Below are 72,089 nucleotides of genomic sequence, written 5' to 3'. Positions count from 1 at the left end.
TATTCTCAATAGTTCAATTTGTAAGCAGTTGTGATTATTCCTGCACACAGAGTCCTCTCGATATATTATATATATCTCTGGTGGAATTGTTTAAATCCACCAGAAAGTTTTTAAAGACTCTTGTTTTTAATTACTTATGTTTTGATTCTATTAAGTTTCTATTCCGCATTGTGTTAATCAAAACATTATATCTATATTCGAGTTGAACATTTTTATTTCGAGAAAAAGTTTCAAGAATTCCATTCAACCCCCCTTCTGTAATTCTTGCTATATTGTTAAGGAACTAACAATTGGTATCAGAGCAAGCTCTTAATCTACAAAGAGTTTAAAGATCAAAACAATTCAGCAAGATGAACAAGAAAGATGTTGGAGTCAAGATTCATTTTCTTGATAAAGATAATTGCCATCATTGGAAGGTAAAGATGCATCTTCATATGCTTTCTCAAGATGAGGCCTATGTGGACTGCATAGAAAGAGGCCCTCATGTTCCGATGAGAGCTGCAACAGGAAATGAGCCATCTGTTCCAAAGCCAAGGCATGAATGGTCTGATCCTGACATTGAACAAGTCAAGAAAGATAAAAAGGCCATGAACATTATGTTCAATGGTGTTGATGCAGACATGTTTGGTAACATCATCAACTGCAAAACTGCCAAGGAAGTTTGGGACACAATACAGATAATTTGTGATGGCACTGAGCAAGTTAGAGAAAATAAAATACAGCTCCTGATTCAGCAATATGAGCATTTTCATAATGAAGAAAGTGAGTCACTCACTGACATTTTTAGTAGATTCCAAAAACTACTAAATGCTCTTAAGTTGCATGAAAGAGTCTATCAGACTAAAGACTTCAATCTGAAATTTCTCAGATCTCTTCTAAAGGAATGGAAACCAATGACAGTCTCATTGAGAAACTCACAAGATTATAAGGAGTTTACTTTGGAGAGACTGTATGGCATTCTGAAGACCTATGAGCTTGAGATAGAGCATGATGAAAGAATGGAGAGAGGAAAGAAGAAAGGAGGATCCATTGCACTAGTTACTGATCTGGAAAAGGAGAAGGAAGTGAAGATGGAAGCTGTAGAATCAACTTCAAAGGTCTGTGAGAATAAGGGTAAGAGGTTAGCTGCAGAAAGTGAAGAATCATTGAGCCAAGATGACATGGAAGACATTGATGAGCACCTAGCATTTCTTTCAAGGAGATTTTCCAAGCTCAAGTTCAAAAAGAACTTTGGAGCAGCCAAGCCAAATAGAAACATGGTGGATAAGTCAAAATTCAAATGTTTCAAATGTGGCTTGGCAGGGCATTCTGCAAATGAGTGTAGAAAGTCAGATTCCAGTAAGAAAAGGTTTGAGTCTGTGGATTATAAGCAAAAATACTTTGATCTACTCAAACAAAAGGAAAGGGCTTTTATTACACAAGAGAATGACTGGGCAGCAGATGGTTTGGATGAAGATGAAGATGTCAGCTATGTCAATCTAGCCCTAATGGCCAAGTCTGATGAAACAGACACAAGTTCCTCAAGAAATCAGGTAATCACTACAAACCTTGCACATTTATCTAAAGTCGAGTGTAATGATTCCATAAATGACATGTCTACAGAATTGTATCATTTGTGTGTTACACTTAAGTCTCTCACTAAAGAAAATGCTAAAATCAAAGAAAACAACTTGTTATTAAATGAGAGGAATAATGTGCTTGAGTCTCAGTTTGTTGAGTTTGAGAAACTAAAAATTGAGTGTAAGATTGCCAAGGAGGAATTAACTGAGTCCTTGAAAAAGGAAGAAATTTTGAAGAAGCAGCTCGAGCGTGAACAAGAGGTGATTAAAGCATGGAAAACATCCAGGGATGTTCATGCTCAAATCACCAAAGTTCAAGGAATTGAGTCTTTTTGTGATGAAGCCTGGAAGAAGAATAAAGAGAAACTAGAACCTATTTTGGTAGATGGGTTGTTGACAGATGTAGACTCGACGGATGATGAGGACTATTCGTCGGATAACAAAAAGTGTTATCCGTCGAATGATGAAAATCCTCATCCGTCGGCTGTAAGCAAACCCATTAGCAAAGCCAAATTAATCAAGCTAAATGAAAAGTATGGGTCTGTTTCCAAGAACTTTGTTTCAGGAGAGTCAAGTCAAGCTAAGAAAGGGAAAAAGGCTAATGTTGGTCACATGATTGTCAAACAGTTAAATGACAGACTTGAGAAAATAGAGGTAAAAACAGAGACTAAAAAGAAAAACAATAGGAATGGTAAAGTAGGGATTAACAAACACAATAACTACACACCTGATAAATATGCTCCTAGAAAAATCTGTGTCAAGTGTGGTAGTGTAAATCATTTGTCTGTTAATTGCAAATTTGTCATGCCTACTCCCATGTCTGCTCAGCCTCAATTTCCTAACATGAATGCCATGCCTCACATGCCTGTTAATGCTATGCCTACACAGAATAGGAATGCACAGTTTGCTAATATGCCATTTGCACCTAATCCATATTATGTTGCATACAGTATGCCTCAAATGTCATTTAGCATGCCTTACTGGAATAACATGTTTACACCAAGCATGCCATTTCCTATTAGCCATAACATGCATGATAAATCTGTTGCATTTAGTGGTTTCAAAGGTACAACCCAATTGACTAAGGAAGAATCTGAAATTCCTAAGTTAAATGAGATAAAACCTAAGAAACAGAAGAAGAAAGCTAACAAGGCAGGACCCAAGGAAACTTGGGTACCAAAATCAACTTGATTTGATTTTGATGTGTACAGGGAAACAGAAAGAATCTTTGATACTTGGATAGTGGTTGTTCAAGACACATGACTGGTGATTCTACCCTGCTCACAGAGTTTAAGGAGAGAGATGGCCCAAGTATTACTTTTGGAGATGACAGCAAGGGTTATAATGTGGGATATGGCTTGATTTCAAAAGATAATGTCATCATTGAAGAGGTTGCCTTAGTGGATGGTCTGAAACACAATCTGTTGAGTATCAGCCAGCTTTGTGATAAAGGCAACTCAGTAACCTTCAATAAAGAAGCCTGTGTTGTGACTAATAATCAAAACAACAAAGTGGTTCTCACTGGTGTGAGAAGAGGAAATGTGTACCTAGCTAACTTCAACTCAACTAAAGCAGAATCTGTAACTTGTCTTCTCAGTAAAGCAAGTCAAGATGAAAGTTGGCTATGGCACAAGAAGCTATCCCATTTAAACTTCAAGACCATGAATGAGCTGGTAAAGAAAGAACTAGTAAGAGGTATTCCTCTAGTGGAGTTTACAAAGGATGGACTGTATGATGCCTGCCAAAAAGGGAAGCAGATCAAAGCATCATTCAAGAAGAAACTTGATTCAGCAATTGAAGAGCCTCTGCAACTGCTTCATATGGATCCGTTTGGACCAGTCAATGTATTGTCAATTTCAAAGAAAAGATTTTGCCTAGTAATTGTAGATGATTTTTCAAAGTTCTCTTGGACATATTTCCTAAAGTCTAAAGATGAGGCTAGTGAAATCATCATCAATCACATAAGGCAAGTTAACAATCATCCTGATTTCAAAGTTAGAAGAATCAGGAGTGACAATGGAACTGAGTTCAAGAACTATGTCATGAGAGCATTTTGTGAGGAAAATGGAATCTTACATGAGTTTTCAGCAGCAAGGACTCCACAACAGAATGGAGTAGTGGAAAGGAAGAACAGATCACTAATTGAAGCTGCAAGGATAATGCTTGAAGAATCAAAATTACCAACATATTTATGGGCTGAAGCTGTAAACACTGCATGCTACACTCAGAACATCTCTCTGATTAATCAAGCAAGATGCATGACTCCTTATCAATTGTTCAAGAACAAGAAGCCAACTTTAAACTTTCTTCATGTCTTTGGCTGTAAATGCTATATTCTGAGAAATCAAACAGATCAAAATGGGAAGTTTGATGCTAAAGCAGATGAAGAAATTTTTGTTGGATATGCTGTTGGTAAAGCATATAGAGTCTATAATCTAAGAACCAACATTGTTGTAGAATCTATACATGTTGTGTTTGATGATAAAAAGATTGAAAGACTGAAAGATGGAGATTACCATGAGAGCCTCAAATTCGACAATGTTGAGATGGTCAGTGATGAAAGTGATGATGAGAGTGATCAAGAAACAGTGTCTAAGGATAATGCAGACAAATCTACCACCAATGAAGCACAAAACTCAATATCCGTCGAGATGCATAATGCTTCATCCGTCAGAAGGCAATCTATATTATCCGTCGGAAGACAACATGCCTCATCCGTCGGTACTCAAAATTCACCATCCGTCGGGTTATCTAAAGGAGCAGAAAGTCAAGGTAGATCACCCATAGAAAGTACCCCTTTCTCAAATCAAAGATCCTCAAACTCAGGGGGAGTTTCTAGCAATCATAACTCAATCACACATCAAGACAACATTGAGGTCTCTTCATCTAGAGCTAATCTACCTCAACCAAGGAAATGGACAAAAGATCACCCCTTTGAACTGATTATTGGTGATGTTTCTTCTAGAGTTCAAACCAGGAGAGCAACTCAAGAAGAATGTCTATACAGCAGCTTTCTGTCAAAGGAAGAACCAAAGAAGGTAGAAGAAGCCTTGTTAGATCCTGATTGGATTTTAGCTATGCAAGAGGAGCTAAACCAATTTGAAAGGAATAAAGTATGGAAGCTGGTACCCAAGCCTAAAGGAAAGAATCCAATAGACACCAAATGGGTATTCAGAAACAAGATGGATGAAAATGGCATAGTAGTAAGGAACAAAGCCAGATTGGTTGCTAAAGGCTATTGCCAGCAAGAAGGAATAGATTTTGATGAAACATTTGCTCCTGTTGCAAGACTTGAAGCCATCAGAATCTTTTTAGCCTATGCAGCCCATGCCACTTTCAAGGTCTATCAAATGGATGTCAAAAGTGCCTTTCTGAATGGAGATTTGGAGGAAGAAGTGTATGTTAGTCAACCTCCTGGCTTTAAAGATCTAAATTTTCCAGAGTATGTCTATTATCTACTGAAAGCACTTTATGGACTGAAGCAAGCACCTAGAGCCTGGTATGACACTTTGTCAAAGTTCCTTTTCGAAAATCACTTCACAAGAGATACTGTAGATAAAACTTTATTTTTCAGAAATGTCAATGGCTCTAGCATACTTGTTCAGATTTATGTAGATGATATTATTTTTGGCTCTACAGATGAGAAACTTTGCAAAAAGTTTGCCAAACTGATGCAAAGTAAGTATGAAATGAGTATGATGGGAGAACTAACTTACTTTCCTGGTTTACAAGTTAAGCAAGTTAGTGATGGAATATTCATTAGTGAAACTAAATATATTTTTGATCTTTTAAAGAAGTTTGATCTAATGGATTGCACATCTGTAAAAACTCTCATGGCCACTGCAACTAAGCTTGAATTAAACACTACTGAAAAGTCTGTGGATATTTTAAGCTATAGAGGCATGGTTGGCTCACTTCTGTACTTAACAGCTAGTAGTCCGGATATAATGTTTGCTACATGTTTATGTGCTAGATTTTAGGCTGATCCTAGAGAATCTCACTTGATAGCTATTAAGAGAATTTTCAGATATCTTAAGGGAACACCAAAACATGGCATTTGGTATCCTAGAGATTCTGGTTTTAATCTAAGTGGTTATTCAGATGCAGACTATGCAGGTTGCAGAATTGACAGAAAGAGCACAACAAGAACTTGTCAATTTCTAGAAAACAAGCTTGTGTCCTGGTTCAGTAAAAAGCAAAATTCAGTTTCTACTTCTATAGCTGAAGCTGAATATATTGCTGCTGGCAGTTGCTGTGCACAGATTTTATGGATGAAAAATCAATTGCTAGACTATGGTTTGCAAGTTGAGAGGATTCCTATTTTCTGTGATAACACAAGTGCAATTGCCATCACTGAAAATCCAGTGCAACATTCAAGGACAAAGCACATAGACATCAAGTACCATTTCATAAGGGAACATGTAATGAATGGTACTGTAGAGTTACATTTTGTTCCAAGTGAGAAGCAACTTGCAGATATCTTTACCAAGCCACTGGATGAATCCACCTTTTCAAGGTTGGTAAGTGAGTTAGGTATGCTTAATTACTCTTGAATTTATCTGAGTTATTTTGCAAGTTGAAATGTAGCCAGAAATTTAGCTGATTTTTAGTCATGGATGAAATTTTGGCTAAGTCAAAATTTGCATCTCGATGGATGACCATTATCCATCGAGTTGAGTCATCCGTCGATATATTATTTGCAAATAAAAATCAATTAATTTTCTGGAATCTTTTAAAACTCAACGGATAACAGTTTATCCTCATCCGTCGAATTGTCTAAATCTTAACCGTTAATTCCCTGAACATTATCCATCGAGTATACTTACAGTTTGTAAGCATTACACGACGGATAATGGGTGGAATTTTTACAGTTTATTTTTAAAATGACTATTTTAGGAAATTTCTATTGGGTAATTTACTTTTCTTTATTATTTTCATCCGTTGTTTTTGAGATAGTATAAAAGCTTATTTCATTCTAATTATTTTCTTTTATCATTCTCAAATTCAACTGCTTTTATTTATTTCTCTCTCAAGCAAATATTTTCCTTCTCTTCAAGCTTTCATTCTCTAACAATGGCACCTGTAGTAAAGATTATGTCTCAGACTGGGTTCATTTATGAGAAGAACAACTTCACTGCTTTGGTCAATTAGGGTATTCAGCAATCAGAAGACTATCACAAGATGATGGACTTCGTGAAGAACTGCAAGTTAAGTTATGTCATGCTTGAATCACCTACAATTTTTTGTGAAGTTGTTGAAGAGATGTGGACCACTGCAATCTACAACTCTACTGACAAAACCATCACTCTAACTATCAAAGGTAATGAGTTATGTATGAATAGTGATGTGATAAAAGCATGTTTCAAAATTCCTGATGATAATGTAACTTCACCACACAATGACACTGATATTATCAATATGCTTAATTCCATGCATTATGCACTTCCTACTACTAAACTAAGTGATATTAGAAGATTAGGTCTTAGGAAGGAATGTAGTTTCATGTGTGATGTTGTGACTAAAGTTTTCTCTGGAAAAATCAGTAATTTTGATTCTGTGAACGTTTCCATGCTTAACATGCTATACATGCTCGTTACAGATAAATTTTACAATTTCAGTGACCTTGTCTTGTATGAGTTAGGTTTTAAACTAGGTGAGTTAGCCAAAAGGGGAAAGAATGTATATTATGCTAGATTTTTATGATATTGGCTAACCATCTTTGTCAAGAGATTTTACTTGAGAACCCAAACAACAAATTAGCTTGTTGGGTTCAAGAGAGAAGAATCATTGCAAATTTGAACAGAGCCAACCATCATAGGGATGTGCCAATGTTCTACTTTCCTGTAATGCAGACACCTCAGGTAAGTGAGGTAAGTTCATCCATACCCTCAACTATTCTAATCTCCTCAACTTCTTTGAGTTCAGGAGTAGCTATGACAACTGTGATAATGACCAAACAGTTGCCTACCAAAGCTGCCAAAACAACTGTAATTTCTAAATCCAAGTCAAAGAAAACCCCCTCTGGTATCTCTCAAAAGGTACTAGTTGAAAAATCCACCAAAGCCAAAGAGGGGAGTGTGAAGGAGGGTCAGTTAGGTGAGGGAAGGGGTGAACATCAAAGAAACCCCAAGGATAAGGTTGGAGAGTTGAGTGAATCCCAGCCTAGCCACACTGCAGTTTCCCAACAAACTGCAGTGTTTAAAAAGGACAAAAGCTCACTTCTAGCTACATCCTCCCAAAAGGATGTGGCTATTGAACAAAGCTCTCAGCCAAGAGCACAAGCCAAAAGGGTTAGGGACACAAGCTCACCCCAAACTTAAGAAAGAAGAAATCCAAAACCACTGGGGATGCACAGGGCACACACACAGTGCAAACTGGTGCTAAAGACACAGTCCCTGTACTTTCTCAAATTCAGTTTGATGTGGCTCCAATAAATGTGGAGTCACAGCCAAAATCTCTTATAATAGAAGCCTCTGAAACACCATACTCACCAACAAACTCTCTGGAAGTGGATATGATAAACACTTCAATTCCTGATTCCCCTTCTTTAACTCTGTTGGGGAATCCAAAATCTAGTGCAAGTGAGCATCATCTTTTAGATGACTTGTTGGCTCACTTGCCAATTCTTTCAGATACTATTGTGACATCTGTGCCTCAAATAACTTCAATCAACACAGAGTCAACAATAGTTTCTCTTCCCACCTCATTAATTTCTACTCTCTCTATGGATATTACTCATCCGTCGAGTAGTGATTGTATCCCGACGGATAACCTTAACAGCAGTTATCCGTCGGATAGCTTTACCACTCACCCGATGGATATCACTTATCCGTCGAGTGTCTCCGCACAACTTCAAACTTCAATTATTTCTAGTGCAGAAGATTTAGTGGTAATACAGTCACTCTTAGGACTGAGAGAGGAGAGTGCATTGAGTGAGAGGCTGGGTTGCTCCCAGGCAAAAGGAGAGGAAAAGAGTGAATCTCAGCAATCCATTTATTCAGGATTGGCAAAAGTGAGTGAGAGGAGTCCCACCTTAGTAGGTGAAGGTGAGGGTGTGAGGGTGGGGAGCCAGGGTGAGACCCTGATGCAACAAAAGAGAGATTATGAGAGAAAGGAAGGTACAGGAGAAATAAGGGTGGATCCAGCCATTGCTAGTGAGTCAATGATTGTGGATGATGCTGAAAAGGAAAGACAATTTCAGCAACATTACAAAGCTGAAATTGATAACATTTCCTTGGATGCTGACACTTTTACTCATCCTGTGTCAGCCTATCAATTGTTGGATGCTCAGGACAATGTGGAGGCAGAACAGACTTTGAATTTCGTACACACCTTAAAATCTCTTCAAAGAGATAAAGCTGCTGTCAATAGGATGCCTTCTCAAGCTGGTGAGCCATCTAAAGAATTTGGAGTAAATTCTAATGATGTTGACTCTGATTCTTTGGATGGAAGCATGAACTTAGGGGGAGATGAAGGCCGAAGTTCTGTTTCAAATTTACCTGGATGGGAATGGATAAAGGAATCTACACCAGGACAATTTGGTGTATCTTTTGTCAAGCAAGTGATGGCTATTCAAAAGGCCCTTCAGGAAACTTCAGATGCTAGTACCAAGGCCATTCTTCAAGCTCACCTAGACTCTCTACATCTCATGAAGATCCAGCACTTAAGACAGAATCTGAGTGTGGATGAACTGAAAATAGATATAGTTGACTTAAAAACTTATAATTCTGAGAAGCTGGATTCAATAATGCCTTATGGTACCATGCAAGATCTATTACTGAGACTGAGGAAAGAATCAGATTCTGAAAAGAAGCTAGCCAAGCTGGAAGATAGAGTTCAAGTTATTGAGAATTCAGTGGCTATCCTTCTTCAAAATCAACAGACTCAGACAAATCTTCTCATGCAACTGGCTAAAGAACAAGGCCTAACTCCTCAACTTGATGATAACAAAAAGGGGGAGAGAGAATCAAGAAAGGGGGAGAAAGGACCAACTGAGGGGGAGAAACTTCAAGTACAAATCAGCAAAGTAATTGTACCTTCAATTACTGTCTCCAAGCCAACAGTTGCAGATGGTATAGATCTAATTAAAGCAGCAACAACAAATTTGAAAGTTGCTGAAAAAGGAAAGTTGAGTTTGATCAACTGGAATAAGATTGATGAGGAGATACAGAAAAAGTTTAAACTGGTTAAGGAGCCAGTTAAGTCAGCCATCCATCACTCTCATGTCAAACCAATCAGTGTGAATGAGATGAGCATGAACTATCTGTAAAAAGGACAATCTTCCTGCATCAAGTCTACAAAGGCTGAAAAATTCTTAAACCAAGGGCAAATTATCCAAAATCATCTTGGAAGAACCCCATGGACACTGTGTATGAGACACCCAAGCCTGATGAAAAGAAGCTTCTGTCAAGATCTATTGTCTCTATAAAGATCCAGCTGATTCAGCTTCAAAAAGGAGAATTGCTAAGATATTCAGAAATGGAAAGGAAATTTGTGTGGTAGCTGGACATCCACAATTTGCTCAAGCAAAGAAAGAAGAAAAAGCCAGATTAAAGCAGGAAAAGAGGCAAGTTGCTCTAGATGCAAAGAAGTCTAAACAAAAGAAAGAACAGATTGCTATCTTGGCCAAGCTACAGGCTGTAAATTCTTCGCAACAAATTCCCTCTCAACCATCTGAAGCTGCTGAATCAAAGAAGAAATTTGAAGAACAGAAGAACAGAAGAAATCCCCAAGGAAGAAAGAATTGGCTAGAAGAACAAAAAGGAAACTGGATGTTGTTGACAAGGAATTGGAAGATCAATTTCCTAAGGAATCCACACCAGCTACAACTCAAGCATCAAAGCCCTCTTTGGTATTTGAAGACCTAAGGGTGGCGGATCCCTACATGAACATACATGGTGAACCTATTGTACCAAAGGATGAGCCAATAGAGTGGGATAACATACCAATTCCTGACTTCAGCTTACCAATCCTTAGCAAGCCAAAAAGGACAAAGTCAAGGGCAGTCAAGAAAGTGAAGCTGTCACCTCTCAAATCCAAGTCAGTAGTTAAAGCTCAACCCAAGGTCAACAGGGGAGACTACTTGTACTTGTGTGACATCAAAGAATTTTCAGATCTAAATCTTTATCTGGATGAACTGGATGAAGTAAGGGCAATTGATGCATACAGAAACCTACCTGAAAGGTTGGTGTTCAAGTACAAAGGAGGAAGGGAGATTCAGTGGCCACTTCACAGGATTCTTCAAGAAAGCCAAGCTATGCTGATTAAAGTCTATTCATCCTTCAAGAAAAACTTTGGGTTCAATGTAACTGTAAGAAGACTAGTATTAAAAAAGATTGAAGAGCTGAGGAGTGTTAGAGCTAAAGATGCACTCCCAAAGATACTAATCATCCCATATACAGGGAGAAGAGTGCATCTAAGGCCCTACTGGCTGATGGAATTCATGGATGACAAGGGTGTGAAAAGATTCTTCAAATTAGAAGACCAACTGAGTATCTCTAGCAATGAGACTCTCTTGGAAATGCAAGAAAAGCTAGATCTCTCAGAATCTGATGAACTGGAATTCCATAGGCAGCTCCAGAATCAAATTGAGGAAAATAACAGAAAGCTTGGAAGAAGATCCAGACCTTCAAGGAACTAGAAAAATCTGCTCAGGCTAGAGGAGCATCTTGAATTGACTGTGAGCCAAACCTTGTACATTTTGTTTAATTGAAGCACTTTCAGTTTATCTACTTATCTTTAAAGATGTATGTTCAGGATGTTTTGTTATCATCAAGTATCTCTTAATTTATGGCTACAATTCCAGTAGACATAAATTGGGGGAGATTGTTGTGCATATGTTGTGTACTTGATGATTTCATAAACAAAACATCTAAGTAGATTTTACTTAGTGAAATTATGTAGCACTCGACGGATAAGAATTATATAGAATCTGTAGTAGCATATAAGTCATGTTGACTTTAACTAGATATGCAGAATAGGTTGATTAATTATACATAAATGATGTCTTGTAATTCTGCATAAGTGAAATAGAGTCAAGTGCCAAAATAGCTACTGACGGATGATTAACAAAGCCATCGACGGATGATCAAATGACTATCAACGGATGTTTAATATAGCAGTCGACGGATGATCTATTAAACCATCAACGGATGTTCTGAAAGTCGACGGATGATCATATGAAGAATTCAAACAACAGTTGAACAGTAAAAGCTGACACACAGTCGTCGAGATGTATATAAACACACTGTGGAAGCCCATTAACTGGGTAATAGAGGACGAAAAGCAGCAAAGCTTAAGACTGATAGTTTTTATATTTGTTCAGTCTTTTTGACTTTGTAATCTTGGTATTATATAAACCAAGAGAGTAGCAAATAGAAAAATAACTGAGATAGCTGAGAAACACAAAAACAGAGAAATCTTTGTAAGCAGAATCATTAGCATTTCCTGTATTCTCAGTAGTTCAATTTGTAAGCAGCTATGAGCATTCCTGCACACAGAGTCCTCTCGATATATTATATATATCTCTGGTGTAATTGTTTAAATCCACCAGAAAGTTTTTAAAGACTCTTGTTTTTAATTACTTATGTTTTGATTCTATTAAGTTTCTATTCCGCATTGTGCTAATCAAAATATTATATCTATATTCGAGTTGAACATTTTTATTTCGAGAAAAAGGTTCAAGAATTCCATTCAACCCCCCTTCTGTAATTCTTGCTATATTGTTAAGGGACTAACAGCTTGCTTTACAGAAAATGCAACATTGATCAACATGCATGGAAAAACACCATTTGAGATGGTGAAGGGAAAGAAGCCAAATTTGAAGTACTTTCACATTTTTGGTTGCAAATGTTTTGTTCTCAAAACTCGTCCGGAGCAGCTTACCAAGTTTGATCTAAAAGCTGATGAAGGCATTTTTATGGGATATTCTTTGTCTACAAGAGCCTTCATAGTCTACAACCTGAGAACAAAGAGAGTCATGAAATCTATACATATATCTTTTGATGAAAAGAAGATTACATGTCTAGAAGAAGCAGATGACCATGAAAAGTTGAGATTTGAAAATGAAGTACCATATGCTGAACTCTTAAATCCTGATCCTGATACAGCAAATCCTGATATCACTCAAAGCTCTAATGATTCACATGACAGTGAAAATTCTTCAAACACTGAAGCATATATTTAGGGGGAGCAATGTGATTCAAATTATGATAGTTCTACAAGTGATTCAACTGAAGTAACATCAGTAGATAAGTCATCAGACTCTCATTCCTCAATTTCTGCTGATTCAACTAGTGATAACAATGGGAACACTGATTCAGGGGGAGCATTGGGACATGATAATGGAACTAGTGAAAGAAATAACAGAGAGTTCATGGATCAAGGGAAAGGTTCTTCTTCAAGGAGTCAACTTATATCTGCAAGAAAATAGTCTAAGTCACACACTTGACTTAATCATTGGAAACCCTGATAGTGGTGTAAGAACCAGAAAAGCCACTTAAAATGAATGTCTCTACCATTCTTTTCTATCTCAAACTGAACCCAAGAAGGTGGAAGAAGCTCTTCAAGATGCTGGCTGGGTTAAAGCAATACAAGAGTAGCTTAATGAATTTAAAAGGAACAAAGTTTGGACTCTTATGTCAAGACCAAAAAATAGATCAATTGTTGGTACAAAGTGGGTGTTCAGAAACAAAACTGATAGTGAGGGCATTATTACAAGGAACAAAGTAAGAATGGTTGCAAAGGGCTATTCACAGTAGAAAGGCATTGATTTTGATATGACTTTTGCTCCAGTTACAAGGCTTGAGGCAATAAGAATTTTTCTATCCTATGTTGCTCACAAGAAGTTTAAAGTGTTCCAAATAGATATAAATAGTGCATTTCTAAATGAAGAACTTGAAGAGGAAGTTTATGTTGAATAACCTCCAGGGTTCTTTGATCCAAAGTATCCAGATCATGTCTACTTACTGGATAAAACACTTTATGGACTAAAAAAAGCTCCAAGGGCCTGGTATGAAACACTTGCTCTATTTCTGTTAGAAAGTGGTTTCACAAGAGGTACAATTGATAAAACTCCATTTTATAAATACCATGGTAATGACTTGTTGTTAGTACATATTTATGTTGCTGATATCATTTTTGGATCTACTAATGATAAACTTTGTGAAAGATTTGCAAAGCTTATGTTGTCTAGATAGCAAATGAGTATGATGGGAGAATTAAGTTATTTTCTGGGGTTACAAGTTAAAAAGACTAATGAAGGGATCTTCATAACTCAATCTAAATACACCAGGAATTTGCTCAAAAATTTGGAATGCAAGACAGCTCCGCTGCATCAACTCTCATGGCCACTACAACCAAGTTAGATTTAAATACCGGTTCTTCATTAGACATAACTAACTACAGAGGTATGTTTGGCTCCGTCCTATATTTGAGTGCTAGTAGACCTGATATCATGTATGCTACCTATCTTTGTGCGAGGTTCCAAGCTGATCCAAGGGAACCTCATCTATTAGCCGTGAAAAGAATTTTTAAATATTTCAAAGGCACCATGAATCTTGAATTATGGTATCCGAGAGATTCAAATTTTAAGCTAACTGGATATTCACATGCTGATTTTGAAGGATGCAAGATAGATAGGAAATGCACTTCTGGAAGCCGCGAATTTCTTAGGGGCAAATTGGTTTCTCGGTATAACAAGAAATAAAAGTCAATTTCCACGTCAACTGCAGAAGCTGAATATATTGCTGCAGGAAGCTGTTGTGCTCAGATTCTATGGATGAAGAATCAGTTACTGGATTTTGGGTTCGACTATTATTCTATTCCTATATATAGTGATAATCAAAGTGCTATTGCAATGACAGGAAATCCAGTACAACATTCAATGACTAAACACATCAGCATTAGGTACCATTTTATAAGGAAACATGTGGAAAAAGGTACAGTGGAATTGGTGTTTGTTCAAACAAATCTGCAATCAGCAGATATATTCACCAAGCCTCTCTATGAAGCTACTTTCACAATATTGGTGAATGAATTGGGAATCATATCAGGACATTTCTCAAACTATGATAATTAAGAAATAACTACTGATAGTTAGAGTCTGGTATCTTATCATTATGTGTCAATACTTGCTAGTTATTGATAATTATGTTTAAATTCTGATGCCATACAAACATGCAATTAATTTCATTCAGTATCTGTATGTTAAACTCTGATTATATGTATAAGCTCTGATATTGGTTAATGTTGATGAGACTGCGTACATGTATGAACAGTTACGTGATAACTCAACACGATAACAACAGTAGAACATGACAGGTTAATAATACTACATCTACACAAGAAATCAGGAAGAATGAAGACAAGAAAAATACAAAGAATCAAAAGATGAGAAGAAGGCCTGAAGTCTGTCTACATGTCACTGAAAGAAGTTCATTAATATGATCATGCCTCAGTAAAGAACAAAGGTTAAAGACTTTCAGGGTTTCAGAAATTTTGAAGATTCAGTATACAAGTGCTACCGGAAGATTTCAGTGTATTGGCATTGATTGAAGATAGACAATATTCGAAGCATAGAAATCTGAAGAATTGAAGACAGGGTATAGACAGAGGTTAATGAAGACATTGTCTAAAGTATCAAAAAGGATTGCAGTGAAAGTACAGTTGTTTATTGACACTCACTGTCTGAAGCGATAAAGTTGAGGCAAGCTTAACAATGTAATCAAGTCTATAATACGAATACCTGAATCGGGGTTAGTCGTCTGTGAACCAGACCAGTTGCACTAGGCGTCAACATCTCGTGAAAGGAATCTGGGTATTATTTTTAGAAGAATTGTTAAGTTGAGGAACGTACTTGGATTGAATATTTAGCTATTAAAGTACGAGAAGAGGTGCGCAGGGTATATAGCTAAACAGCTAAGGGGACTGGCGAAGCTCAAAGTTTAATTGTTAAATTAAATAAATTTATTTAATGGACTTTAATATAATTTATTTAATAAACTTAAAATGATTTATTTTATAAACTTTAAATAAGTTTATATTATAAATCTAAATTAGTGTATTTATATAAGTTATATTTAAGTTAATTTTATAAACTAGTTTAATTACAATTTAAACTTAAAAAGAAAAGAAACAAAAAAAGGAGAAAAGGAAAATAAAAAGAAAAGGAAAAAAAAGGAAAAGGAAAAGGAAAAAAAAAAAGAAAACAAAAAAAAGAGAAAAAGAAAACAAAAAGAAAAAGAAAGAAAAAGAAAATAAAAGTAGTGAAATAAAGAAACAAGCACATTTGTTTAAGTTGTGGTTTATAAAAGTTAAGTACATACATGTACTTGTTACAGCAAATAAAGCAATCGCCACAGAGAGTCTATCCCCCCTGGTCGCCACAGAAATTGTAAGTACAAATATGTACTAGTTAATAGCCGGTCGCCACAGAACAATATAACTGATCGTCATAGAGTTCACTTCTATCCTCATCCACACATTATTGGATATTAAGTCTACACTTTGCAGCGGAAGATAAGCAGCCATTCATTTGGATTAATTTCTGTTCATCTTCTCTCCCAAAAGAGAAGTGAAAATGGCATCATTGATTTACAGAGAAGCTCAAGTTTCTTGAATATCCGTTTAACTTCTCACCGGAGTAACGTTATAATACTCGATTTAAATCTTGTATATTCTTAGGGGCATTATAATCGTTACCCGATAATTAAATCCTTAGACAAACAAAAACTAGATTATTGTATAGGATTTAATTTGTAAATCTTTGTAGTAGCAAGAAACTTTATTGTTCTTAGATTGTAACCGGTTAATTTATTTACCGGAGTGTAGCAACACCCCTCGAGGATTTATATATGAATATATATTTCCCCGAATATCTTGTGTTCCTCGTTTTATTGTTCCAAACACTATTCCTCTCAAGAACACGGAACCACTAACCGAGCACTAAATCTATATCCGCTAAAGATTCGAAAGAATTTTTAATTTAGTGATTATCGTATTCAACCCCCTTTTACGATAATTCGGGACCTAACAATTGGTATCAGAGCTGACTGATTGATATACAAATCAGGATCTTAAAAAATAATTTATTTTATTAATTTTTCATTTAAATAAATTTATTTGGTAAATTTGATTTAGAAAATTTATTTTATAAATTTAATTTAAATAAGTTTATTATGAACTTAATTTAAATAAATTTGTTTTATAAATTTAACTAAATTAATTTACTATTTAAATTTTAGTAAATAAAAGTTTTTAATTTAAACTTATTTTTATTTCTTTCGGGTGTATTCTTTTTTCAGTTTTCAGAATTATTTTAGCTGCCAGAATCCAGGAATTAGTTTGATTACCCTGCCAGTTTTTGTATCTCAGTTTATTTACATAAAGGTAAGCAAAATGGCTACCATTTTATTTGGCACCATTGGCGAACATGTTTGCCTAACAGGTGGGCCACGCGCGGGTGACAAAAGGAAAGAAAGTCTGCTTCCTGTTTAGCGCACGCGCGGCAAGATATCTGGGCAGCAAACAATCAAGAGACGCGCAGGCTTCCTGTTTATTTACTAGTCGCCACAGCCGATCTGTACTCTATGTCGCCGTAGGGAGGTCGCCATAGAAAAAAAACGGCGCACACTTCTTGATCGCCATAGTGTTAAAAGAAAAAACGGCGCACAAGAACAGGAGGTCGCCACACATAATACCTGTTATGCACTTAACAATTTTTTGTTACCTAAAATTAATTATTTTTGATTTATTTATTTTTTCGTAAAATTTAAAATTCTTTAATTTAATTTTTTCTTAAATAATAATTTACGTTTTATTTAATTTTTAAGAAAATTCGAAATTCTTGAAAATTAGCTTTTATATAAATATCTATTTTTGATTAATTTATTTTCTAAGAAAATTAAAAATATTGGAAATTTAAATTTCTCTTAAATATTAAATTAAGGGTACTCAAGAATTGGTAGACTCGAGATTCCTCGGGGCTTTTAAAGTGGATTTTAATCTTTTAAAGAAAACAAAGACCATGTACTATTCAAACGGAAAATTCCCGAACACGGAAGTTATAGATAATGGTTTTTCTTACTCCAATGGAACTGATTTCAGAACCTACAAAGAGAATTTGTGGATCTTCCTCAAATTGATTTAGCTCTTTTTGCATGGCACATATCCAGTCTGGACCAAGTAGAGCTTCCTCAGTTTTTTAGGCTCAATTTGTGAAAGAAAACATGCATGTAGACATTCATTTGCAGTTGCACTTCTAGTCTTCACTGCAACATTTGGATAAACAATAATTGCATCTCTTGTATGACTAATATCCCATTTCCTGGTGTGATTTTGTTGACTTGAATTTTCTGCATTTTCTTCACCATTGGTATGACTTGCAGAACATTCTCCTCTTTCTCCTACTGAGTTTGTGCCATCAAATTCAGGTGTATGAGATGAATTTTCATCCCTATGCTTCATTTGCTCAGTTGACTCTTCATTTATTCTGTTGTTTGTGTTGATCTCAGCTTTATCTTCAGAATCACTATCAATATTTCGATTTTTAAACTTAAGGGCTTCAACTTCATTCTCATCAAGGCATTCCAAGCCTGGACACTTGTCATTATCAAAGGTCACATCTGTACTTTCCATTATTTTCTTTTGCTCAAGCACATAAACTCTGTAGGTAGTCCTTTCCAATGAATAACCCATAAAAATTGTTTCAAAAACTTTAAAGTCAAATTTTCCAACATATTCAGAGTTGTCTTTGAGCACAAAACAGTTGCTTCTAAACACATGTACATACTTGATAAAATTGAGTAAGGTGACTTGCCAAGATTTTTGTTGATGAGATATTTGTTTTGAGTGTAGCATGCGGTGTTGACAGCTTCTTCCCAAAAATTTGTTGGCAATTGGCATCTTACAGTATTGTTCTAGCAGCCTCAACTAGAGTTTTATTCTTCCTTTCAACTAACCATTTTGCTTAGATGTCCTTGCAGCTAAGAACTCTTGAACAATACCCTTGTCTTTGGAGAATTCATTTAACATTACATTCCTGAATTCTGTGCCATTGTCACTCCTCAATATTTTCACATAATTTTGATCATCAGCCTGCTTCTCAATCTGCTTGATGTTTTCAATGATAATGTGTGGAGTTTCATCCATTGAGTACATAAATTCCACTCAAGTGTATCTTGAGTAGTCATCCACCACTACACTACGCCATAGATGACCTATTTGCACGCTTTTTCCTGGTGTTTTCTTAGAAAATGTTGCAATAGGTATGAAATTATGGCCCTATCACAACACCCAGATTTTAGTGTTGCAATAGGGATAATAACATGTTGCAATAGCTCAATAAATCTTTGGTGTTGATATAAATGTCTTCTCTATTGCAACACATAGACCGTATTGCAATAAGTAGTTGAATATTTTTTTAAAAAAAATTGAATTGAATTTTAAATTTATCTTTAAAAGTAGTACATTTGAATAAAATAGTTTGTAGAATTTTTTGGAAAGTGAAAGCCCAAAATATAAACAAATTATTCTTATATTCATGGAAATTGAAATATTTTATTATAATTTAAAATTAAATGAATACATTTTTATAATTATTTTAATAAAATAAAAAAATTACTTGATATCACTAAAATATTTTATAAAAAATGACATCCTGAAGTACTATTACTTTTTCATAAATGAATTAATTTAATAAATTAATGCTAATATTCATAATATATATGATTTAAACAACATTATAAAATTAATAAAATTAAAAAATGAATTGATATGGGCTGGGCTACTGACAAATTGGATTGGGCGGCTAAACAGATAGATAGAGGTGGGACAAAAGGAAGGGCAAAATAATTTTAGGGATTCATTTTCGTTTCATTTGAAAAAACTCGCCTCTCTCCTTCTTCTCTCCTCCTTCATTCACCGGCTCTCGTCGTCTCTCTCTCTCTCTCTCTCTCTATGTAAATTAGGCTTCGAGGTGATGTTGAATTTAATTCAAGGATATGCTAGACTAATTTGGTTGTCGATTTTGGTTGGTTAGGTTTAATGATGATTTGGTTGTCGATTTTGTGTTTTTTTGAATTGATGTGAATATAATTGTGGGTTTTGAGCTGTGGGAAGCGAAGATTTTGTACAAATGTTATCACTATTCTTTGTCCTTTCTTTTTATATCAATAACTTTTTTTTTTGTTTCTAATAGTCATCTACAATATGTTTTATCATACGGGGTCTAATTTCATTCTTCATGTTGAATTAGGATATGGGCAAACATGTAGTCCGCCGCCAGATCTAAAGAGATGAAAATGAGCTTGAGAGGAAAGTACAGGATATGCAAATAGAGGCAACAACTATGGCTGCTCAATTGACCCTGTTGTAGGTAATTCCTGATTTCTTGCTCAATTAAATAATTTGATAAAGAAAATTATATCATTTGATCTATACATGTGAGGCTTATTTTTGCATGACATAAGTCTCCTAGATATGTTTATGGTATTTGGATGAAGACATGCTCATAACTGACCTTTTTTGCCTTTAATGTTGTGGCCCAGAGAGATACAAATGGCTTGACAGCTGAAAACAGTGAACTGAAACTGAAGTTGCAGACAACAGAACAACAAGTTCACTTGCAAGATGGTAAGAAGATGGTCTCTGGTGTTACTAGTTTATAAAATATGAGATTGCCAAAAAAATAGCTTTTTATTGTTATTTCAGAAAGATGGGTAGAAACTTTCTACTAGAAGTCTAGAAATAATCAAAGAAAACATGACAAATGGGGGAAATTTGGGCAATAATTCAATGATTCTCGCAGTTCTTTATATCACTTTACAGATTTATGCAAATGAGTTGTTGTTTATTGGAATATTGAGCAATAAGGCTGAAGAAAATCATGGTTTGTATCAACAAGACTACTAACTGGAATTAGGACAAACTACATTTTAGTAATATACAATTTTTGGCAGTAAAATATCTTCTGGATGTTTTTTATGTTGCAGATTTTTATAACTGGAATATAGTCAAGCTTCTTTATTATGATGTTGCATCTTTTACGGGGAACAGTGAGAATAAGGTTGGTGATCACCTGTTTACGCTACTCTTATGAAGGACATTGATCCCCTGCTTCAGATATTTCATAATTTTCTCAATAATCATGATGCACTAGAATGTGATTAAAGTGAACGGACATTGCTTTAAAATTAGATATTTTCCATAGACGTTAGGCTCACTTATCATTTCAGTAGATTTGATGCAAACCTTATTGCCCCTATGAGCTATACCTATGTGTGTATGTACTAGGATCATAGAAGTCAGCGATGACATTCTTTTCTTGTAACTTTTAACATAAATTTCACTCAACAAGAGGCACAACTTTTTTTCGAGGACTACAAATTTGGTTGGCTGCGATGGAGGAATTAATGTCACTGGGAATGAATTAAGCTAAGCAGGTTTTCCGGAAAAATTAATTAATTTGAGGAGGTTATTCATTATCAAGGTTCTACTGTATATTGATTATTTTTGTTTGTGTTTACTTTATTTATTTCAGTTGTAGCAATGACGGCTCGACTTCAATAATATTTTGGATGTGAATTAAGATAATGTTCAAATCCAAAATCAAATGGGCTAGACTTGCAGTATTGGCTTTATCTTTTTTTCTCTTTACTTGTGCATGCTTGTATATTTAAACAATTATTTAATGGCTTCTTTAGTAGTGCCTTGGCAAGTTTTAATGAGGATTTAAATATCGGTGTTGGGGACAGAAAGGTAGTGCTTCTTGTATTTCCAAATGTCTTCGCTTAAACTATGCATGCTTTCATATTTAAACAATTATTTAATGGTTTCTTTCTTCTCTTAGTTGGTGCAGCCTGCTATATCTAGAAGGTTGTAGAGAAATGTGATGTCCTTAGAGTCTTTGTAGCCTTATGCAAAATGTAGAAGTAGATATACGGGTAAGTTCTGTTTCTGGAACATTTTTATGTTTATGAGAGTGTCATAAGGAACTGACATGGATAAGGACATAAGGTAAATCTTACATAAGATTTATGGTTTTGAATAATTAACTTAAAATGGGTATAAGAATGAAATAGTTGTAATAGTGAAGGAAGTCCAACTTACTTTTGATATTTATTAAATAAATTATTTGATCTGTTTTTTCCTTGAGAAATACATTATCACATATTGTCCATGCTAACTGTTTAGTATTCAGATTTTAATGTATACTTGTATAAGCCTTTATTGTATTTTGACTTGCAGTTCCATCTAAGCGGAATAATGGCTTTATATATGCCAAAATCTTCGGTGGATTTGAAAAAATAAGAAATTCTATATGTTCATATTTCCTTGTTGAAAACATTTGTTTGTCTGTATACAAGTATTATAAATGAAGTTTCTAATACAAGTGTTTGTCAATTTGCTAGATCTGTGATCTTGGTACCATATCCAGGCTTTTAAATGCTACCCTTATTCCACTTGCAGTTGTTTTCAGTTGGCATGACAAAGCAACGCAATTTGAATCATTTGATCACCACAATAGAGTCGATGCCAACAGTGAAGGACATGGCCAAGTACCTTCTCGGATTTTTAGATTTATTTTAACATGTACTTTTATAGAACTTGTTATAGTTCTTATGATAGTAGAATGTAATTTTTATAGAATTTGGTTCTACTCTTTGTAATGATTTATGAGTTTTATATTTATTAATTGAATTTGAGTTTTATATTTTGGATAGAAATATTTGTCTAATTAATATTATATTTATACAAAATTGAAGAAAAAAAAAACTATTAAATATGAATATTTTAAAACTACTGATGTGGGCCCCAGTTGGGCCCCCAGGTGGGGCTCACATGTGGGGCCCATTTTTTGTCAGATAGTATACCTGTTGTGCAAGACATGCCTGTATCATAACAAGACTAAGTCATACTGACAACCCTAAGATTAGTTATATTATAACCTTAATCTGTAATTCATACTTGTAACACTTAATGTCTGTAAAATGTAAATAGAGCAGACTAGAGCATTTTTCTCTAAACAGTGTCAAGCCTAAGAATTCTATCTGGAAGAAGATCAAGAAGATCATGCCTCAGAAGAATTATGAAGAAGCTTGGAGTTGAATAAATCTGTTTTGTGTAAAACATTCTAAGTCAAGATCTCTACAAGTCACATAATTAGTGTTATAGAGAAATCATTCGAGAACTCCAGAATGACTTATCGAGAAGTCATTTAAACTCCAGAGAGTACCGACGGATGAGCAATATCTACTCGACGGATAAGGAATGTCTACTCGACGGATAAACCATCACTACTCGACGGATAAACAACATCCACCGAGTATAGAGAACTCAGGAATTGTCTGTCGAGAACTCAGAGATATCGACAAGTATACATTCATTAGAGAACTCTGAGTTATCGATAAGCCAAAGTCCATTAGAGAACTCTGAGTTATCGATAAACCAAAATTCACTAGAGAAATCAGAGTTGTCGATAAGTCTAGGCAACAATGAAGTTTTAGAGATATCGACAAGCCAACATGCCTATCGAGATTTCGAGTTCTCTACGACTTAATGGGAGATCTTGAAGTGAAGAAATTTCTCTAAGTACAGAATTGCAGAACAGTTCAATATCCAAGGTTGCAAATCAACAAACAATTCACACAGCTGGATTGACAAGTCTACAAAAAGTAGCTTGAGAGATGTGCAAGATCAACGACAAAGATTAACTGACAGAGGAGATTAAAGTAATCACGGGAAGCTAAAGATATGCTAAGCCAGAAATGGAAGATTTGCTTTTCTATAAATAGAAATGACAAGTGTCAGTTTAAAAAAGATAATAGCATGTTTATTATCCACCGTGTAAACCAGCAGTTAACTGAGTTATAAAGTTAATACTGGTCCTCTAGTTAAGTTAAGAAGAACAATCAAATTAGAAAAAAAAATAGTGTGTTCTCTCTCAAGAAAGAAGCTAAGTTCTAAAACAAGAACTTAGAGATTTTGTAGCAAAACACTGCTTGATTTTTAATATAAAATTAAGTGAGTTTTGAAGATATTTGTTTTACATATTTGCTCAGCTATTTATGTTTAACATCCATTCTACTAAATCATTAACAACAACCAACTGCTAAAGCTTAAGTCGATCAAAAATCAAACATTTAAGCTAAAACACATTCACCCCCCTCTGTGTTGTATTCATACCTAACAAGTGGTATCAGAGCAAAATCTGAAAGAAAACAAATTAGATCTTGGAAAAATGAATACACAGAAAATCAGTAGTATCAAGATTCCTCCCTTTGATAAGGCCAATTACACTTTATGGAAAAAGAAAATGTTGCTGTTTATAAGAATGGCCAATCAACTTTACATTGATATCCTCAAGAATGGGCCCTTCACTCCTGTAGTTAGAGTTGAGGAAACCACAGATGGAGATATGGTTATTCCAGCTCATTATGCTCCCAAGGATCCTTTTGAGTATACTGAACCTGAAAGAGAGAAAGTTTCCCTAGACAGTGCTTTGCAACTGATACTAATTGAGTCACTTGACAATGTAATGTATAATAACATTGTCAACTGTGACACTGCTAAACAGATCTGGGAAAATATTGAAATACTTTGTGAAGGAATTGAGGAGGTTACGTCAAATCAAAGAAGGATATTGATTTCTCAGTATGAGGGTTTTATGGCTAAACCAAAGGAGGGTATTACTGATGTGTTTGAAAGGTTTAATAAGCTGATAAATGACTTGCAGCTTCATGATAAATTTTATGATGTTGAAGAAGTGAATTTGAAATTCTTGCTCACTCTCCCTGACCATTTGGAACAAAGGATCTCTGTAATCAGAGAAGGAAGGGATTTGAGTAGAATCACACTGGAAGTGCTCTATGGGGTTCCGAAAACTTATGAACTTGAAATGATTCAAAAGAGGTCATTAAGGGTTGGTCAAGGATATGTAATGGATGGCTCAAGTGCACTGATTGTGAATGAAGGCCAGACTTTTAATGATGAGCAAAGATCCCCAACTCCAGTCATTCCTACAAGTGAGAAAAGAGTCAATGACACTGAAGAGCAAGTCATACTGGAATTGGATGAAGAAGATGAGTTCTACACTCTTGATGAGCTTGATGAGCTAGACAAATCAATGGCTTACTTGGCTAGAAAATTCTCTAATATTAGAGTAAAGAAACCAAGATTTTTCAAAAGCAATGGACAGTTCTTCAACAAAGACAGCAGCTGGAAAGGAAAAGGGAAGTATGCTCCTGATAGCAAAACTGGCTACAAAACTGGATCTGTTGATAGATCAAAAATAAGATGCTTTAACTATGATGAGTTGGGCCATTTTGCTACAGAATGTAGGAAACCTAAGAAAGCAAAGAAAGACAAGGCCTATCTTGAATTGGAAGCAAAGTATGATGCTCTTCTAAAGAAGCAACAGGGGAAAGCTTATATTGCTGAGGGCAAGTGCTGAGATGATTTAGATAATGATGAAGATGAAGAAGTTGGAAACTATGCACTCATGGTTGCTGCAAATCACAGGTACCAACTCTCACCATAATTGATTTAAATGTGAGTCAATATAAGGAAACTGTTGAAAAGATGAGCACAAAAATGTTCCACATTCATACAAGCATGGTTGCTGTAAATGAGGAAGTTCGCAGATTGAAAAAGATCAATGAAAAACTTGAGAGTGAAAAACAAGAGACTGAATTGTTGCTGGTTGAGCTTGATGCTGCTAAACAAGAAATTGCATACTTAAAGAATAAATTAAAGTGTGCAATTGAAATTGAAGCAGTGTTGAGAGAAAGGCTGGAGAAGAATGAAGTGAAGCTGAAATCCTTCAAAAATGCTTCTGAGTTGATTGGACAATATCATGAAAAGAACAAGCCATGTGCAAACATTTCCATTGGTCTTGATTATGAGGATTTGAACAATAAGAGGAAGTCTGTCAGTGACAAAGGGAAATCAACTCAAACTGAAGATGTTCCAATTATTTTGAAGAAAGTTGAATCACCTTTGTTAAGGCATGTAAGGTGAACTTCAGTGAAGAAGAGTTGATCATCAAACAAGAGATAGCTGATGAGGACAAGCAAAAGAAAAATGATGAGACAACTCAGTCTTCCATCTCTGTTGAAACACCAAAAGCCAATTAAGAAACTAAGGAGCCTGTGAAGGAGATTAAAGCTAAACAGGTCAAAAAGAAAAAGAAGAATAGAAATGGAAAGATTGGGATAAACAAAAGCAATAATTTTGCTTATGTAGCAGATGCTCCTAGAAAGAAGTGTGAGAATTGTGGATCAATGAATCACCTAACTCATCTTTGTAAAAAGACTGTTAGCAATCCACCTGAAGGAGTCTGCAAGTACAATGAAGCTAAGGCAAATGATCCCTATTCATTCTGTGACAAGTTTGATTGCATTCCCTGCAACATGAAAGTGATGAAGAGTTGCCACAAATTGAGAATTGATCTCATAGAATCAAAAGTTGGTTCTATATCTGAAAGGGAAAATGTTCAACAGTCTATGAATTCTATTTTATCTCAAAATTCTCATTTTACTTCTGTAAAATCAGTTAACATGAAGAAAGTACCCAACACAGTTTGGATAGCTAAACACACTTAATCCTCATTGCGTGCAAGGCAAAGGAAAGAAGGTCATATGGAACATTGATAGTGGATGCTCCAGGCATATGACAGGTGATAAGGCCATGCTATCATAATTTGGGGAGATGTCTGGCCCTTTGGTAACCTTTGGAGACAACAACAAAGGATTCACAATGGGATATGGCAAGATTGTTTCTGGAAATGTTGTCATTGAAGATGTAGCACTAGTTGTTGGATTATAAGTAAATCTCCTAAGTGTTAGTCAATTTGCAGACAGAGGTTTTCAAGTTGTTTTCAACAAAGAAGATTGTGCTTTTATTAGCAAAAAGACTGGTGAAATTGCTCTTAAAGGAGTAAGAAAGGGAAGCTTGTTTGTTGCAGACTTAGACTCAACAAATAAGGATGGAATGTGTTGTTTCTACACCAAGGCATCAGAAGATCAAAGCAAATTGTGGCATAAAAAACTATCTCCCTTGAATTTCAAAGCAATCAACAGCCTAGTCAAGAAGGAACTTGTGAGAGACATGCCCAATCTGGAATTTGCTCAACTGGAAGTTTGTGAAGCTTGTCAGAAAGGAAAAATAAAAAGATCAAGTCACAAGTCAAAATTTGTGAATTCTATAAGTGCACCTCTGCAACTTATTCGCATGGACTTGTTTGGGCCAGTAAATGTCTTGTCCATTTCAAGGAACAAATATGCCCTTGTCATGCTTGATGATTTTTCAAGATACACTTGGGTTGAGTTCATGTACTCTAAAGATGAAACTCCAAACATTATAATTGAGCACATCAAGAAAATTGAGAAGCAAGCTGAAGGAAAGGTTAGTGTGAAAAGATTGAGAAGTGATAATGGAACAGAATTCAGAAACTCAACATTAAGTGAATTCTGCAAAAGCAAAGGCATTGTTCAAGAATTTTCAGCAGCTAGAACACCTCAAAAGAATGGAGTAGTTGAGAGGAAAAATAAAACATTGGTTGAAGCTGCTAGAACTGTGCTACAAGATGCTCAGTTGCCAACTAGTTTTTGGGAAGAGGCTGTTAATACTGCATGCTACACTCAAAACAGATATCTCATCAACAAAGCTCATGGCAAATCACCCTACTCAATCATGTCTAACAGGAAGCCTACAGTGAAACATCTACATGTGTTTGGAAGTAAGTGTTATATTCTAAAAGACAACTCTGAATATGTGGGAAAATTTGACTCTAAAGTTTTTGAAGCAATTTTCTGGGATATTCATTGGAAAGAACAGCCTATAAAGTTTATGTGATTGATCAAAAGAAAATTACGGAAAGCACAGATGTGACTTTTGATGATGACAAGTGTCCAGGCTTGGAATGCCTTGATGTAAATGATGCTGAAGCCCTTGCATTTGGAAATCTAACCATTGATAGTGATTCTGATGAGGAAAATGAAGTTGTGACACAACAAGTGACAAATGAAGAGATCTCTGAACAAAATCATGAAAATGAAAGCTCTCTTCAGACACCTGAATTTGATGGCACAAACTCAGGGGGAGAAGGAGATAATGGAAATGACAGTCATGGTAATACTGAAGAAAATGATGAAGGCACTAGTCAACAGACACACACCAGAAAGTGGGATATGAGTCATACAGTAGAAGCTATTATTGGTGATCCCTCTCAGCTGGTGTGAGAACTAGAAGTGCAACTGCTACTGAATGCCTACATGCATGTTTTCTGTCTCAAGTAGTGCCCAAGAAAACTGAAGAAGCCCTATTGGATCCTGACTGGATATGTGCCATGCAGGAGGAGCTGGATCAGTTTGAGAGAAACAAAGTTTGGAAACTAGTCCCTGCACCAAAGAACAGAAGCATAATTGGAACTAAGTGGGTGTACAAGAACAAAATGGATGAAAATGGAATTGTTACTAGAAACAAAGCAAGGCTGGTAGCTAAAGGCTATTCACAAGAAGAGGGAATTGACTATGATGAGACTTTTGCTCCTGTTGCAAGACTAGAAGCAATAAGAATTTTTCTGCCATTTGCTGCACACTCAAATTTTAAGGTGTATCAAATGGATGTCAAGAGTGCTTTTCTTAATGGTGGACTAGAAGAAGAAGTTTATGTGCAACAGCCACCTGGCTTTGAAGATCCAGAATTCCCTAACTTTGTTTACAAATTACTCAAGGCTCTATATGGACTAAAACAGGCACCTAGAGCTTGGTATGACACACTGTCAGAATTTCTACTCAAACATGGTTTTACCAGAGGTACTATTGATAAGACTCTCTTCTACAAGAAGCATGATGAAGATATGATCCTAGTTCAAATCTATGTGGATGATATCTTCTTTGGATCTACAAATGAAAAGCTTTGTCAAAGATTCTCTAGGCTAATGCAGAGTGAGTATGAAATGAGCATGATGGGAGAATTGAGTTACTTCCTTGGCCTTCAAGTTAGTCAAAGAAGTGATGGTATTTTCATCAGCCAAACTAAATATGTGAATGACTTATTGAAGAAATTTGGTATGGTGGATAGCTCACCTGCATCTACACCAATGTTTACTGCAACCAAGTTGGATGAAGACAAGAAATGCAAAAGTGTGGATATTACAAGCTACAGAGGAATGATTGGTTCATTGCTCTATCTGACTGCTAGTAGACCAGACATCATATTTGCTACTTGTCTATGTGCCAGATTTCAGGCCAATCCAAAGGAATCACATTTGATGGCTGTAAAAAGGATTTTCAGATACTTAAAGGGAACTCCAAACTTGGGATTATGGTATCCTAAGGGAACTGGTTTTGAAGCTGTTGGATACACAGATGCAGATTTTGCTGGATGCAGGGTTGATAGAAAAAGTACTAGTGGAAGATGTCAATTTCTTGGTCAAAGACTTGTGTCCTGGTATAGTAAGAAACAGCAATCCGTGTCAACTTCCACAGCTGAGGCTGAATATATAGCTGCTGGAAGTTGTTGTGCTCAAGTGCTTTGGATTAGAAATCAGCTAATGGATTATGGTCTAGTGTTATACAAAATTCCTATTATGTGTGACAATACTAGTGCCATATCTATAGTAGCATCCAGTTAATCATTCTAGAACAAAGCACATTGATGTTAGGTACCATTTTATCAGGGAACATGCTGCAAATGGTACCATTGAGCTCATTTTTGTTCCAACAGAAAAACAATTAGCTGACATTTTTACTAAACCTTTTGGATGAAGCAACCTTCACTAGACTTGTGAGTGAATTTGGAATGCTCAATTCTTCATCCTAAGGCAAGAACTCAGCTAATGTTTTGCAGCAGATTAATTTCTAATAAATCAACCTAGTTTGATTTAATTGAAAATTAACTGAAATATGAATTATAAATATTTCAGAATCTCTGTATATTTATTTTTCTTTAAAAACTCAAAAAAAAAATTGACTTAGAATATTTCAAATTCCAAGTAAACTACTTAGTTGTTAATTTACATCTTTAATGTGTAAAATTAACACAAGGCAGAAAAACAACACTCAAAATTATAGAGAAATGAGTTCTCGATAAGTCTATTTACAGACTTCTCGAATGACTTGTCGATAAGCTCTATTATGACTTATCGATAAGGCCATGTAGAGTTCTCTAATAATGTTAATTCACAGAGTTCTCGACAAGGATATTTTGAGTTCTCTAATACAATAATTTAATTCAATGAATTATTTTAGACAAATACTTTTGGAAAATTTATTCTTTCAATTTGATTCAATTCAAATAAATTAGAATTATTTTAGTCCACTTTCGGACAAACTGGGTATTTATCAGAGTTCTCGATAAGTCATCTTTGACTTCTCGATAAGTTACTTTTTCTATTAATACCCAGACTTCTCGATACACACACTGCACTTACACCTTCTCGAGATCTCAAGTGACCTAGCTTTCAGACAAAAGGCGATTTCTCTCTCGTTTTTGCTCCTTTCTCAAAACTTTCTCTTACCCACTACTTCTAAACACTCCAATGGCACAAAACATTGTTAGAGCTATCATTCCAGAGAAGGGAACTAACTTTATTGGTTTTCTTGATGCTAACTAAGCCCCTGATAGTTTCAAGGGGTTTGTGAAGTTTCTTTCTGAATCCTACATTGCAGTTGTTTTAACTGTAAGTCCTGTGCTGTATTTGGACGTTCTTCATGAATTTTGGACATCAGCTATAACTAGGATAGTTGTTCTAGTGAATGTCACTTCTATGGTGGTCACATGCATAATTGGAGGCCAGGAAATTGAGTTTTCAGCTGCTGATGTGAATACAGCCCTGGGATTGCCAACTGCGAATTATGGAGAGATGCCAACTGCAGATGAGTTGAGTGAATTCATGGACTTCATCAACTACAGTGGCTCAATCAACTTGGCAAGCCTGAACAGAACAAACCTTAGGAAGGAATGGTCCTTTGTGTTTGACTCTGTAGTGAGGGCTTTCACTTGCAGAAAAACTGGCTTTGACAACATCTCAAGTGTGGTGCAGAAGCTGGTGTTCTCAATAGCTCACAACAGGCATCTGAATGTTGGAGGTCTAATTCTGGAGGAGCTGCCTACCAGGCTTACTATGCCTTTGAAGAATAGAGGTAAAGAAATCTTTTTGCCAAGGTTTATTATGTCTACTTTAGCTCATAAAGTCAATGACATACATGTGTTAGCTGGTCTTAATAGTAGTAGAATTGGCAATTGCAAGCAAGTGTCCAAAATTATATTTGGCTCACTTACTTCAAAGAATAAGGTGAGTGTAAGTCTCAGAATCACTCCATTTATGTTGGAGAGGTTCAGGACTTATCCTTACCCTATGCCAGACATGAGGGCTCCTAAATTTGCTAGTTCAGCTATGGTTCCTGAGCCCGTGGAAGCACAAACATAGGCACACCAACAGGGACTTTCCAAGGCTGCGGCCCCTTCTTCTAAACCACTAGATGTTAGCAAACCAACCACTTTAGTCTCTCAAAAGACTGAAGTGAGTAAAAAGAAGAGAAAGGAACCTACCCTTATTGTTGTAAATGAGCGTGAAACAATACTTACTGAACTAGAGTCAACCTTGGTCAAGAGACCAAAGAAGAGTAAATTACCTGAGCTGACCACTCAAAACACCTCTATGTCCTCCCAAAAGGGCACAGTTGAACAAATGGGGAGTAAACAGTTACTAGATGCATCCTCTCAATAGGGTGTATCTATTGAAAATAACATTTACCCCAATGCATCCTGTACTGAGTCAGCACAACCTGCACCTAGAGTGTATGGTAGAAGAAATAAGGATGGCACACACAGTGAGGGCACATCACTTGAAGCTCCCTCATCCATTCAGGGGGAGCTGCCAACACTCACAACTGAGCAAACTTCTCTAATCTCCCAAATTTCTTCATCATATAGAGCACTTGAATCTGATTCCCAAGTGCACTAACACTCAAGTGACATGGTTCATGAAACTGTGCTCACCACCCAGAATCAACATCTAGATGGTGAGAGACTACTAGCTGGGGTAGATCTTGATGACACCATCACAGACATGGGGGTTTCATCAGTTTTTACTGAAGACCCCATGGTCACTTTTGCACCTTCATGTGCACAATCATCTTTACAGATGAATAGGTTTGAGGGTAGTACTCCTGAGGGGGAGCTATCTAAATCCTCTCCAATTCAATTGGAGGTTCCTCTAGAAGGAACAACTCCCCTCACAACCCTAGCTGAAATTGCCTTCACAGGTGCAGCTAGGAGTATAATTGCCAATGACCCTGTTATGGGAGAGGCAAGTTCATCACATTTTTGTGACAGTGCTCTGCAAAGTGTATAAAGGTTTGAGGCTGGTGTACATGACAGTAACCCAGTCAAATCCTCTCCAATTCTAATGGAGGTTCCTACTACATGTGGTGAACAATAAACTGTCAAAACCACAGATCTATCTGTGAGTCAAACTGTGACTTCAGTCACAGGTGGTACCATGAACATTTCTCAATAGCCATCCACATCTCAACCCAAACAACCACATGTCATGGCACAATGGCTACACGATATGGAAGCTCAGCCTTCTACAGTTGATGACATGTTGGTAGATCAAATCACAGGCTTGGTCAATCTTTCTCAGCAACTGCTCACTTCAGACATGGGGAACCAGGACTATCAAGCTATACTGCTATGCTTCAATGAAGAGGTTAAACAACAGAAGGAGAAGATAGTAGATGAGGCTGAAGAGGATGGAAATGTAGATGCCTGGTTGTCTGGTGACCATGTGGCAGAAATGGATGAAGTTTTGGCTAGATTCAGGAGAGAATACATAACTATCTTGGGCAGCAATGCTAAAACTCTTAGTCCTCCTGAAGTCAATGATGCCATTATGGATGTGCATAAAGCTCAACTCAAGGCTTTCCATCTCTTTGGAAAGGCCCTTGAAGTAAAATTGATTGGTCATGAAGATAAAGTCAAGAGGTTGATCAAGGAACAGATGGATGACATTATGCCTTCTCAAAAAGACATCAAAAATCAACTCCAGTCTTTCACTGAGCAAATGTCAAGGATGGATATGGCCTCCATAGAGAAGGAAGTGTCAAAAATGAGGAGCTCTTTCAAGGCCCTGTTTGATCAAGTTCAAGCTCATATGACAAATTCAAATGATACCAGGGTCAAGCTAAATCAAATGCATACTGCTAGGTATGAGCCTTCATTTCTTCTCATAGAGGGTGTCAGAAAAGCTGTTGATGAACAACTTGGGTCCTTCTCAACCAAAACCTCTACGCCTCAGATACAAGAACTTCAAGATCAAGTTTCCTCACTTCAAGCTTCCAACTCAGATTTATCTTCACAAGTCAGAGCTCTAACTACACTGGTTGAGAGTCAACAGCATGATATTCAGGCCCTAGTGGAGTCCCATAGGCATTTACAAATGCAGAATACAGTTGCTTTGGGAGCCATTATGGGAAAACTCAACATACCACTGCCAGCATTGCCTGAAGCTGTAAGACCTGAGATTCCTACTCCCCTACTCATGCCTGTCACCAAGACTAAGGGGGAGATAGATGTAAGGCTAGCACAATCAACACTCAAAAGTCAAGAACAAGGTCTAGAACAAGAGAGGCTCCTTAAGGCTGCTCAAGGTCCAGGAATGACACAAGAGTTTGACAACTTGCTCACTGGGTTAAGGAACTCTCTCAACAACAATTTCTTCACTTACAGAAAGACCTTGGAAAAGACTATCAATTATATCAGGGTGCTGCAAATCCCAGTCAAGGACCAGTTTTTGGAGAAAAAGATAGTGATCAATTTTAATGATTCTGGAATAGACAGATGTATGCAAGTCAACTTCAATTATCTGATTTCTAGAAGAGCATCTGAAATAGACATTCTGATTAACAAAGTCAGAATAATCAACAACGAAGAGAAAATTCTACTAGCAGAGTTGAAGAAGGCTCAAGAAGCTGCATTCCCAGAAGCTTATCTACATCCAAGCAAAGGGGTGCACTATATCTGCTCTACAACCAAGCAACTGAAACATTTCCAAGTACCTAAAAACTGTATCATGGCCAACAGAAGACTGATAATGGTGCTTGAGTCTGGGCTGAAAAGTAAGAAATTGAAGACTAGTGAAGATGAAGCTATGATCAAGATTCTGAGGAGATACATTGATAACTCTGAAGCCAATTTCCCTAAAAATAAAACCAACACGGATGACTTGGGTGATGATGAGCAGAAGAAAGATGGTCAAAATCCTTCTGGCTCAAACTCAAGTCAATCTAGTAAGGCAATTGGTGGAAAGAGTGATAGTGAGAAAGAGAAGGAGAAGAAAAGTGGATCTGAGAATCAAAGGAGGGATGGAAGGAGGCAAAGACAAAAGAATGATACCTCACAATCTCTCAAAACCCTAAATATCCAAATACCAACTGTTAAACCTTCACACTCAATCTCATCAAAAACTGCTCAACCTCAAACCTCTAAGCCTAAATATTTCTATAAGCTCACATCAAACTCTCTCCTCAAAACACAAATCACTCACAGCCATACTTCTCTGAAAAGACTCAAAACTATACCTTCATTCAAGCCATCCCATAAAACACACTTCAAAACAGTTGGAATAGGTCCGAAAGAAGCCAAGGTCAAGAGAAGAATCAGAAGACAAAGAAGACAACTGACAGCTGAATTTCTCAATGATCATGGATTTGGTGAAAAGGCCATCTGGAACAGATATAATTAAGATGATTTCAAACCTCTAAATATTGTTGATTCAGATGAAGACTACTTCCAACAGCTAGCTGAAAGAATTGTCAGAATTTGGGTTGTTAACATTAGAGAAGTTAGAATCTACTACAGTGATGGGTCCTTTGAAAAGCTTGGAGATAGACTAAAGGATTCTCTCTCAATTGTTGAACTGAAAAGGGTGATAAGCTTGATGAATGGTAAAGATTCAGCCACTAAGGCATGGAGAACAGTATTGACAGTGTTTGTGGTTAACAGAGAGGAGATGAGAGATAAGCATAAAGAGTTACTAGCTGAAAGGAGGAGAAAGTATGAGCACGAGATTGATGAGTATATCAGAAGATCAGAAGAGTTGAAGGCAGCAGGCAAGAGCAGAATATCAAAGGATGGAAGATTTCTGAATATAAAAGCTGGCTCTTTGTCAAGTTATAGGATAGGGATGTTAGCTAGATATGCTAAGCCAGATTTGCTGAAACTAATAGAGGCTCTAGCTGACACCCCCATTCTAGAAGAATTGGAAATACTTGTGCAAATTAAGAACATAATTGAGAAAAAATTAGACAACTCAGTCTTTACTTAATTATTGTAAACTATCCAATGTACAAGTGTTGTATCAGCTTTTGTATCATTTTATTTTCATTCTTTAACTTGGGGTTAGTCTTGTTAACAGGCATGAATTTGTGATAAGCAATCTTCTCACAAATTGGGGGAGATTGTTGTGCAAGACATGCCTGTATCATAACAAGACTAAGTCATACTGACAACCCTAAGATAAGTTATATTGTAACCTTAATCTGTAATTCATACTTGTAACACTTAATGTCTGTAAAATGTAAATGGAGCAGACTGGAGCATTTTTCTCTAAACAGTATCAAGCCTAAGAATTCTATCTGGAAGAAGATCAAGAAGATCATGCCTCAGAAGAATTATGAAGAAGCTTGAAGTTGAATAAATCTGTTTGGTGTAAAACATTCTAAGTCAAGATCTCTACAAGTCACAGAATTAGTGTTATAGAGAAATCATTCGAGAACTCCAGAATGAATTATCGAGAAGTCATTTAAACTCCAGAGAGTACCGACGGATGAGCAATATTTACTCGACGGATGAGGAATGTCTACTCGATGGATAAACCATCACTACTCGACGGATAAACAACATCCACCGGGTATAGAGAACTCAGGAATTTTCTGTCGAGAACTCAGAGATATCGACAAGTATACATTCATTAGAGAACTCTGAGTTATCGATAAGCCAAAGTCCATTAGAGAACTATGAGTTATCGATAAACCAAAATTCACTAGAGAACTCAGAGTTATCGATAAGTTTAGGCAATAATGAAGTTTCAGAGATATCGACAAGCCAACATGCCTATCAAGATGTCGAGTTCTCTACGACTTAATGGGAGATCTCGAAGTGAAGAAATTTCTCTAAGTACAGAATTGCAGAACATTTCAATATCCAAGGTTGCAAATCAACAAACAATTCACACAACTGGATTGACAAGTCTACAAAAAGCAGCTTGAGAGATGTGCAAGATCAACGACAAAGATTAACAGACAGAGGAGATTAAAGTAATCACGGGAAGCTAAAGATATGATAAGCCAAAAATGGAAGATTTACTTTTCTATAAATAGAAATGACAAGTGACAGTTTAGGAAAGATAATAGCATGTTTATTATCCACCGTGTAAACCAGCAGTTAACTGAGTTATAAAGTTAACACTGGTCCTCTAGTTAAGTTAAGAAGAACAATCAGATTAGAAAAAAAATAGCGTGTTCTCTCTCAAGAAAGAAGCTAAGTTCTAAAACAAGAACTTAGAGATTTTGTAGCAAAACACTGCTTGATTTTTAATATAAAATTAAGTGAGTTTTGAAGATCTTTGTTTTACATATTTGCTCAGCTATTTATGTTTAACATCCATTCTACTAAATCATTAACAACAACCAACGGCTAAAGCCTAAGTCGATCGAAAATCAAACATTTAAGATAAAACACATTCACCCCCCCCTCTATGTTGTATTCATACCTAACAATACCTATTGCAACACTAAATATGTGTTGTTATACTCTGAAGTTCCCGTTGCAATTGATATCTATAGCAACATATTTTATTGTGTTACCATATATTGACACTGATGTAAGGTTGGATACCTATAGTGACGGCCTTAGACCCAACACCGAAAAAGTGTTGTAATAGACCTCTTTTTGCCTATGGCAACATTTTTAAGGGTCTATAGCAACACAGTTTTAGTGTTGCTAAAATCCATCTATGGCGTAGTGTTACCAGTGCATATTTCTTCTTTGAAATAGATAAGACATTGACTGGTCCAAACAGATCCATGTGAATAAGCTGCAATTATGCACTTATTGAATTTGCAATCTTGCTCTTATGACTGGAACTTTTCATTTTGCCTCTTTGACAAGCTTCACAGACTTCATCTTGAGCAAATTCCAGAGTTAGCATATATCTCACTAATTTCTTTTTTACTAGGGTATTGATTGCCTTGAAGTTCAGGTGAGAGAGTTTCTTGTGCCACAATTTCCTTTATTCAAAGGATGCCTTGGTGTAGAAGCAACATATACCATTTGTTATAGATAGAAAACTAGGGTGTATTAATTGTTGTATTTACTACTAGGGTTTGTGAGCTTCGAGGCTCGATTTGACTACTCTTGTGTTTCGTGACTCAATCTGCCATTAACAAGATGCCTACATACCTTGCTGATTGCCAAGGATCAAGTCAAAAACATAGTTCTGATGGGAGGGGTGAGACCCCTTATATAGATGCTAGGAGTCCTTGAATTGGACTAGGTTTATTAGATTTGGGGGATAAGTCTCAGAATTAGAATGGACTTTGGAGTCCTATAATGCAGGAAGTTGATTCCTTATCCTATAGAATTTCTTGGAGGACAATCTCCAAGGAATTGTGTCCTTGTTTGAACTTTACTAACCAGCTAATTTATCCCTTATTAATTAATTAAGAAATTTATTAATATTCAAGGCTATTGGGCCTTCTTTGTTCCATCAGTCCTAATCAAGGTGCCAACCTTCTTGAGCCTGATCAATGTGTTAACCTTCTCGGTCTGAATGTCATACATATGGCCCTCTTTAATGGGCCTTGCAATCCTAGATGAAATTAATGCAACATTAGTGATGTAATTAGGATTTATTTTATCCCTTATCATCCCCCCCCCACTTCTGGGAAACCGTCAAGATTTCACAGAAGTTAAGTTCATTTGTTCCCTTACAGGATATCGTTTCTTATATATAGTATGGAGCGACCTACACATTTATAATGATTTTCCTAGTACATGGCTTCAGGGTTGTTTTGGAACCTTCTTATTACTTTCCTTACCTTATTCCCAAGTTTTAGGAATTTTCTGGTATTTTTCAAGAAATTTCCCTCAATTTCTGAGATTTCTCCCTAACTTACAGGAATTTACCCTTGATTTCTGGGATTTTCCCCAATTTACAGGAATTTTCCCTTAATTTCTGGGATTTTTCCTTAATTTCAGGAATTTTCCCTTAATTTTTAGAAAATATTTTCAATTTTCCAATTTTTAGCCTTTTTCGACCAGGATCAGAGTCGTAGATACGACCTGGATTCTGGTCAAATTTCTGGCCAGCTCCTGGTGTCTGGTCGAATACAAATGGCCAGGATCCACGACCAGGATTTCGACCAGGATCCTAGTCGTTGGAATGACCTGGATTCTAGTCGAAATTCTAGTCAGCTCCTGGGGCCTGGTCGAACATTTTTGACTAGGATCTATGACCAGAATTTTGACCAGGATCCTAGTCATTCGGACAACCTGGATTGTGGTCAAAATTTTGATCATTTCTTGGCTTCTACTCGAACAGAAATGACCAGGATTCACGACAAGGAATTCGACCAAGATCCTAGTCATTTGGACGACTTGGATTGTTGTTGAATTTTTGGTCATTTCTTGGCTTCTATTCGAACTGAAATGACCAGCATTTACCACCAGGAATTCGACCTGGATCTTAGTCATCTGGACGACTTGGATTGTGGTCAAATTTTTGGCCATTTATTGGCTTCTATTCGAACTGAAGTGACCAGGATTCATGACAAGGAATTTTACGTGGATCCTGGTCATACCATAGGTCTTCAGTTTGGGTTGGGCCTCATTTTCCAAATCCTATTTGGATTTGGGCCTTGAATTGAGCCTTAATTTTCCAAATCCTATTTGGATTTAGGCCTTGAATTGGACCTCAATTTTCCAAATCCTATTTGTATGTGGGCCTTGAATTGGGCCTTAATTATATAAATCTTGTTTGGATTTAACATTTCTTTTATATTTCTTTTAGATTTTCCCCAGAATCTTCAAGAGTATTCTGGAAGGTTCCAGAATTTGGGCTTCTTCTTTGGGCTTCTATGTTTATGGGCTTTTTTGTCCCTTCATTTTTTCCTCGTCGCCTATATAATAAGTGAGTTGAGTCATTTCACTTCACTTCTCATTTCTTGTTCCTTGATCTCTCTTCTTCTTCTAAAAAACCCTAGGTCTTTTTCAGAGCATTCAAAGCATTCCCTCGCTCATTTTCCGGCTCACAGACCTTCGAAGTTCCAGGTATATCTCTTGTGTTCTTTTTTGTTTTTCCGAAATTTGTGCTTTAATTTTGTGTCTAACTTAAATTTTCTGCACATTTACATTTTCTGCACTTCATATGCATAGTTTTATCACTAAATTTTCTTCTTTTGCACTTTTTACATGGCAGATAAGAGAATAGCTCGTTTGGCAAAAATGAATGTGGCCAAGAAGTCAAGCGAGTTTCCTATTCGATCAAGGTATTCCTCCTTGATTGATATGATCAACACCTGTGAGGACGAGTACCCTTCTGATGATCACCTGGACGCATTCGATAATATCAGTATGTTTCGTGATGTGAAGGAGCTGGAGAAGCTAACCAATGTTTTCAAGATTCAAAAGCCCTACAAGTTGCTATTTGCAGGCGCCGCAGACAGGGCTTGCCATTAGAAAAAAGATGCTTTATGTGTCTACAAGGATACACTCAGGGCTGGAATCAGGTTTCCCTTTCACCCTTTTATTCATGTCCTATTAGCAGATGTCGGGATCAACCCTTGCCAACTCCCTCCGAATGTGTGGAGGTTGATTTTATGCTTCTTGTCACAATGTGCTAAGCACAATGTGCCCCCAACGGTCGCTGTATTCAAAAAGATTTTCCAGTTTAAAAATATCCCTGATAAGAATCCAGGATGGGTTAGTTTGAATCAACACCCTACAATCCCCCATACATTCAATGGGAATTCTATCCCTGATAACAATGTGGGGTGGAAAAAAGAGTTTTTGTACTTGATCTGGGAAGGCGGTGATTGGGGCACACTCTTCCGTTTGTCCTTCGGGCAAGTGGTCGATGGAAGCCCCAACGATATTATGTTGTCTGAAGAAGAGACGACGGCTTTTAATCTCCTTACCCAGGATAACGGGACATCCCACTCCTGGGACCTCATCAAGAAGACGGTTCTGGTCGAGCGCGGCCTTTCTCCCGTCCCTATGAAAAGTAATTTCTAACTTTATCTTTCTTCTTTTACATAATTAGCTTGGTCCTTTTTTGGTTTCAGCTGACTTTTAACCCTTCATGCAGTGGCTGAAAAGGTTGTAGAGGCGACCGAGCTAAAGGACTTTGAAACCACGAGGATGAAGAGGGCTGGGAAAGTCTTTAAGGACCCGCGCCTAGGTGATCGCTTCCCTGAATTTCTATTTCAGGCGCGAGAAGGGGATGAGGAAGGCCCCAACCAACCCTTGTGCACAAAACAGAATCCATGGGCCTTCTTCCAACCGACATGGGGAATCCGGGGATAAGACACGATTGTCGGAAATACGAAGCATGCCAAAGAATGGTCGCTTCAGTCTATTTCCCCGGTAGACTACCAGGATTTTGTCCTTCAACAGGACTTGGAAGCCAATAAGTTGTTTGGCGCTCAAGCCATGATGATGGTAACTTATTTTTGCTTTTCCTTTTTTGTTTTTATTTCATTTTTTTTCTTAGCTGAAACTTTAATATTTCTTTCCTTTCCTTTTCTTTCAGGCAAATGTCCATTTTCAAGAGGCACTTCATCAAGCTAAGGCTTGGAAAGTGGCTTATGACGAAACCAGCGAGAAGCTTGAGGAGGCTAATGAATAAATCGAGAGCCTCAAGGCCCAACTTGTGTCCTCATCTTCTGACTTGGAGACTGCTCGAGCTAAAATTATCATTTTAAAGGATGAAAAAAAAAGGTTCGACGTCTGGATAGATACTCAGGAGTTCAAGGACCTGATAGAGGAGCATGACGCCCTTACTCACCCCATGAACTACAAAGAAGGCTGGGATGCCACGGTTGAGGCCATTCAGGCTGAGTACCCGGAAATGCTCGAGGCAGAATCCTTCCCTTGCCCTCTTAAGATCCCAAGGCTGGGGAGGAGTAACAGATAGGGTCGTGGACCTTATCCGTGAAGTGGAACGATCAATTCCTTCTCCTGATCACAGAGCTTATTCATCTAAGGCTCTAGTCGTGAGCCAAAGTCAGAAAAGAAAAGAGCCTGAGTCTAGCTCCGAAGAAGAGGAATCATCCTCTAAGGAAGAGGTCGAGCCTAGTGTGAAGAAGGCCAGGGTAGAAGAGCCTCCAAGACCAGCATCTCCAAAGGCATCTGAGGCGTTTGAGGATAGCTCTGAGGAGACCTCCACGAAAACTTATAAGGAAACTTCCGAGGGGCCAACTCAGGAAACATCTGAGGAGACTTTAGAGTGTGGCTCCGAGGAATCTAAGCCTTCTAAACCGAGTGCTTAGCTTTTATATTTCCTTTATTTTGTAAAGTACTTTATGAAAGTCTAACTTTGTTACCCAACGGGGTTTTATTTATGTTATTTTCCTTGCTTTTTCATAGCCTTCCCTTTAAATTTCTTAGCACTTTCGAAGTGTTATACTTTTAAGGAGAATGATTAACAACTTGAACTCTATAATTGAAAAATTCTTGGAATTTTTCTTTCCTTTGTTATCAAAGCAAGAATTTACTAAAGCAAACAAAGCATTATCATAACTTGGATATCCAAAGTTTGAAATAATTTCAACTTAAGAATATATAGTCTTGTTTTCCAAAACCTTATATAACATGGGTTCAGCCCTTAATTGTCATGAACTAGAATGTAAATCCTACTAAAATTGAGATATAAAATTCTAAGCGATCAAAGCTTCCAGGTGTTTTTTAACCTTGTTACCACTATAATAAGTACAAGCTATAGGTAGTAAACTTTCAGATTTTGAGCATGCCAAGTTCGAGGTACTTCTTCTCCATCCATGGTCTCCAATTTATAAGCTCCTCTTCTTTGAACGCTCTTAACCTTATATGGCCCTTCCCAGTTTGGGGCGAGTTTTCCTTTCTGCCCTACTCCAGATGCTTCCACCTTACTGAGGACCAAATCTCCTTGCTTGAAGAATCTCTCTTTCACCCTTAAGTTATAGTAAAAAAGGCTTTTTCTGACATTCCATAATCTTTACGTGCGCTGCATCTCTTACTTCATCAATTAGGTCCAGGGCTAGCCTTTGCCCTTCCTCATTTTCTTCTGCATTCTATGCTTAGATTCTGGAAGACGAGTACGATATTTCCACAAGAACAACCGCCTCTACTCCATATGCCAACATAAAGAGCATTGCTCCGGTTGTGACTCTACAAGTAGTCCGATAAGCCCAAAGTATTGGGAGTATTTCATCCACCCAATTATTCCTGGATTTCTCGATCCTTTTTTTCAACCAATCTAGAATTATACGATTTGCAACGTACGCTTTTCCATTGGCTTGCGGATGAGCTACGGAGGTAAATCATAACTCGATCTCATTCTCCTCGCAATACTTCCTGAACTCTTCTTTATTGAACTGTGTTCCATTATTTGTGACCATAATTTGGGGAATTCCATATCTGCACATGATATTTTCCCACTAGAATTGTGCAACCTGTTTGGTTGTGATCTTGGCTAAAGCTTTAGCTTCAATCCACTTAGTAAAATAATCTATAGCTACGATCAGGAACTTCCTTCGTGCTTTGGCCATGGGAAAAGGTCCAAGAATATCCATTCCCCACATAGCAAATGAGATTGGGGAGTTTATGGAAGTCATCATTTCAAGAGGTTGTCTTACTAAAGGGGCATGTTTTTGACATTGATCACACCTCTTAACATATTCTTTGGCATCAGCCATCATTTCTGGTCAATAAAAGCCTAAGCGAGTAATCTTGTGGGCTAGGGCCCTGCCCCCCAAGTGTTGGCCACAGATACCTTCATGTACTTCTTCAAGAGCCAAATGTGCCTCTTCAGGTCTGAGATATCTTAAATAAGGAACCACATAAGATCTTTTGTACAGAATCCCATCGATCAAGGAATATCTCAGTGCTCGAACAGCCAATTTTTGTGCTTTAATCACATCGTTTGGCAGCCAACCAGTTTGAATATGGGCCTTAATGGGATCTATACATGATGTCCCCAGCCCTATAGGGGCTACAAACTTAACATCAATGCTACGTGTTTTCAAAACACGGAAGTACACACTTCCTGAACTCTTCTCTTTCTCTGACGAAGCCAACTTGGACAACGCATCTGCCTTAGCATTTTCCTCTCTTGGAATGTGCTCAATATGGCATTCATTGAACTAAGTCATCACATCCCTTACCGGGCAGACATACTTAGCCATTGTTTCATCTCTTGCCTCGAACTCTCCCTTAACCTGAGATATGACAAGCTTTGAGTTCCCACAAATTTTCAAGTACTTGACCCTCAATATCCCCGCTAGGCCGAGGCCAGTTATGAGAGCTTCATATTCTACTTCATTATTTGCGGTTGGGAAGTCCAACTTCATAGCATATTCAATCAGGAACCCATCTGGGCTTTGTAAGACTAGCCCTTCTCCACTTGAGTTTGTTTTTGATGCTCCATCAAAGTAGAGAACCCATAATTCCTTGTCCTTGTTATGTTCTCCTTCATTATCCTCTTTCTTCTCCATACCCCGAGGTTCAGTACCTTCCTGCCCCCGACTTCTTGGTTGGGGATGGTATACTCAACCACAAAGTCAGCCAAGGCCTGGGCTTTTATCACCGTTCGTGGCTTATACTTTATGTCGAATTCTCCCAACTCAATAGCCCATTTAATCAGCCTTCCACTAGCTTTAGGACTGTGAAAAATGTTTCTCAAAGGTTGATTCGTTAACACTTCAATTTTATGAGCTTGGAAGTAAGGACGCAACTTTCTTGAGGCCATCACTAGGGCTAGAGCTAATTTTTCAATAGTCGAATAATTCAACTCAGTTCCATGCAGAATTTTACTGACATAGTATATTGATTTCTGGACTTTTAGCTCCTCCTTAACCAATACAACGCTCAAGGCATTTTCTGAAATGACCAAATATAAGTACAAAACTTCATTCAGAGCTAATTTGGCCAACAATGGGGCTTAATGGGGCTTGAACCATATACTTCTTTAATCCCTCAAATGCTTCCTGACTTTCCTCAGTCCATATGAAATCTTTTACTTTATTCAAAGATTTGAAGAATGCCAAGCACTTGTCTCCAGATTTGGAGATGAATCGTCCTAGAACCGCAACTCTTCCAGTGAGTTTCTGAATGCCTTTTATGGAACGTGGTGGTTCCATATCCAGCATTGCTTTTATCTTATCAGGATTGGACTTAATTCCTCTCTTGGAGACCATCAATTCCAAAACCTTTCCAGATCCCGCTCTGAAAGCACACTTTGCAGGATTTAGCATCATTTTGTGATACCTCAAAAGCTTCCCTCAAATGGGCTATATGATCAGTCTTCACCAGACTCTTGACTAACATGTCATCAACATAAACTTCCATAGTTTTTCCAATAAGGTCCTTGAAAATCTTATTTACCAACCTTTTATAAGTAGCTCCTGCATTCTTAAGACCAAACGCCATAACAAGATAACAAAAAATACCAAAGTCAGTGATGAATGATACCTTTGGGATGTCATCCTTATGCATCTTAATCTAATTGTATCCACTGAATCCATCAATAAAACTCAGCATCTCATGACCAGCAGTAGCATATCTCAATGTATCTATCCTTGGCAACGGGAAAAAAATACTTTGGGCATGCATCATTCAGATCGGTAAAATCCACGCACACTCTCCATTTTCCATTAGCCTTCTTTACCATTACAGGGTTTGCTAACCATTTCGAAAACTGTATCTCTTCAATGAAACCAGCCTCTAATAGCTTCTCTACTTCTTACTTAATAGCTTCATGCCTCTCTGGAGAAAAATTTCTTTTTTTTGCTTCACAGTCTTTCAATTTGGATCTACATTCAGCTTGTGAGTGATCAGTTCCGGATCTATGCCAGGCATATCAGCTGCTGACCATGCAAATACATCGCTATTCTCTTGTGAAAACTTTACCATCCTCCCTCTAAGGGGCTCCTCTAGTGATGCTCCAATGAAAGTTACTTTCTCAGGATCCTCAGGAGCCAAAGGAATCAGAACTAAGTCTTCTGTTGGTTTCCCACTTTTCTCATCATTCTCGCGGATATCTAGATCTTCAATAGACAAAACCTGCCCCCCCAACTCCATCAGCCCTAAGAGAGGCCATATAACAACTCCTTGCCATATTTTGATCTCCTCTCTCTTCTCCAATCCTATTCCGGATGGGAAACTTTATCACTAAATGGTAAGAAGAGGGGACTACCTTAAAAGCATGTTTTCACGTTCTTCCATGATTGCATTGTAAGTTGATCCAGCCTTTACCACCACAAAATCCAACATCTGTGTTGCATTTCTTTGTTCCAGACCTATAGTCATCGGCAACTTAATTATTCCTTTCACAGGGCACTCGACTCCAGCAAAACCATATATCGGCATATCAGTTGGGGTTAATTGAGTATTATTGTAACCCATTATTATAAAGGTATCATGGAGCAAAATGTCGATCGAGGCACCATTATCTACAAGGACCCTCTTCACTGGGTTGTTCCCTATTATCGGTGTTATGACCAGAGGATCGTCATGGGGAAATTTAACACCCTCCAAATCAGAATCATCGAACGTCATTGTTACTCCTGTCCTAGCCCTCTTCGGGGCTTCCCCGAAAATATGCATAACTTCTCTAGAATAGTCTTTTCTTGAGTTTCTGGATGAACCCGCAGCAGTTGGTCCTCCAAAAATCATATTTATTACTGGCCCTCGGGGTCGTGGTCCTCCAAAGATTGCATTTATCATCGGTCCCCTAGGCTGGGGATTTCTCCCCTGATCGTCTTCCCTCCTACGATCATCGAATTTTTTTCTTCCATTATTATTCCTATCTCCTCCATCTCCAGTATACTTGCTCAGTCTTCCTTTTCGAGTAAGGAATTCAATTTCATCTTTCAATTGTCTACACTAATCGGTGTCATGATCAGGATCCTTGTGAAACCTGCAATATTTACTCTTATCCAACTTGGTAGGATCAGCCTTCAGGGGCTTGGGCCAATGAACATCTCTATCTTTCTCGATTTCCATCAAGATCTGACTTCTAGGAGCTTTCAACTTAGCATATTCAGTGAACTTTTGTCCAGGTCCTCCCTTCTTCGGGATTGAATCGGTGTTTTGCTCAGTTCTTGGATACTTGTCCTTAGCAATATATTCCAGATCGGTCTTTCGCTTCTTACGACCAGCAGGCTCGTTATTCACTACCGTCTTCCTCATGCTATCCTCCACTTTGATGTACTTCCCGCCCCTGTCTTGGAGCTGTAACATGCTTTCAGGGGCTTTTGGCTAACGACATCTTGAAGAACTCGTCCCTAGTTCCCTGCCGCAGTTCTATCATAGCTACCTTGTCACCAAGGTCTGGGACCTTTAAAGCTTCCTTGGGGGAACGATTCAGATAGTCTCTCGAGGACTCTTTTGCTCCTTGCACAATGCTGATGAAGGATGCTGAACGTTTCTCATGCACTCTCCCACTGATGAATTACTTAATAAAATCTTGACTTAGCTCTCTGAAGGACCCAATAGAATTCGGAGGCAAACGGCTATACCATCTTTGAGTCATTTCCGACAGGATTTAAGGAAAGGCCCGACACTTAATAGCGTCGTTCACGAGCTGCAGCAACAGTGCATTAGAGAATGTCCTGACATGATTAGTAGGATCTCCAGTTCCATTATAAGCTTGATGGTGGGCATCTTAAACATCCTTGAGATATGGGCATTCATTATCTCTTCAGTGATTGGTGGAGTGGGATCATCAGGATTCCCTAGGGGCAGAAGATCACTTGGATCAACCCTTGGGACAACAGTCCTACTTTGTAGCGGACCATCCAGGTCTATGATTGGAGGAGGATTTCTCCTCCTCGGAGGTAGTGGGGGTCTTGGGGTCAGGTGCGCCTCCATGTCACGCTTCAGCCTTTGGATCTCAGCCTCGTGATCCCTGATTCTCTCCTGCACTTCATGGGGATTCGTCCCTTGGGTGGTCCAACGTTGCTGATTACCATTAGGCATCGGCTCTTTACCAGCATACCTACTTCTTGGAGCCACATCATCATCTGAAGATTCGGAGTCTCTTTCAGTATAAGGTCCGGAGAATTCTTGATCCTCCGGAATAGGAGCCAGACCACGTATGTAGGGGTGTCTGTCCTTGCGCTTAACTCTGATTTGCATGTCCACTTCATCCAACCTCAGGGTATAGGGGCATCCCATAAGGGGATTTTTTGTCACAATATTAGAATACTCATACCCAACGGGTCGAGGATTCACAGGTGCATGTAGCTGCTGAATTTGGGAATTCGTCCCTTGAGGAACCGGGGGATTCGTCCCTTGTGGCTGAGGTGCAGTTGCCCCTATCTGGGTTCCTCCTTGGGTGGCGGCATAGGTTGAATGCTGGGGTATCTCCACTACTGATGAAATTAGATGGGTTGTCCCAGCTGGTGTTTTTTCGGGGGCGTTGCTCCTGCTCCGTGTTCTCACCATGGTTGTTGTTATGATTTCCCCAGATGGCGCCAAATGTTATAGGTAGAAAACTAGGGTATATTAATTGATGTATTTACTACTAGGGTTCGTGAGCTTCGAGGCTCGATTTGACCGCTCTTGTGTTTCGTGACTCGATCTGCCTTTAACAAGATGTCTACGTACCTTGCTGATTGTTAGTCGCTAAACACGCGCTAATATTACACGCAAGTATATGAGTTTGCAAGTAGTATAAGATATAAATCAGATTCGATCCCGCAGAGACCGTATTGGTTAACTATCTAAATTACGAATCTAAGCAACAATGTATGGTTATTATTCAATGATAAGACAATAACAAATTGAGAATGTTATAACTAAGAATTACGCCAACAATTGTAACTAATAGAATAAGATAGACTGAGTTAATATATATGACAAACATGGGATTCTAACTTCATTAAGTACTTCATTCAATAGCCTTATTATTCTCAACCTTAGCATGCAATGGTGATGACACTAATCAGATAACACGAAACTGGTAAACGCCAACTTTCGTTGCGCGAGTACCATTCTACCAGACATCCACAAAAGAGATAGAAGCTGAATAGGCACCAATTATATTGAGACCCTATATGTCTATAGAATTTGACAACATAACGGTTTAAGCACAAGTTATCTATCTTGAATACATAGGGAAAGTAAGATGGTTAAAATTACCTATGAATCATGCATAACAATACATGAACCTATGCTAGCATGGCAAGTTCTAAATCCTGAAATTCACTTTCGCTTCATTAAGAATTAACACGCTATCTTATAAGTTCACGACGCTCATAAGATGAATAAGCACAACCATAACTAGGATATCATACAATCACCACATACTAAGGCATCAAACAATTTAACTAAAGAAATCCAGAAATAAATCCGCTAGAACCCCACGATAACGATTAGCCCATAATCGAACTCATCGCCAACGTGGGTTCCAATGAAAACATAATATAGCAAACGCGGTCTTTATACGAATAAATACACCAAAGTACACACAAGAATATAGGTTCATTAAAACAAGAAACAAGCATCGAAATTACAACTCAAAAAAAAGATTCACAAGAATAAACTAGATCGTCTTCGCCTTTGTTGAATTGTGCCAAAAGGTCTCTTGCCGTCTTCTCCCACCTTGATGTCTTCAAAACTCTGAATATCTGAATATATATATTGAAAAAATGACCAAGGTTATGTTTATATAGCAGTCCATGCATTCCTAGGAGTCCATAATTCGAATTGCACAAGAATCGGGATTTTTAAATCCCGATCAGCGTTGCCGCGCGCTTCACCAGCACTGGCGCGCTGACTTTCTGTTTCCCCGGCGCGGCCGCACGCAATACCAGTACTGGCGCGCCTGCCTTCTGCCAAAAATTCTTTTTTTCTTTTCTTTATTCCTTGCAGCTTCGAGCCGGTCTTTCAAGCTTTTATTCCAACACATCCTAAACACCATATTAGCATCAAAATAATGCTAATTCACCTGATTCACGAAGTAAAGCCTGAAATGCAAAAACACTTGAAAACACGTTAAAACACAAATAACTTTAGTACAAATACACCAACTCAAAGCTTATTAGAGCATAAATAAGTGTCATAAATGCCACTTAACACACACCCAAACTTGAATCGATGCTTGTCTTCAAGCATAAACAGACTCAAAGAACCAGAAATAAAAATGCATGAATGTAACTAATATGAATGCAACGATCCCCAAAGAATAACTAAACTAATAAACTAGCAACACCTCATCAAATGCAATTATTCACATAAAGATCCATCAAATCTCACAAATCAATCTACACACCAAAGACGTGTGTGTGTGCAAATGCTTACAGATATACTATAGCAACTAGATCGACAATCATAACTCACTACTTATCAAGACAATCACAAGTTTATAAACAGAATAAATTCTAGACTCAAAATAACCTATAACACTTCAATTCTTATATCGTAATTAGTCATGGATTCATGCTTTATTCATACAAAACAAGACACATATGCGTATTTGATCGTGCAATGAGTGAGGTCCACAAAAGATTTATACAATAGTACCCATGTAGCGAGTGTTAGGTTAGCGGATCCCAGACTATAGAAGCCTTAGGTCACTAGGCACAAAGTCCCCTAAGAACTTAATAACTCGACTACTAAAGAGCACACTCGTGATCAATTATACATAACACTAATTCTTTTTTTCTCTTTTTTTCCTTTTTTTTCTTTTTTTTCAATTTTTTCTCAATTTCTGAATGAGTGCGTTTCGCTTTATCTTATTCAACCCTAAACTACTCATAAAAATATGAGCCGGCTACTAGCCATTTGACACCTAGCCACACAACTAGCAATGCAATCCAATTTTCTCCAATTTTTAAATATCCATGTCTTTTATTATTAAGAGAATATCCTAAATTCTAAATATAAACAAGTGATCAAACCTCGACAAACCAACAAATCATGACTATGATCTAGCACGATAGCAACCTATAAGACTTAGTGAAATACAAATGTCTCTTGCATGCAAATCAATCCAATAAGACTCATCATTACTAAATATGACATCACTACACTAACATCTATTTCACCAATAAATCGGAAAAATTATCTAGGGGAATCATGATATAATGCAAATGAATGAAACTACATGAATAAATTATCATAAAAACTACTAAAAAACTACATTATAACGACTCGTGTATTTTTGAATTATTTAAATATGTGATTATTATGGAAATTATTAAATAAAATATATATATATTGGTTTTGACCGCTATGTGTTGTTTGCTTATTATCTAGGTGTGATTTATGATGTATCGGGTTGTCCGCATAGTTAATTAAGGAATTGTATTGAATTATTTCACTTTTAAAGTGGTTTTAATGCAAATTTATGTGTATAAATATTTGAAGTGTCTCTAAAATTGTTTTTATGATTTTATAATTACATTAATTATTTTTAGGATTTTATAAAACCGAGAAATCAATATTTCATTAATTATTTATTTATAAATGATTTTCTGAGTGTGTTTAATGGTAAAATCCATATTTAATTATGGAAATGTTCAAAAATCATGAAACTTATATTTTATTAAAGTTCGTATTATTTTAAGAATTTTAAAATTATTTTGGGAATTTTCGAAGTTAGTTTCACCCGCACGTCGATTCGTTTAATTGATAAAAGTGGGTACAAGTTGCATTTTAGAAATTGTTTAAAAATTTCAAAATTTATGTTTTTATAAATTTTGGGATATTTGTAACATTTTAAGACTATTTTCGTGATTTTCTGAAATTAATTTAAGTGCATCTCGGATCATTAATTGTTAAATGCGGATATGAGTTATGTTTCAAATATACTTTGAAAATTACGAAAAAATTATTTTTAATAATTATGAATTATTTGTAATATTAAAACTATTTTGGCAATTTTAGGGTAAAATTTTAGCAATAAAATTGCTCGTTATTTTGTGAAACGCGAGCAAAATCAGGGACTGCAGTATAAATCAGGACACATGTTAAGTTTTAGGTATTGAATTGTAACGTGGCAGCAGTTGAAGATTTCTATTGACAGAAATAAAATAATAGGCGGTACTACCGCCTTCTTCGCTCCTGTTTATTCGGTTTCGCTGCTCCTCTCCTTCTTTGGCAATTACAATCTCTGTCATATCTCTCTGTTAATTTATTCTCTTCCTCTCTCTTCAATCTTCTTCCTGTTGCTCTTGATCGTCTCCGGTTGCTGGCTTCCAGCCTAATTACGGTGAGTCGCCGCCTTGTGCTTGGCTTGGCTGTCTCGGTGATTCTATTATATACATATATATGTATACATATATACCTCTGTGTATATACGTGTACGATATGTGTAGTGTGCGTGTGTTGGTGTTTGTGTGTGTGTGACTGTGCTTCTGATGGCTTTGTTGCGGTTCTATGGTGGCGCGTTGCGCGTGTTGCCCTGTTACGTTGACTGCGTTTGGTTCGATTGATTCGATTAATTCGTATTATTTTATTAATTACAGGGAATTATGAATACAATTTGTGATATCAATAATTCCGTGCAATTGATTTTAGTCGAATAAATCGGTGTAATTTATTTGGAAACCCGTATTATATCGGGCACCAATAAATTGTACCGCCGTCGGCGATGAGCCTCGGTGAGCCGACGGTGGACTATGATGTTTATTCTGATTCCTAATATTTTAAAATAAATAAATTAATTCATAAAATTACCTTTGAAACGAGAATTTGATTTTACGTTAAAGTCGAGTACGTAATTTAGTTGACGAATTTGTGATTGGATTGTTGTTGGTTTGACGTCGATTGATGTTTCGACGGGTAGTCCGATAAACAAAGGAGACGCTGCCTGATTTTCGGGAAATTTACCTATGTAAATACAGGAACGTATCTGATGATTGTCGGGATGTCGAGTGACTGTACATATATATGTGTGTGTGTTTTATACGAACTTGGTTATATGATGTGATGAAATATTTTGCCAAATCGATAACCCTGATTTCGTAAAATAAAGAGTATATATATTTTCCGAATACTAACACTGAACCGATTTTCGAGATTGTGAACCCTACTTGCTGCGTGTGTTATTATAATACAAATATATACGAGTCGGGTTTTAATATCGTTGGGTAAAATTGGTATCGCGGATATGTCAAGCATACCTAGATGTCTAACGTAGGATATTTCAACCCTGTAGGTTATAGTCGGGAACCTGGAAATGGACGATGGACTAGAGATGACCTAGTAGTCAGTCGACGAGCTCAGTAGAATTTCAACAAAAAAAACTTGAGTATCAAAGTCAAATCCAATGGGATCTAGTGGATAGACAATAAAGCCTGAGCGATAGAGTCGGCTCAGATTCGATCAGTAATAGGTGTAAAGCCTTGTAAGGCAAGTACTTCTAAACCTTTTTCAAGATATAATGCAAATGTTTCTAAATTCTCTCGTGAAATATTGCTAAGTATTCAAAATAGCTCTGTTTTATACTATAAGTACTTTGAATCATACAACCTTGAACCCGAATCACCTCATTCGATTCTTGAGCCATAAGCCTAAAAAATTTCGTAAACCATCCTTTGTTGATTTTTAGATACCAAATCACACAAGTATGACACTACTCTCCAAATGTATAACTATCAAACACCAAACACTGGAACAAAATTGGTTGAAAACGCAGAAACTTTTATACTCCAACCATTCTTTATAACATCAAAGAACTATACCTTGAAAAATCAGTATTCGTCTAATACCTGATCATTTTACAAACTGAAAACCGTTTCCTATCCATACCCTGATATACCCTTGAGAAATCCATGAGTTTCCTTACATTTTTATTCAAGTGTTTAACCATCATTGATTATGATCTTGTTTTATCGAATTATATTGTTTATCATATTGAACTGCTTTAGGATTGGATAGTTTTATATATGTGGTCCAGATTCGTGGTCAGACCATATAAATGGTAAAGTTAGGCCAATGAGTGCCTTGGATCCAGTAATTAGAGCAGTGTTGTGTGCTTGCTCGGGGTTTGTGCGTGACTGATCAGCAGCCTAACCTTGGTTTTTAAAACTTAAAATGAATATCCAATTCTAATGATTGTTTAGCAATAAACTCGATTCTTCTGAATCATCTCATATAATCATTGATTTGTTTCAATTATTGTAATTGTGACTTGCTGAGCTAGTTAGCTCATCCCTTGATATTCTTTTTATATATTTTACAGTTGAAACGGATAAGGATGATAGTAAAGTTCCTCAGTCCAAAGTACGGGCTAAGGTTCCAGTTTGAGTCGGATCGAGATAGCAAGGAGCTTCATACGGTAGAGATATAGTACAACTGTAAAAATAAATTTTATTATCAATTGTAAGTTAAATTAGTTGGGATTTGGTACGTTGTAATACAATTTAAGGTTGTGGTTTGTTTTCATACTTTAACATGTTGCGATCCATGGTTATGTAAAGCAGGGTCATTGAAAATAGTGTTTCTTATACAGGTTTATATATTGTGTATGTGTTGTGGACCCCAAACTTCTGACCCGGGTGTGGAGGGCGCCATAGGTTGGTATCAGAGCTACAGGTTATAAGTCACTGAAACAAGCCTAGATTGTCGGGATTGGGTAGAGGGTTGGGATTAGGAATAGGAAATAGAAAGATAAGATATTGTGAGGTTGAGTGCGATTTTATAGTAGGTCTCCGGCGCGGTTCGAATTTCGATTTGGGGTTCTTAGCTTATGACATGATTTCCAGACAACGGCAATGGCAGATCCTGATTTCCCTATATCGTTTGATCGTTTGTAGCTTTCCGTTCGAGGATCGTCATCTTCTCTCAGATTTGATTTACACCTTGTTCCTCCGTCAGTATTAATGGTACTACCTTCTGTTATGACAGTTGCACCTCTTCAAGTTATTCCACGCTATTCTACCACCTCTTGTTATGAGACTACCTATTTAAGAACCTCCATTTATTCTAATTTTACTGGACATTCGGTTGTGAGTGTATCTCTTCAGTTTACCCTACACCATGTTCTATACCCCCAGTTTAGAACTTGTCCTATGAAGCAATTGTACCTATGAGGATGGATTCGGGAGTTGCAGTAAATGGTGAGTATTGAGATACAAATTAAGGTGAGAAGAAGTTTAGGAAAAAGATTCAAGTGTTCCGGAGGATAGCTGTTATCAGGTTACAAGAAGCTATTAGTGATTAGGCCACCCGTGATTAGTTGTGGGATGGATTAGATAAATTATGAAAAAGTTAAAGAGAAAAGTATAAATCTTAAATATTTATAGAATTTAATGATGGTGCTATGATAAATGCGATATAGTGATGTGATTTGATATGAGCAAATTTTGGTTCTATGAAATAGACTTGTTGACTATTGGATAGTCTGTTCCACTTAACGATTGCAAAGTTGATGATGGAAGTATTACCAGTATGGGAGCTTTGATGTGAAGTTACGAATAAGGTAACATGCAACGACAACTGAAGTTTTCGTCGATTAAGGAAGGCAAATGGACTCGATAAAGGAGAAAAGGAAGATCGAAGTGAACGGACCTTTATGTGATTGTTTCTTTAATTTGGTACCTTGTAATAGGTCGGAAGGACAACAACCAACTCATATAGTAAGGACAACCAGAATTGTGATTTTCAAAATTTTTAACAAGTTTTCGAAAAAGATTTTTCCTTACAAAATTTCTAAAATCCTTTTTGAATAAAATAAGTTTTAAACCTTGGTTGTCAAGTTACTACTTAAGTTTCTTGTATGTTAAAAGACCCGGATTACCTGGAAGGATACTTATTTTAGACTTACTATTGTTAATTCAGAGAACCAAGTAACCCGTGATTATTCCTAACGGTAAGGTGCAAATATGGTTTGACAAGAGTAATAACAGAATCTGCGTATGGAGTAATCATTCATCAAGTTGCAGAGACCATTAAAGTTTAAAGAATTCATTGATTAACAGAAGACTGGGTATGACCAAAGAAGATTGGGAAGATTTCCAGACTTTTCTAAAAAAAATATTATTGATAAAAAGGATCGTTATGTTGAATGATTCGTGGTTATTCTAAATTGAAAAGAGGCAACTCGAGGTTATCTGGTAAGGACGCCATTATGATGGAATTGTCAAAGTATTATACGTGTAGGTGCAATGTTAAAGACGCAAGACGTGACAAGTAAGAATTTACCATAATGCTTAATTTGCGAAGGCATTTCAACGTACTTTCTAAAGTTGTTATATGGAACAATGGGAATATGATCGAACAAGCTCGAAAGATGAATACAAGTGAAATGTGGATAGTGACCATTGATATCGTTCCTGTCTTCAATATTATAGCATATATTCCTTTTTGATTCCTAAATAAGTATGAACCTCTTTTCTTAAATAAACTCTTTGCTATGATATCAAAAATGAGGATATTGCATTCCTTTCAAATTTAATTGTTTCCCTCCAGTTTTGCTTTCTGATTGGGAAAAATAGTGTTATGGTGAGACACTTTGTCAGAATGACGAAGAGTCGGGTGGGACGCCACCTAATCATGTGTTGTATGCCATATGGTATGAAAGACTGGCCATCTTAAGTACCAATGTGGTTGTCTCATTCATATTCAAATCCTTGTTTCTTCTTTCTTTTCAACTCTAATTTTTGTTGAATTGTGAATCCTTCAAGTTGTTTCGTTATACTATCATTCTTTGCAAGAGTTTTTCAATCAGAAATAAATGTATTATGGACCAAGCGGGCAAAGTCCATCTACCTCTCATGCATGGAAAGCAGACAAGGGCATATGACAAGAATTGTAAATCACTAACCCAGTCAGGGATGCACTAAGGATCAAGGGAATCTACTCCAATAAGGAATGCGTCTTCGAGAATGAAAATATGTGATTTTCCTGTGAAATATGTTATTCAGAATACGGACGTGATGACATGGATGATTATGATGAATACCTTATGCGTAAAAGTATTAAAAAGATGTGAGAGAAACTTAATTGTTTATCTCTCAAGGTTTTGTTGATGAAATGAATTACCCTGTTGAATTGATAAGATTATGATTAAAGGACTAGCAAGTCAAGAACGTGTAATTGTTACATAAGTGAATACCATGATGGAATTGAGATTTCTGGCAAAAAGCTGTGAAAAATTGATATCATTTGAGATAAGAGGACTTGATAGTATTATAAGGAATGGATTAACTATGGAAGCAGGATGCCCAGACGAACCGTCGTGATGAAGAGATAGTCCTGAAGACGTTAAATGAGAATATGATGAGGCATAAAAGAAAAAGGAGGGTTAAAAATTTGTTAACGATGATTATGGTGATCAAGATGTGAGCACTATGGTGATTATGAGATAAATAAAAGTCAGAAGCAAACAAAATTTGAAGATTTTATAGCAATTAAGGAGTTTCAAGATATATTTCCAGATGAGTTATCAATATTTCCTCCCGATAGAGAAATGAAGCTCGCGATTGACTTAGCACCTGAGACAAAGCCAGTGACCAAGGCCTTACACAAGATGGCACCAGTTAAAATGAGGAATTTAGCAAAGCAGATGCAAGAGATGTTAGAAGAAGAAGCGATTAGACCCAGTGTATCCTATAAGGTGCACCAGTATTAATTGTTAATAAGAAAGATGGAAGTATGAGATTATGGGTCGACTAGCGAAAGTTCGCCAAGTTTACTATCAAGAGTAAGTATCTGTTATCTTGAACTAATAATTTTTTGATCAGATGAAAGAAGCAAAGTATTTTCTAAGATTGATTTAAAATTTGAGTATTACCAATCGAAGATGGAACCTATGAACATATCAAGGATAATTTTCAGAACTAAGTACTGTTGTTTTAAAATTCTAGTAAGGTCACTTGGATTAATCGATATACCAGTAATATTTACACTTGATGAACAGAATGTTGAAGGAAAATCCGAATAAGTTGTATTTATGTTCCTTAAAGTTAAAGGAGGACCATGCAAAGTATTTAATGTTAGCTGGGAAGTCGAAGAATAAAGAAGTTGTATAAAAAGTTTACAAGGTGAAAGCTTTGATGGTAGGAAGTATAATTCTTAGCATAAATAGTCAGTGAGGAGGAGACCAAAGGGGTTCCAGCAGAGTTTAAAGTTACTATGAATAAAGAAAGACAAAAAGCACTAATAAAAGTAAGAAGTTATATTATTGGGAGGTTATTATCGGAAATTGGTTTAAGATTGTTGAAGATTGCGATACCTTTGACGAAGCTTACTAGGAAAAGCGGGACGTTTATATGAAATAGAGAAGTGTGAAGAAAGTTTTGCGAAGTTAAAGGAGGGAATGGTTACAACACCTGCCTTATCACTTTGAAAGTATCAAGGAAATTTTTGTAGTTTATAGTGATACTTCTCATAAGGGAATAGGATGTGTGTTGATGCAGCACAATAAAGTTATTGTATATGCATCCAGACAACCGAAACCTTATGAGCAGAAGTACCCTACTCATAATTTGGAATTAGCAGTAATACTAATATTCGCTTTGAAAGATTGGGAAACATTACATGTATGGAGGAAGGTGTAAGATCTAAACGGACCATAAGAGTTTGAAGTATGTATTCACGAAGAAAAGCAAATGTAGTGGCAAGTGATAAGCAGAAAGGAGAGAACGAACATAGAGACTACACCAGAAGAATTAAGACGAAGTATCGGAAGGCCTAGTGGATAAGGCAGACCCAGGAAGTGACTTTACAAGAGGTGAATCGTGAAGTGTACCAGTGATGTTAAGGGAGAAAAGGAATGAAATTATGAGAGTATGTACTGATTATCGGGAGTTTAACAAAACAACGAATAAGAGTAAGTGGCCCCTACAAAGAATTAATTACCTACGAGACCTAATTCATGAAGTGTGTTATGTTTCGGGGATTGACTTAAGATCCGACCTGAGAACATGTCAGAGATTACGATTAAAGTGAGTTAAGAGCATTGCAAGCTCTGGTAATATTATGTGAAATAATAAGTGTATTAGGTGATTATAAGGAATTAGGGATCATGATGTATAAGGAGTACTTAGATAAGTAAACTGTATTTATTGATAATATCCTCAGCTACTGGAAGAATAAGGAAGTCTACGTGGAATACCCAAGGATTTATCTCCAAGGATCAGAAGGAAAGCAACTATGCGTTGAGTTTTCAAGAATTAAATTTTGACTAAGGTTAAAAAAAGACTCTGATTAATCCGTTAACAACTACCTGAGCAAAGCCGTATGGTAATAGATGCCTTATGCCGACAGAAAGGATTGGATGTAATTAAGACCACCGAGGAGTTAATAAATGGATTGGAAAGAGTGGAATCTGAAGTTCAAATACTCAAAGGTGATAATACATGAATATATGAGATTACTTTTCATCCTTAACTGATGAAAAAGAGTAAGAAATATTTAAATGTTTGGAAACCAAGTTGAAAATGAGCACCACCTATCATCCTTAAACGGAGAGTCAAAGTACGGAAGTGATTCAGGAAATGTAAGATATGTTAAGAGGTTGAGTTTTAAGGAAACACTGGAATGATCATTTATAAGTGATGTCAGCTTTGGAATGCCACTTTACCAAGCTTCATGTAAACGCAAGTGTAGGTCCCCATTTCTATTAAAATAAAGTGGGAGAAAGAAAGTTATCAAATTCTAAGTTAAATCGGCACACCAAGAGCGTAGTGATATTGATTGAAGCAGCTGGGAGTAGACAAAGAAAGAAGGCAAAATTGTATCGAGAGAGAATATGAATATAGAAATAGGACCAGTAGTGTTAGTACAAGTTTATCTTGAAAGAGACTGGATAAGTTTAAGTAGAAGGGACAGGTTAATTCCTAAAATTAATGAATCATTCGAGGTATTGATAAATATAGATAAAGTTATTCATGTGTTAGGTCACACTTTCACTGTAGAGGGGGTGAATACAGTGTTTATTACAATCAAATCAAACTTCAAGAACTTATGTAACAGAAAACAAACTTTATTTAATCAATAAACTCTGTTACAATCTGGAACTGTTATCTATCAGTGATGAACAAAATATCACGAGAGCTGCTAGAGTTACAAAGAATAATAACTTCGATAATCGTAACACTTATAGTGTAAACCCTATGTCTGTGTTTATATACTACACAGTTACAAGATAATCGCTAATTGATATGGAATATAATTCTGCTTCCTAAAATATATCAATCAGATATCTTCTATTCCAAGTATTCCATTCTTCACGGAATTCCTTCTTCATGCATATCTCTTCTTATGTTTATCTTGATCTTCTTAACTTTAATCAGCTACTGTCCTTATCTGATCGTCCTTCAGCACTTAAGTTCTGATATCTATCTCCTGATAACATAAGTACTGATATCCCTTAAGTTCTGACTTCCAGTATAAGTACTGATCAGTTAAGTACTGATTTGTTCTGTTTAAATAAGATCTGAAATCTAAACATAAAACATATTAGCCATGACATTATCAAATATATCTAACAATCTCCCCCAACTTGTAAATTAACAAAATATACAAGTTTAACAGATATTTGATGATGTCAAAAACATTAAGTACAAATGCATGAGAAATAGACAAGATAACTACAACTTACAGTCCTTACAGTTTTTACCAATTCAACTTCTGATAACAACTTCAATCTGTATAAATATCAGAATTTAAGCAGTTGTAGATCTTCGACTTGGCTTCATCATTTTCTGATCTCTCTGATGTCAGGAGTTGTTCTGAGATAATTCTTCAACAAACATTTCTCAGCATATCTGAGTTCATCAATCATTCTCCGTTTGACATCTTTAAGCTCTGCAGTATCTTCACCAGTTTGAAATATTGCAGCTCTGAGATCATTAATCTTTGCTTTTCTCAACTCCCGATCTAGTCTTATGACATAAGCTTTGTTAGACTCTAGATTGAATTCAAGCCCCTTAATACCAAGATATGTTCTGATCTGTGCAGTATTAGGCTTCATATCAACAATATCACCATTGTGATCTCTGTACTTTGGAACATATCTGCTGTCAGACTTAACAGAATAAAGTCTTTTCTGTCTCTGAATCTGTTCTTTTAAGTAGTTTGCAGCAGTCTCTGTTATTCTGTTATCCACTTGAAGTAAGAAAAGTACATGCTCCAATTCTTCAAAATACTTCAAAGGAATAGCATTTTGTCTTATATGATAAACCCTACCATCTGTCATGAAATACAACATAATGTATTCTTTTAAGTAGGTATGGTAAACCATCTGTACAGATTCTAGTTGATTCAATCTCTCAGGAGTTGCTCCAATACCTGGTTCACTCAAGGAAGTTGGATCATCGGTAGTGTTGTGTACTCTTCTTTCATCAGCACTTCCCAATCCAGTTTTATCTCTAGCTTCCTTTCCAGTAACTACTCTTGCTTCAAAACCACTTGAAGTAGTCTTCAAAGATTGAGTCTGTTTTGCTTTAGTGAATCCTGGTAGGAGTGTTTTAGATTTATTTTCTGATATCAAGTTAACTTGAGCACTGTCAGAGGTTACTTGCTTCTTTTGAATATCAGAACTTACAATTTCTTGACTCTGAACAACTTGAGCCATGTCAGAGGTTGTTTTAAGAACTTTTCTTGAAGTCAGAGCAAGATTATCTTTTCCATCAGTAATTTCTTCTTCCTCAGGAGGTACATAAGGCTTGATAGGTTCACCAACCTTTTCTTTACCCTTGGATCTTGGATCTATCTGTGGTTGTGATCTAGCCAAAGTTTCTTCAGTATGTATCCTTTCTTTGATCACAATGCCTTTAGGTTTTGGAAGTAACTTTTTACCAGAAGCTTCAGATTTATATGTGACTTTCTCTGATTTAAGTCTGGCTTCTTCTTCCTTTAAACTTTCCAAGTCCATCCCTGGATTTTCTTGAAGAAATAACTGTCTTGACATTTCCTCATCAAGATCTAGAAGTTCATCAGAACTTATCCTTTTACCAGCAGCAGAACTTATTCTTTTCCCAGTATCAGAACTTGTTCTGTCACTAGCTTGTCTTGATGTAAACCTTCTACCTTGACTAAGACCACTACCCATTCCAGAGTTTCCTTGGTCATCTTTTCCATCATCCTTTCCTTGCAGTGTCTTGTTGGTTTTGCATTTGGACTTAATTACCTTCTCCCCCTTTTTGGCATCAGCAGGTAATAAAAGAGAGATAAGTAGTTCCACTGAGGTCTGGATTTCAGTAAGTTGCGATTGCTGAGAAGCTTGATTTGTCAGAATTTGATCAATCTGAGCTTGTTGCTTCTCTTGAGTTTTCTCAATATAAGCAACCCTGTCAATGGTAGGTTGGAAGAACTTTTTCTTATCAAGTTTCCAAACTTGTTCCTGTTTAATAAAGTTCTCCTGAATCTTGTGTAGCTCTGCATGAGTGTTGGAATGAAGACCTTGTAGATGTTTAGTACTCAATGCAGTGACTCTAAGCTGGATTTTAAAATCATCAGAATGTAACATTTCATCAGCTTTAGTCAAGTGCTCAGCAAGATGTAAAGCATTTGGAACACATGAAACTGAGTTCCATTCCTTAGTCCACTCCTGACCTGCAGGAGTTTCACTCCAAGGCACTGGTGCATCCCTGATAACAAACTCCTTTAGCAGTTCAGACTTAGGAAGAGTCAGTGGAGGAGTATGTCCTGAAGGACCTGCTGCATCAGCATCTACAGTTGTAGCAGCTTCACCAGTATCTCCAACATTTGCAGCATCAGAACTTAAAGAATCAGTATCTTCTGATAAGACAACTGTGTGAGTAGCAATGGAGGCTTCAACATCCTCTAATTGCTGATCTGATAATAAGTTCTGATCAACAGCCATATCCTGATGCTCACCTAAAATCTGATCATCAGCATCTTGATGCAGAGAAGGTGTTCGTGATAACTCAGGAGTTTGAACAGCATCAGTAACAGGTGTTGTGGAAGGATTATATGCTGTTGGAGCTTCTAAGAAAAGTATTTCAGGCACAACCAAGTTCTGAATATCAATTTCAGCACTTGTTCCTGGATCAACAAGAGACATAGAAGGTGAATTAGCCTTGTCAGATACAGGTTCCTGAGATGGAGTTGATGGAGAAGAAGTGACTGGAGCAAATTCCTTGTCTTGTGAGATCAGAGATTCCTGATTCCCTTCCTTAGCTGCTTCCTCCTCATCATCTGAAACTGGCCTCTGTGCCCTCTGTTTCTTGTACTTCCTTGTTGATTTGGATTCCTTGGGAGTTTCAGGAACCGTCATACGTCTAAGCCTCTTGAGAAGCCTAGAACCCCCAATTGCAGAATCCTTCCGAGAAGTTGCCTTCTCAGCTTCATCTACCACAGGTTCTGAAGAGGGAATCTGATCCTCAGAATCTGATTCATCTCTCAAAGTAATCCTCCTCTTCTTCTGAGATGTTTGAGGAACAGTCTTTGTTCTCTTTGGCTTAAAGGATGTAGGCTTCACAGTAGGTGCTGAAGAAGAAGGTTGAGCAGTCTGTGAAGTGGAGAGATAGGATTTGAGATAAGTTCTGAGGGTAGGTTGAGTAGAATGAGAGGTAGGGACTGAGGTTGATGGATTTTGGTTATGGTGAGTTGGTTGAACATTTGAGTAAACAGATTTGTAAGTAGCAGGAGCAGCATTTACCAGAATCTGTTTCACAGACTGAGGAATCTGTAATTGTCTCACCATTGATTTTTTGTGTCAGCATTTATCAGGTCGTTAAAGTACCTTTTTACAACCTTAAAAGGTGGGGTTTGAGTGCTGACTAACTGGGGTTCAGCAGTACAATATGTATAAATAAGTTGACAGAATCTAGCAAAATAAACATCTCGATCCTCTGTTTACCACCATCATCATAAACTCCAGTCCTCCAGAACCGCAGAACTTGTTGACTTGAAAATAATTCAGGCTGAGTTAAGGTGTACCCAACCTCACTATGTGCAAGAAGATCTTGCACAAAATGCAATTCAGATGGAGCTTCAGCATGATCGAGAATTGCAGCATAGTTGTTTATATAGGCAAGAGAATGCCAAGAGACGCAAAGATATTTAATGCTGACAGGTAGAATTAATTCTACCTCGTCTCCCTAGACTTTGAAAAAGAATAACAGTCATTGGAAAAGGAATGTGCACATGTAACAAGAGTGAACTGTTCAAGGACGAGTGCCATTATGTTTTAACCATAGACTATTAATCTTCCACTTCAACATTTCGAAATTAATCTGAGACTGTTACCTAATTTTACTCACAGATAAGTCAAGTAAAGGGTTAGACTGAAAAATCAGAACTTAGACCTATACCAGAACTTAACAGTCATCAGAACATAATGTCTTAACTCGAACAAGGAATATCTATCTTAGTAAATACGCATCCAAGTTCTTAGTTATGAACGTCAGAACTTAATCATCAGAACGTGTAACTAGAACTTGTCCTCAGAATTTGTGCAAAAGTGACACAATGACTGTTTATCTAAAATAACATAGACCACCACAGAAATTTCATCATTCATATGGAGTGATGTGTGTGTGCATTAAGCTAAATAACAGACAAAGAGTAAAGTCTGATCTACTTCAGTACATCTTAGAAATAAGTCATAATTAAAATTTTGCTAAAGAGCTGTCATTATCCTGAAACCTACTGATAAATGAGTTCATGCATGAGTCCACCTCAACTGTTTTTGTGCTAATTTTATGCATCTTTTGAAATTCTATTTTACAGAGGCTTCTCAGTGTAAGTGAGTCACGACTGCTTATCAGAATTTATGCTATTATCAGAGTATTTCTCCAGTAATCATAGAGTGTGAAAAGTCACCAAGAAAAAATATTTTGCTTTTCTAATGCATATTTACTTAATACCAGCAATGCACTTGGGTCGTCCCATTCACATTTTTACTCTAGATCTCAAAGGAGTACCTGATATTATTCTTTGATTCTTTTTCTTTTTCTTTTGATAAGTGAGGTTTATCACCACTTAGTACATTCAGCAGTTTTACTAGAATCAGAACTTAAACAGATGAGTAGCATTATTCTAATTTGGGACTTAGTAGTAAGATGAATAAAGTAAACTAAACTAAGCTCAAGTATCAGAATTTGCTTGTGTCATAAGATTTCCACAGAAATAATTACTTCTTTCATGGGATCATTTATTTATTGAAGACTAGTAGGTCAGTATCTAGCACAATTATCCTCATAGGGTTGAATAGTTACTGAAACAGACATATCACTTATCAAAGTTTAGAAACATATATCAGACAACAGTCAGTACTTAAAGACATTTATCAATTAATGCACAGAATATACAAAGAGATTAATTCTGTAAATACTGATCATAAAGTCTGATAACATAGAACAAGTTTAAGCAGATTTAGAGAAAGAACCTGAAATCATTCCAAGTTCATTTACCAATATTGAAAAGGTAGCTTCACACAGTGGTTTTGTGAAGATATCTGCTACTTGTTGATCTGTGGGAACAAAATGCAATTCCACTGTACCTTCATCTACATGTTCCCTGATGAAATGGTACCTGATGCTGATGTGCTTTGTCATAGAGTGTTGAACTGGATTACCTGTCATAGCAATAGCACTTTGATTATCACAGTAAATAGGGATTTTGAAATATGTTAACCCATAATCCAGTAACTGATTCTTCATCCAAAGAATCTGTGCACAGCAGCTTCCTGCAGCAATATACTCTGCTTCTGCAGTTGATGTGGAAATTGACTTTTGTTTCTTGCTATACCAAGAAACCAACCTGCCTCCAAGAAATTGGCAGCTACCACTTGTGCTTTTCCTGTCTATTTTGCAACCTGCAAAATCTGCATCTGAGTAACCTATTAATTTAAAATCTGATTCTCTAGGATACCATAATCCTAGATCAACTGTTCCTTTAAGATACTTAAAGATTCTTTTTACAGCTGTTAAGTGAGGTTCTCTTGGATCTGCTTGAAATCTTGCACAAAGACAGGTAGCAAACATGATATCTGGTCTACTAGCAGTTAGATAGAAAAGTGAGCCAATCATACCTCTGTAATCAGTAATATCTACTGAATTACCAGTATCCTTATCCAGTTTTGTTGCAGTGGCCATGGGAGTGGATGCACTTGAACAGTCTTGCATTCCAAATTTCTTCAGCAAGTTTCTGGTGTACTTAGATTGACAAATAAAAGTTCCTTCTTCACTCTGCTTGACTTGAAGGCCCAGAAAATAACTAAGTTCTCCCATCATACTCATCTGATATCTTGACTGCATTAGTTTGGCAAACTTTTTGCAAAGTTTGTCATTTGGAGACCCAAAAATAATATCATCAACATAAATCTGGATCAAAAGTAAGTCCTTGCCATGGTTGAGATAGAACAGTGTTTTGTCAATAGTTCCTCTGTTGAATCCACTTTCCAGAAGAAACTGAGCTAAAGTCTCATACCATGCTCTAGGAGCTTGCTTAAGTCCATAAAGTGCTTTATCAAGCCTGTAGACATAATCTGGATGTTTGGAATCTACAAAGCCTGGAGGTTGTTCAACATATACTTCCTCTTCCAATTCTCCATTGAGAAAAGCACTTTTCACATCCATTTGAAAGACAGTAAACTTTTTGTGAGCAGCATAAGCCATGAATATCCTTATGGCTTCTAACCTAGCAACTGGAGCAAATGTTTCATCATAGTCAATTCCCTCCTGTTGAGAATATCCTTTTGCAACCAGCCTTGCTTTGTTCCTTATAATTATGCCATCACTGTCAGTTTTGTTTCTGAATACCCACTTTGTACCAACAACCGATCTATTCTTGGGTCTTGGCACTAAGGTCCAGACTTTGTTTCTTTCAAATTCATTCAACTCTTCCTGCATTGCTTGCACCCAATCAGCATCTTGAAGAGCTTCTTCCACTTTCTTTGGCTCAGACTGAGAGAGAAAAGAATTGTAAAGACATTCATTCGAAGTACCTGTTCTAGTTCTGACACCTGCCTCAGGATTTCCAATTATTAAATCAGGTGTATGTGATTTTGTCCACTTCCTTGCAGATGGAAGATTTTCTCTAGAACTGGATGCTCCCCCATGATTCATGCTGTCTTCGGTTTCATTTTCTGATGCTCCCCCTGAAACTATGCTCTCTGAGTTGGATCCTTCAGTATTTAGATTTTCAGTACTGTCAGTACTTGGCTTATCAGAACTTGACGAATCTGAATTTGAAGAGCCAGATGTATGTTCTGATACTTCTTGAGATGTGATAATATCTTGAGTATGCTCCCCCTGCATTGGTGCATCTTCCTTTGACGTAGTCACCACAGTTTCAATAACATCAGAGTTTAATCCATCAGAATTTACAGTATCAGGACTTAGACTGTCAGGACTTGAGGTATCAGAATATGAATCTTCATTTTCAAATCTCAGCTGATCATGATCAATGCAATCTTCAAGTCCAGTGATCTTCTTATCATCAAAAGAGACATTGATAGATTCCATGACCACTTTTGTTCTCAAATTATAGACTCTGAAGGCTTTTGTAGAAAGTGGATATCCCACAAAGATTCCCTCATCAGCTTTTAGATCAAACTTGGATAGCTGTTCAGGATAAGTCTTGAGAACAAAACACTTACATCCAAATACATGAAAGTATTTGAGATTTGGCTTCTTGTTCTTCACCATCTCATATGGTGTTTTTCCATGCTTGTTAATGAGTGTTGCATTTTGAGTAAAACAAGCAGTCTGCACAGCTTCAGCCCAGAAATAGGTTGGAAGCTTTGCTTCTTCAAGCATTGTTCGTGCAGCTTCAATTAGAGTTCTATTCTTCCTTTCAACAACTCCATTTTGCTGTGGAGTTCCAGGAGCAGAAAATTCCTGCTTTATTCCATGATTTTTGCAGAACTCTTCCATTATCAAATTCTTGAATTCAGTGCCATTATCACTCCTCAAAATTTTCACAGAATCTTTGATCAATTTATCCAGATGTTTGACATGATCAATCAGGATAGATGCAGTTTCACTTTTTGTGTGCAAGAAATACACCCATGTGTATCTGGTGAACTCATCTACTATGACCAACGCATATTTCTTCTTTGCAATAGACATGACATTCACTGGACCAAATAGATCAACATGAAGCAGATAATAAGGCTCAAGAATTGATGATTCAGTCTTGCTCTTGAACGAAGATTTTCTTTGTTTAGCCTTCTGACATGAGTCACAAAGACCATCAGGAACAAACACTGATTTTGACAGTCCTCTCACAAGATCTTTCTTGATCAGTTCATTTATCTTGTTGAAGTTTAAATGAGAGAGTTTCTTGTGCCAATTCCAGCTTTCTTCAGTTGAGGCTCTACTCACTAAATAGATTGCAGAACCATCAGAACTTGTTGAAAGCTTAGCTTCATAAATGTTACCACGCCTGAATCCCTTCAGAACAATTTTTCCTTTAGATTTACTAACTATTTCACAATGTTCTGCAAAGAAATCAACATGATAACCTCTGTCACAGATTTGACTTATACTCAGTAAGTTGTGTTTAAGTCCTGAGACCAGAGCTACATCTTTAATGATGACATTCCCAAGATTGATATTGCCATATCCCAAAGTTTTTCCAATGTTGCCATCTCCATAAGAAACACTTGGGCCAGCTTTCTCCACAAAGTCTGATAGCAGGGCCTTATTTCCAGTCATATGTCCTGAACATCCACTGTCCAGAACTAAAATATTTTTCCTGTTGCCCTGCAATCAAAAAGACCACTAATTATTAGTTTTAAGGACCCAGACTTGCTTGGATCCTTTGGCCTTTTTAGGTTTGTTAACATTTGCAGCGGATTTAGCATCAGATTTTATGTTAACAGTTTTCTTATCAGAACTTATACTACCAGACTTTGAATCAGAACTTACACTAGAAGGAACAACAGAAACTTTCTTTAAAGAAGGTTTTATTTGATAATAATCATAGTACAAACTATGATATTCCTTACAAGTATAAATGGAATGCCATAAACTACCACAATGAAAACAAGGATTTTGTGGTTTGTATCTAACAGACTGACTCTTAACTCCTGACTTTGTAGATAAGGAGTTAATATTCTTATTCTTCCTGCAAAAAGAAGCCAGATGGTTAGAACTTCCACAGTTATGACATGCTTTCCTAGGAGCATCAGGAACAGATTTATAGTTATTGCTTTTATTCACACCTTCCTTTCCATTCCTGTTTTTCCTAGGTGATTTTACCTTGTTTGCATTCTTAACATCTTTCAGCTTATGCTTAAGCTGCTTCTTTGTCATTAAGCCTATGTTAACTTCAGCTGTCTTTTCCTGTTTTAGTTTGTCAGAAGCTAATTCCTTTTTAACTTCTGATTTCTCATTTTCAGATTTTTCAGTTACAAACTTAACAGGTTTTAACTTCGGCTTTTGCTTATCAACAGGCTTAATTTCTACAGTTCCTTTTTCATTTTTATTTTCTCCATAGCCTAAGCCCTCTTTCCAGTTTCCACTGCTTAGCAAATTTTGAGTTGTTTTGCCAGAGTTAGTCCAAGTTCTTATAATCTCTCTCTCCTTTTCTAACTCAGTTTTAAGAGATTCATTCATTTTTAGCACTTCATCCCTAACATAAAAAGCATCATCTCTATCCTGCTGAGTTTGATGGAACATGACTAACTCTTTTTCTAAGAAATCATTTCTTTTCCTAAAAGCAAGATTTTCAGAAGTTAATCTTTCACATGTTAAAGTTTGATCTCTATAACTAACAAACATGGTTTTAAGATATCTTCTCAACTCATTAATATCATCAGTATGAAAAGCATAAGTAGTCTGAGGTACCTTTGTTTCAGCAGCTTCAAAACTGCTCTCAGAACTTGATTTATCAGCATTTGCCATCAATGCATAGTTCTCCTCACTTTCAGAGTCTGAGGTGTCTGTCCATATTTTCTGCTTTGTGACAAGAGCTTTGCCTTTGTCACTCTTGGTCTTCTTGCAATCAGGAGATATGTGGCCTTTCTCACCACAATTATAACATTTAACATTAGCGTAATCTCCTCTGTCAGACTTTCCTACTCTTCCTTCAGATCTTCTGAAATTCTTCTTATCAGAACTTATGCCTTTTTTGGAAAACTTCTTTCCCTTCCTGAACTTCCTGTATGCAATCTTTGTGATTCCTTTCACCATAAGAGCACACAGCTTCATCATCTCCTCATCAGCATTAGTTTCAGGCAAGCTTTCAGAATCTGAGTCATCATCACTCTCAGAACTTGATGACTCAGTATCAGACTTTATGATAAGAGCTTTACCCTTGTCTTTCTTTGAGGAAGGTGGTTTGGGGGATTCCTCTTCAGCCTTGAGAGCAACTGTCCTTGACTTTCCTCCTTTCCTCTTGCTTCTTTGTTCCATCTCAAGTTCATGAGTCTTGAGCATTCCATAGATTTCATCAAGAGTTGTTTCATCAAGATTGTAGTTGTCTCTTATTGTTGTTGCCTTCAAATCCCAACATTCAGGAAGAGCTAACAGGAATTTAAGGTTTGTATCTTCAAGATCATACTCCTTATTTACTAATGACAAGTCATTCAAGAGTTTGATAAATCTATCATATACATCAGTCAATGACTCATTAGTCCTAGAGTCAAAGTGTTCATACTCTTGAGTGAGTATTGTCTTCCTGTTCTTCTTAACTGTTTCAGTTCCTTGACACCTTGTCTCCAGTGCATCCCATATCTCCTTAGCAGTCTTGCAGTTGATTACCCTGTTTGACATTACATTATCAATGGCACTATGCAATAAGTGTCGTACCTTGGCATCCTTAGCAATAGATGCTATATCTTCAGCAGTGTAATCACTCTTTTCCTTTGGTACGGTCATTGCTGCTTCACCTGCAACTACAACAGCGAGCTTGGTAGGTTTGTGAGGGCCTTCCTTGATTCTATCAAGGTATTCTGGATCTGTTGCTTCCAGAAACATGGTCATTCTTACCTTCCATATGGGATATTCAGATGGTCTCAATATGGGAACTCTGATAGTCTCATATCGACTCTGAGTTAATGTCTTTGATGATTCCTCAGTTTTGGTAGGCTTAATTGGAGTTTCTGTGTCAGACATGATTGTTTTTAGATCTTTAACTGTATGTGTGTTAACAGAAGGCTCTGATACCACTTGTTAGGTCACACTTTCACTGTAGAGGGGGTGAATACAGTGTTTATTACAATCAAATCAAACTTCAAGAACTTATGTAACAGAAAACAAACTTTATTTAATCAATAAACTCTGTTACAATCTGGAACTGTTATCTCTCAGTGATGAACAAAATATCACGAGAGCTGCTAGAGTTACAAAGAATAATAACTTCGATAATCGTAACACTTATAGTGTAAACCCTATGTCTGTGTTTATATACTACACAGTTACAAGATAATTGCTAATTGATATGGAATATAATTCTGCTTCCTAAAATATATCAATCAGATATCTTCTATTCCAAGTATTCCATTCTTCACGGAATTCCTTCTTCATGCATATCTCTTCTTATGTTTATCTTGATCTTCTTAACTTTAATCAGCTACTGTCCTTATCTGATCGTCCTTCAGCACTTAAGTTCTGATATCTATCTCCTGATAACATAAGTACTGATATCCCTTAAGTTCTGACTTCCAGTATAAGTACTGATCAGTTAAGTACTGATTTGTTCTGTTCAAATAAGATCTGAAATCTAAACATAAAACATATTAGCCATGACATTATCAAATATATCTAACATCATGAGTTGATGTTACCATCACAACAGTGTGTACATGTAATATGTTTGGCCTGTTATGGTTAAAGCGATAAGTATCTGATTTGAATTAAGTGATTGATTAGGAGCCAATGGGCTCTTGTCCAAGTTTATTTTGCATATAGTGAGCAATCCAAACTCTTGATCGTTAAAGGCGAGTCATTGGAAATGAGTGTATACCTATAGTAAATACGCTTGAAATCCTCGAGTAGAAGAGTCTACTTGGAAACTAGAGTCAGATATGCTTGACAAATATCCTCACTTGTGTAATTAGACCAGATTCCGAGGACAGAATCTTTTTAAAGGGGGAAGGATATAACGACTCGTGTATTTTTGAATTATTTAAATTTGTGATTATTATGAAAATTATTAAATAAAATATGTGTATTGGTTTTGACCGCTATGTATTGTTTGATTATTATCTAGGTGTGATTTATGATGTATCGGGTTGTCCGCGTGGTTAATTAAGGAATTGTAATGGATTGTTTCACTTTTAAAGTGGATTTAATGCAAATTTATGTGTATAAATATTTGAAGTGTCTCTAAAATAGTTTTTATGATTTTATAATTACATTAGTTACTTTTAGGATTTTATAAAACTGAGAAATCAATATTTCATTAATTATTTATTTATAAATGATTTTCCGAGTGTGTTTAATGGTAAAATCCATATTTAATTATGAAAATCTTCAAAAGTTCGTATTATTTTGAGAATTTGAAAATTATTTTAGGAATTTTCGAAGTTAGTTTCACCCGCGCGTTGATTCGTTTAATTGATAAAAGTGGGTACAAGTTGCGTTTTAGAAATTGTTTAAAAATTTCAAAATTTATGTTTTTATAAATTTCGGGATATTTGTAACATTTTAAGACTATTTTCGTGATTTTATGAAATTATTTTAAGTGCAGCACGGATCATTAATTGTTAAATGCAGATATGAGTTACGTTTCAAATATACTTTGAAAATTACGAAAAATATATTTTTAATAATTATGACTTATTTGTGATATTTTAAAACTATTTTAGGGTAAAATTTTACCAATAAAATTGCTCGTTATTTTGCGAAACGCGAGCAAAATCAGGGACTGCAGTATAAATCAGGACACGTGTTAAGTTTTAGGTATTGAATTGCAACGTGGCGGCAATTGAAGATTTCTATTGACAGAAATAAAACAATAGGCGGTACCACTGCCTTCTTTGCTCCTGTTTATTCAGTTTCGCTGCTCCTCTCCTTCTTTGGCAATTACAATATCTGTCATATCTCTCTCTTAATTTATTCTCTTCCTCTCTCTTCAATCTTCTTCCTGTTGCTCTTAATCATCTCCGGTTGCTTGGTTCCGGCCTAATTACGGTGAGCCGCCGCCTTGTGCTTGGCTTGGCTATCTCGGTGATTCTGTTATATGCATATATATATATATATATATACCTCTGTGTATATACGTGTACAATATCTGTAGTGTGCGTGTGTTGGTGTTTGTGTGTGTATGACTGTGCTTCCCGGCCATCCCTGTGTTTTTCCGATGGCTTTGATGCGGTTCTGTGGTGGCGCGTTGAGCGTGTTGCCATGTTTCGTTGACTGTGTTTGGTTCGAGTGATTGGATTAATTCGTATTATTT

At 36.7% G+C, this 72,089-nt stretch overlaps 1 long non-coding RNA gene across 3 annotated transcripts; it reads left to right on the top strand.

The window, feature by feature from the left end:
* Nucleotides 1-19,422: 19,422 nt before the first annotated feature.
* Nucleotides 19,423-22,140, top strand: LOC141716957 (uncharacterized). Of its 3 annotated transcripts, none has more exons than XR_012573464.1 (4): nt 19,423-19,533; nt 19,813-19,932; nt 20,105-20,189; nt 20,549-22,140. It is a non-coding gene; the product is annotated as an uncharacterized LOC141716957 (long non-coding RNA). The 3 variants fall into 3 exon arrangements; XR_012573465.1 differs by lacking the exon at nt 19,423-19,533 and having other exon boundaries at nt 19,545-19,932; nt 20,549-20,622; nt 21,406-22,140; XR_012573463.1 differs by lacking the exon at nt 19,423-19,533 and having other exon boundaries at nt 19,545-19,932.
* Nucleotides 22,141-72,089: the final 49,949 nt, after the last annotated feature.

Source organism: Apium graveolens, chromosome 4, assembly GCF_009905375.1.
Source record: "Apium graveolens cultivar Ventura chromosome 4, ASM990537v1, whole genome shotgun sequence".
In the NCBI taxonomy this organism is placed as follows: domain Eukaryota; kingdom Viridiplantae; phylum Streptophyta; class Magnoliopsida; order Apiales; family Apiaceae; genus Apium; species Apium graveolens.
The sequence above is the reverse complement of the archived record's forward strand: the minus strand, read 5'-3'. Positions and strand labels throughout refer to the sequence as shown.